Source organism: Callospermophilus lateralis, chromosome 15, assembly GCF_048772815.1.
Source record: "Callospermophilus lateralis isolate mCalLat2 chromosome 15, mCalLat2.hap1, whole genome shotgun sequence".
Taxonomy (NCBI): domain Eukaryota; kingdom Metazoa; phylum Chordata; class Mammalia; order Rodentia; family Sciuridae; genus Callospermophilus; species Callospermophilus lateralis.
The window spans coordinates 51,993,978-52,066,066 of record NC_135319.1 but is presented as its reverse complement, the minus strand read 5'-3'; positions in this window follow the sequence as shown (position 1 = coordinate 52,066,066).

Sequence of the window (72,089 nt, the reverse complement as noted above, 5' to 3'; positions counted from 1 at the left end):
TATATTTATGAATCCCAATACCTTAAATATATAATATATTATAGCCATTTATTTTCTTTGAGGATCTCTAAACTAGCAGATCTCTAATGTGTAAAAGTTGTAAAATTTTGTTTGAGACTGTGAAATTCATTATGGTTTAGAATTTATTGATCATCTACTATATTCTGAAAAGTATGCTAGTTCCTCTGAGAACTACAAACATTAGTAAGTCATTGAAGAAGAAATTCTATGCAATCAGAACATGATTAGTTTATGTGTGACATTTTACTACAAAATAGACTGCAATGGCTAAAAATAGAAAAGATAAGTATTTTGGAAACAAATAATTGGAGCTACTTTCTGATTGGATTATATTAGAATAATATGCGGGTGAAGTGGTATTAGATCTGAGCTTTGGTAATAATTTTTCATGTAATATCAGGATAAAATGCAAATTTAGGAAGATATTCACTTAATAGTATAAAGGAAAATGTACTAAATAAGAGAACAACATTGTAATAGGTTAGTATATATCCCAAAGAGCTTGTATTAAAATTGAAAATATGCACTAAATATTGATAAGGAAAATAAACACAGTACCACTTGATAAGGGAATAGAAATTTTAGTCTAATTCCTGTGAGAAATATATACACCACCAATTTATCTACATAATATTGTTGCCTGAAATCCAAATGAAATAGATTAAAATATTAAGAATAATTGTTCTCTCTGGGTACAAACCAAATATTCTGCTTGTCTACAATAAATATAGTGATTTTGTTATGAATATTTAAAAATAAAAACTCTTGGTATTTCGTTTACTCTCTCCTTTGATTAATGTTTTGCTATTTAAATTTGTGACTTTGCATAAAGTTATAGAAGCCTGCAAAATAGCAAAATAAAACACTATAGTTCCAAATTTCAGTAAGTGAATGACTTCCTAAGAATGGTGTTTCGTTTGTCAGCAAATTGGGTCAAGAGAAACAAAATGCTGACAGATGGCAAAGAGGAATAAAGAAAAGTCTTTTCAAATATTTCAAACACAAAAGTAATTCAGATCATGGAATCTCAAGTTCATCAATAAATAAAGAGGCATATGAAACCTACGGTTACATCAAAATTGCCAGTCTATTGACCCACTTTCATGAGGGGTGCTTAATAAGAGTTGTTTGCTTCTAAAATCATGTGGCCATCAGTGCTGCCCTCTGAATTTATAAGCTACACAGTGATAACAGCAGAAGTGAGAGGAATAAACACTTGAAACAATGAAGTCTAAACAAATCACCATCTAGGTGACACATACTCAACAGTGCTGAAAATCGGATAACAAATGGCACTGACACAAGTCTGCGAAATCACAGAGGAACTTGAATGGTGCTTTACAATGTTGTATGAACATGGTTCTAATGACTGAAATTCTAAAGCACTGAATTTTACGTGTGATTAAAAAATGTAAGTGGAATTTTTTTAAAGGACTGCCACCAGATTTTGGAAGTCATTTATGTTTAAGAAAACCTTAAATGTTTTTGTTAGACTAAAGAGTAAATTAGGCTTTCATTGGTTAAAATAATAATAATAATAATAATAATACATTATAATCATACCTAAGAGCAGGAAAGTTTATCAAATCAAACTTCTCCTTTCTATTCATCATTACATATAGTGATTTCAGCCTCCAAGTTCTGGAAAACATTTACAATGATTATGACTATATTGTCCAGGATTTATTATTACACTATTATAATTTACCTCGCAAATCATATGATCTGTAATCTTTATCAATAACAATAAGTGAAATGCATATGTGTTAAGTATGTATATGTATTTTTGCCTTAGCTAAATCAACTTTGTAAAGGCATAATTTCTTTTATGGATTATTTACCTTAGAAATAAACAGAAATTCTATTTTTTTTTCTGATGTGCATCAAATATTTACCTTTGAAGGGAGTACATTGTTTTAAATCTATGCCTTATTAAGTGATATTATTTTAAAATCTTGGAAGATATATAGGAATAGGAGAAACAATATGTCAAAATTTTTCAGAAATATATGGATTCATATATGCATAGACTTCTTACCAGGCTGGTAAAAGTAACCCTAGCCACAATTACACTAAAATTAATGTTAATAATAGTTTAGTAGAACTTAGAAAATGCTTCCAAATATGGTATTATAATTAATATTCACAATATTTTATAAAGAGATTTATTCACTTTCCTTCAGTGAAAAAATATTTATAGAGCACTTTCTCTATACCTACTCTAGCTTTCTCTTTTGATACCTCGTTCCTCTTTTGTATTTATTTCTATACACTGCTATTGCAATTTATTTGTTTCACTAAGTAAAAAATGCAGACAGAGTTTTGATTGACATTGAATGAATCTTAATAATGTATACTACCATATATTTTTATATAATTTTATATTAAATAATTTGGGAGAAATAATTTTGCAATATTAATTCTTTATATCCAGGAACATGGCAAATATCCCATTTATTCATCTCTAGTTTCATTATATTCAATTTATTTTAAAGTTTTAAGTAAAAGTACTTCCTGGTTATTTTAGACTTTATTTTTAATTTAATTAATTAGTGTATTTTTCTCTTTGCAATGCTGGGTATTGAAATAAGGGCCTTGAGTATGCTCTTGGCAAGTGCTCTACCACTGAGTTACATTCATCCCCAGACTAGATTCATCTTAAGTAATCAGTTATTGCTGGAATATAGGGCAAGTTTAAGCCTCTACAATGCTAGCATCAAAATCCATTACCCAGAGCTAGGGCACAGATCAGTGGTGGAGTACAGGCACAGGTCTCTGGGTTCAATACTCAGCACCACAAAACAAATAAAACCAAACCAAAAAAAAAAAAAGCATTACCCAAGGTGCTGCAATCTAACTGACGTTGGTTTCCATATTTCCTTCAGATCTTGTCAACTTTCTGTAATTCACGTATTGCTTTTTTTGTAGTGGTCTTCAGGTAGAAACTTCTGTGTGAGGGGACGTAGTTCAGAGGTAAAGTACTTGCCCATTTTGCAGGAGACCCTGGGTTCAATGCTCAACACTGGAAAAAAAAAAAAGCATTTAGAGCACTTTTATTTTGTTTTGAATTATTTGTAAAAATGCATTTTTGTCAAATTTGAAACAGCTGGTGAATAACTACTATGTCTTCATCCATCATATGGAGCTGGGATTGATAATTTTATATTCATATTTAATTATTAGTTGTCAAAATTTTTCATGCAAATGTTAAATACAAAACTAAATGTATCACTATTCTAAGTAGTAATTAGTGCCAAACACATACCCATGTTAAATATTTCAGGATGTGCTTATACCCACTGATTATATTACTCAGTTTTCTCAACATATATTAATTTTGGTTTGGACTCTATTAATCCTATAAACAATTACTTATGAAAGAAATCAATGACCACCATCAACAATATTTTAGATTTAAAAAAATTTTTTTAAACTGCAACTTTTTGCAAGCTTTTATTTGCAAGTAATTTTAAACTTTGTCTTAATTTGATTTTATAAAATATTTCTTTTAAAATAATTTAAAATTTTATTTGAAATTTTATTTTGCAAAGAAAACAACTATAAGAAAAATGCATTGTTTTGGTCAGTTTTTTTTCTCTCCTTTTTTTATACTGTGACCAAAAGTCCTGCCAAAAACAATTTTAAGGAAGATATGTTTATTACAGTTTCGGAGGTTCAGTTCATAGATGCCTGACTGCATTTTTTGGAACCTGAGAAGGGGCAGATCATCATGGAAGAAGCATGTGGCAGAGAAAAGCAACTCAGTACTTGGCACCAGGAAGTAGAGCAGGGTGGGAGAGGTGGGGGGAGTGCTCTCCTCATTGTGGACATAGTATAAAATATATTTTATTTAAAGTATAAACCCCAAAGGACATTCTCCACTGACCTACCTTCTTCAGCCACACTATGCCTGCCTACAGTTACCACCCAGTTAATCCCCATCACTGGATTAAGGCACTGATTAGGTTAAGACTCTTATATCCTTATCATTTCACCTCTAAACTTTCTTGCATTGTCTCACACATGAACTTTGGGGGACACTTCATATCTAAACTATAACATGCCTTAATTTGCATTATTTTCAAAAAATGAGAAATTTAACATACTCTTCTTTCTACTCCCAAATAAAAATGAGATTTATAATAACCTAAAAACTTAAATTTGCATGTACATATTTTCACACACACATTCTGTGTATCTATCTTTTACATTTCTGTTAAATTTCACTACCAGAATGTTTCTTTAGACATTATTTTTAATGCATTGTCTCATTTGCTCTCAGACACTTCTTTTAGATCTTGTCTTTTATTAGTGCCATTATTAGTCAAATTTTGTCTATGTGCCAAAATACCTGAGAAAAACAACTAAAAAAAAAGAAAAGATTTATTATGACTCATGGTTTTAGAGGTGTCAGTCCACAGTTGTCCAATTTCATTGTTTCTGGACCTGTGAGGGGACAGAGCATGGGGAAAGTGTGGCAGAGCAAAGTTGCTCACCTCTTGAGTACTGGGAAGAAGGGCGACAGAAAGGGAGAGAAAGGGTGAGGGGAAGGGGCTGTAGATAGATATGCCCTTCAAGAACACATCCACAATGACCCACCTCCTCTAACAGGGCCCTAGCACCTACTAGCTCTTCAGCAATGAACTCATCAATTGATGAGGTTAGCACCCTCATAATCCATCACCCTACCTTCAGCCCTACATGAGAATATTGCCACACTGAGGACCAATCCTTCAACGCATTGGGGGACATTCTAGATTCAAACCATAACAGGGCCTGCTATGAATTGTTTTAAAACAATTACTTTTTTCAATTAGTTTCTTCCAGGATATTGTATGTATGGCAACTTTTAAATTCCTTCACATTTAGTAGTCTTGGGCTGAATAGAAAAATAACTGTATCATAATTTTACTTGAAAATAAAAGTAATGATGTACACACACATCATATTAGAAAATAAAACTTCAATATTATCATTTCTGCCCCAAATTCTGTACTATATTTTACTTCAATTATCTTTTTGTTGTTTAGAATCAGCAAAATTTAAAAAGTATGAAAACATATTATCAACAAAGATCACCAGTACAATTCTTTAATATAGATTCTTTTTTTAAAAACTAACTAAAATGAGGTTGTCCTCTCCTTTTTAAAATTGATCAACAGATGGTGCCCAACTAATGATCATTTGACTTACAATTTCTCAACTTTATGATGTCACAAAAACTGCATGCATTCAACAGAGCTCTAAAATACAATTTTTATTTTTGATCTTTTCTTGAGTTAGTAATATGCAGTATAATACTGTTAAGATGTGGAGCAATAGCAGAGAGCCATAGCTCTCAATCAGCCACATGAGTAAAAGGGAAAACAACAGATATGCTACAATATACTGTGTTCATATGTTATGAGTTAGGATAATTTAATTGTATTAATTTCATTTTCATTAATTAATCTTATTTTAATTGTACATATTTGTGGGGTATAGTGTGTCAATTTTATACATGTGTAAGATGAGCAATGATCAATCAGGGTAGTTAAGATTTCCATTTAAATGCTTCATTCTTTAAAAATTTTAACACATAATAATTATACATATGTATGGGATGAATTGTGAAATTTCAATATATATACACAACATACATTTAATATATGAAAATCAGAATATTTAACACTTTTGTCTCCTAGTCAGTGTATGTTTGGAAATTCAACCATCTTTCTTTTAGTTATTCATAAAATTTCTAATAGGATACTGTGAACTATAGTCACCCTGCTGTGTATCCAAACTAGAATTTATTAGCCGTTATGTTTTAATACTTGATATAAAACCTCCCTTCACTCCCCTCCCCCACATTCCCAGCTTCTAATAATCTCTATTCAGTTTTTTAGCTCCCACATATGAGACAGAACATGAAATATGTCTTTCTCGGTCTAATTTTAGTTAATATCCTCCAATTCCATCTATTTTGCTGAAAATGATAGGATATCATTACTCTTCATGGTGAATAACACTTTTTATGAACATGTAAAACATTTTCTTTATTCATGCATCTGTTGTTGGGCATCTAGTAATAAATTTAACTAAGGAAAGGAAAGACCTTTACAATGAAAATTACAAAACACTGATGAAAGCAGTTGAAGAGGACATAAAAAAATAAAAAAAAGACCTCTTATGTTCACAAATTAGAAGAACTAATATTACTAAAATGTTCACACTGCACAAAGTGATTCACAGATTCAATGCAGTCCCTATCAAAATACCAATGCTATTCTTCACAGAATTAGAAAAAAATCCTAAAATCTATATGGAAGCACAAAGACCCTTAAATAACCAAAGTAATATTGAGTGAAAAGAACAAAGTTGAAGGTATTTCAATTTCTGATCTCAAGACATAATAATACAAGGCCTATTAACACACATAGAAGCTGACTCATAGACCAATGAAACGGAATAGAGTGCCCCAAAATAAATCCACGTATATGTAGCCAACTGATATTCAGCAAAGGCACCAAGAACATACATTGGAGAAAGGAAAACCTCTGTAGTAAATCTGGCTGGGAGAAATGGTATTAACATGCAGAGGATGAAACTTGACCCTGTCTCTCATTCTGTACAAAAATGATCAGCTCAAAGTAGATCAAAGACGTCAAAGTAAGATCTGGAACTATGAAACTCTTAGAAGAAAACATAACAGAAATACTCAAGATATCAGTATGACAAATAATTTCTTTTGTATAAGACCTCAAAGCATGGGCAACAAAAACTATATATATATATAAATTAAGAAACTTCTGCAGCAAAGAAAATAGTTAACAGTGTGAAGAGATAACATAGAATAGGAACACTTTTGCAAACAATTCATCTGACGAAGGGTAATATGTAGAATACAAAGGGACTGAAAAACTTCAAAGATGGCAAAAAGTCTAATTAAAAATGTTCAAATGATATGAATAGACACTTCTGAAGGAAAAACTATAAATGTCCAATAAATATATGGAATGATGTTCAACATCATTAGCCATCAAGGAAATGCAAATTAAAACTACATACTATATTATCTCACTCCAGTTAGAATGACTATTATCAAAAGACAAAAAAAAAATGACAAATTTTGGCAACTATATGGATAAAAGGGAATACTTATACACTGTTGCTGGAAATGTAAATTATTAGAGTAGTCATTATGGAGATCAGTATGGAGGTTCTGCTGTAACATTTATACACCTACCATATTTTCATCTACCTTAGCTTTGGGTAAATATCCAAAGGAAATGAAATCATCATACCAAAGAGATACCTACATGCCTATATTCATTATTGCACTATTCATAACAGTTAAGAGAATTAACCTAGATATATATCCAGCATATGAATTATTAAATGCAGTTTTAATTTAACATATTTTAAATTTATGATAGGTTTATGGAGACAAACTCCAATCCTGGCATTAAAAAAAATTTGTCTCAAAACATTTCCAGTTTTTTTTCTTTGGGGGGGAAGGGGTACTGGGGATTGAACTAGGGGTCCACTGAGCCCTATTCCCAGCCCTATTTTGTATTTTATTTAGAGATAGTGTCTCACTAAGTTGCTTAGTGCCTCTCTTTTGCTGATGCTGTCTTTGAACTCTTCATCATTCTGTCTCCTGAGCCACTGGGATTACAGGCCTGCACCACCACTCCCACCTTCCAGTTTTGTTTTTGTTTTTTAATTCGGAAAAAAAAAATCCTGAATTTTGATAAAACCCTGAAATATATACTCAATTAATAATCTTTCATTTTTTTGGATCTTAAGTTAATATTTTCAGGAAAATATTGGTAATTTTAGAATAAAACACTAAAAAAATGCTTTACCCTCCATGTATATATGCTATTAAAGTAAACTGATTTAAACTTTGCTCAGAGTCAACCTAGTCCATTAGTAGTCAGTTTAACTTTTGTTAATAGAGTTGACCTTTAAACTTCAGGAGATTCTCCAGTCATTCCATCAATCCTCATAGCAACAACCTGGGTAGGGAGAATATTTTTGTCAGAGAATATTATTCTATATGTACAATTTCCTCTGTGAAGGTTAAGAGATGACTCTCCCAAGACAATGTAGCTACTTGTTTCTATATTTTCAGATTAAAGTTAAAGAAGCTTCTGTGAGTAACTGTAATCACCTCACTTGTTTTGCTAATTCACATAATTGCTAAAGATGCAGTTTACATTTTTTTTCTGCACATTGTTGGAAAACATGTGGTAATAAAATCTAAAATAAAATTGGCAAAATAATCTCTAATGTCTACAAGCATATTGTGTGCTTTCAAAATACTTTTATTTTTATTTGTGAAAATTAAATGAAAAGTTCAATCAGAATTACAAAAGCAAATATCCACTTAACTATTTTCTTTTTATTACCTTTAAATTTGTTTTGGTGCTTCTTATCAAGATAATTTTTAATTAAAAAGCATAACATTAAAGAAAAATAATAAAATATCATAAATTGTTGATAATTTAGTGACCCTGACATAATTTGCTTTGGTAATATGTTAGTCTCATTTTCTGTTCCCCTCTTCTTTTACCACCTATATATTCTCTATTATATATATATATAATCATTAGCTTTTTTTGCATGTTAGTCTATACTTATTCATTTGGGGAAACACTCTTGCAGTTGAACATTTAGTGTACATATTATTCCTGATTACATTTTCAATATTAACACAGAAAAATTATCTATGACAAAGTATAATGTTTGCAGTTATCTTGCTGTGCACTGCACTACTCTGAGAGACAAAGTCTCATAATAATTTAATTCTACTACCTTTAGTTGAATATTTATAATGGCTTCTTTTTATTTGGATTGTGATAATATGTGATTGATCAATAATAGATCATATTTATCAAAATATAAATACATTTGATGAGTATAGATTTTGATTATTTTTAATGTTATTAGTATAAGGAGAAGAGTCACAAAATGGACATTAACAATTTCAATCAACAGCTTTGGCCTTAAGTTTGTTTTCATGTTTTAAAATAGTATGTAACAGTTTTAACATACACTGCTTAAAATGGAATTATTATTATTTAATTTTTATTTTTATTTATACTATTTTGCCCTGTTTATTCAACCTGAATTTTTATGTCTCCAAGGGGTATATATTTTTTCATGGCTAGGAACATTTTCTTCTGTGTATTTCCACACTTATGATAGTAATAGAGTGGAACCCAAATTTCTTACTGTAATTTTCAATGAATATTTAATACATTGTAAATAACAATCCATTTCTCTTATGTAGCTTTTTTTAACTATTAGAATCTTTAGAATTTTACTTGCTTAAGCCAAATACAAAAATAAATTTTACAACAGATTATTAACATAAAGTCATAAAAGATCAATATTGATCAATATCTGCAAAATCAAAGGTAAATCTATTTTATTTGAAATAATTTAAATTAACTATTAGTAAAATGTAGGTGCAACATTGATAGCAGCTAAATAATAATGTCATATTTACCTAAACTTATCATGTTCTAATAAAGGAATGTTTGAAACAGTTTTTTAATACTTTGGAATTAAATTAACCTTACTTTTTATTAATTATTGCTAGTACTAAAATTATTTCTCAAATTGAATTTGTCATATTTTGAATGGTGTCCTTTCCTTTCCATAATTTTCAAGATTCCCCCTTCTTCTAAGGCAACAAAACAACCAAACTGATTTAAAACAAACAAACAAAAAACTTGCCATGGCTTTCAGTGCAAGCATACAGTGAAAGGATACATTTAGTTACCTAAGGTACTTTTCAAAAATATTGGTTCAATCTTGACATTATCCCAGCTATTCCACATCTGATCTATCCAGCCACAACAAAAGTTTGTGTGTTTTATGAGTTTGCCTTCCACATTTGCAAAACATACTTTGTCCTCATGGATTGACTTTTTCTTCAAATGACAATATCTTTACATTAAAATAAAGTAAACAAAGTTGATAGGACTTGGAAATCCTCTGAATTGGCACTAACATAGTTTTCCATTTGTGTCATCCTATTTCATAAGACATTACTTCACTCCAGCATCATGGCAGATGGGATGTCAAGCTGCAGTGCTCACAGAGTAAGGAGTAGAGGTCTTTCAAGTTGGATGTAAAGAGAAATGCATATTAGAGCAAAGAATAGATTGAAGTGAAGGAATGCTCTATTTAGGGCCAACATTATAGAGGTATGAGGAATAATAAATGACAAGGACTCCAATTCTTCATCCCACAGTGTGTCCAGGTATATTAAGGGAACAGGGAGTATGCTGGCATTGCTGGAGCAGGGAGGGAGGAGGAGTGGTATAAAATGACATCAAAATAAGTCAGAATGGAGATTCTCTACTGACTGTGATAATAATTTAGAGTTATATAATAAATGTGATGTTACACGTTTAGAGGGCCTTGTGTGGAGTACGGATATGAATCAGGAAAAATGATTTGTGAACAGAGTCAATAACACTTAGGGTTAGAGAAGTATACTGGGGTGAAGTGTGAAGACCCCCGCAGGAAAAAATATAAAGTTTCACAACACTCTTCTAAAAGCAGTGGGTGGATTGCAAGACCTAATCAGATAGAAAGAATAGTAACATTTGTTGTTGTTTTAGAAAGCTTAATAGACACGGAGCAGAAATGGAAAGGAGGGGGTATGCAATGATATACAAGTTAGGTATGACAAAATTTAATGAATGAATAAAGTTAAGTTGCTATGAATAACCATGAATAAAATAGAAATACTTCCAGATTTATGACTTTTGATTACCTCATATTAAAAGGGAGCTCAAGTTTAAAGGTTGGAATGCTAGTATTTGTTCATATGTTTGAAACTGGAAAAACACTTGCTTACTGAATTAATGGCCTATAAAAATACTGTTGAATAGAATAAAGGATCTACAAACTAATTCATGAATAGAATTTTTTGATTTTGGTTTCACCAAACATTTCTTGCCGTTATGTGTATATTTTCTAATCTTAGCAAGAATATGTGAAATTAGCCTGTGTAGAACCAGAAACATGAATTGTGTTTCACAACTTTTTGACTTTCCCTTCTTCCTTATAGCTTAAATAGATCATCAAGTCAGAGTGATTGTCTTCCTAAATATCTGCACATTAATTCAGTGAGTATATACTATGGTGGACTCTGGAATCAGCTTTTATTCACCATTGCTTTATCATTTATCTGTGGGATCCTGGAGAAAGAATCTTTCTGTGCATCAGTGCACCACCTCTTTAAGACTAGTATGGTTCTCTTCTTGGCTATTTGAATATAAAGCAAAGTCACTTGTTCTCAAGTCTCAGTAAGATCTATCTCTTGCCTACACCGCTGACTGCATGATAAACCAGTCTTTAGCAGCAGTAACTACACTTTTCCTTCATATCGGTTCATGCATAGGTTTTATTTCAACCTCTGCAGTATGTGTCTAAATTGACTCTCTGAGAGAGAGGGATAGATTGGTTGAACAAAGAATTGCATCATTCTGACAAGAAGTCCCAAATTAACTTACAGCAGTCCCAACATCACCAAATTAGCTGCTTTGGTTTTGCATTTGGCAGGCATGATCCCAATACCCGTGAGCTTTGAAAAGGATCCTGTTTTGTTTGAAATATTTTATAACAAGCGGAGATGTTAGGTGTACACTGTACATGAAGTGCTGCTTCAGCACATGGGTCCCTGAAGCTTCTGAAACTATCCCTACCATTGGTATTTGACCCCAAAAGGCTGCCCAGTGTCCTTTCCAGTTTCTGATGTGATGCTCAAATCTTAAAGGAGTTTATGTTTGTTTAGAAATTCAAATATCTGTGGGAAGTAAGTGATGGTTCTAAACCAAAATCAATGATGGATTAAAGAGTTTAACTACTTTACTGAGAAGGTTTTTTCCCATGATTCTCATGTCAGTTAGAGGTGAATTGCTTCTCTTTATCTAACTAACACAAAACTTTCTCAACTACTTGCTAATATGACCCCACTTTATGTAGAATGATACAAAGGAAAAATGTAATCCAGAGCTATCTACTTACTAACCAGATTTAAAACTGTTATTACAGCAATATTTCATTCAATTTTTAAGGTATAATTTTAAAATATATTAGAAATATCACTGAAATACTTCAATCTCCATAGTCAGAGGGAACCACCATTCTACTGTATTAAAATTGCTATATATTTTAAAGTGAATTTTTATAAACTTAATTTTGATTCTTTTTTTTTTTGACCTTTACATTTCAGTTTGAGAGCTCAGAGTTTAACACGTAGGTTTGAATTGTCATAGCATGTCCAAACTTTAAGAGAAAAGTAAATTCCAGTTACTAACTTCAATAATTATGTTCGTATTAGCAGTTGAAAGCGAATTTTTTTATACAGAAAGAACTTAGTTATCTTTGCAACACTGGAAGCTATTTTCATTTTGTTTTCCAAAGGGAAAATACACATATAAACAAAGAGTTATGTATAAATGTATGGCACTCTAGTGGCATATTTTTTGCATCTGTTTATATGCATATTTTATATAAAGCACATATATGTTTATGTATGTATATAAAATATTTATCATTTTAGGTATGGATAAGAAATATAAAATCAGGTGTGCAGAGACTAATATTTAAATATTTTATAACTTAGAAGATAGATATTTTCTGCCATTTGCTAAGGCTCAGTCTAGGACAAATGCAAGTTGAGGTCTATTTCTTCATTTCTAACATCTTTTGCTTGAGTGTTTATCAGAAATAGAAGATTAATTATATACAATTTGAATATGACAGTGTTTCAATCTAATCATCTTGTATGCAATTTTGGAGACTTTCTTCAGAGACTTGTGTTCAGTGTGCCTGGAATTAGGCAATCTAAAATCATTACTCCAGGTATTTATGATGCAGGCAATCTGAAAATATGGATTAGCAATGCACCTAGAATATCAGAGATACTAAATAACATTCACTTTACCTTTCCAGAATACTTACACTGTGTCATTCATTCTACGTAATTTTGATAATAACCATATCACAAAGGAATTAAATGTGTTCAGGAATTCAGTTCCAGTCTTACTCTAGAGGAGACAAAGAGTTTAAAGAAACTCCCCACATGCTGCTGATTTGTCAAAACACAAGTGAGGCCATGGCACCTCCACCCAAGACTCATGGTAATATTGTGTGGGGTTAGACATTGAATTTTGTTGCCATGCTGGGGTTTGGTTATTCTGGCAGAGAGAGACATTAAAGTCTCCCCATGGGTGATAAAGGTATTAAATTTGTAGAGAGCTTTGCAGTCTAATGAAAAACATCTGGCTATTTGGAAGCAAGCAGATGCTCAAATAAATTTTTCATTGTTCATAAAAACTGTCTGCCACTTGGCTAGAATCTTAGTATACACTCCCAGAAAATATAAAATAAAATATTTTATTCATTCATATATTTTAATCATGTTGGTAGGTAAAGATGAGCAGAACCACAGGGTCACTTCATTACTATGGTATATTGCAATTGTAATTAACAAATTTTATAATCTGCATGTAAGTATTTCATTAGGGTTCCTACTGCTTTTGATTTCCTATTAGATTTTTATTCTCAAAGAAAAAAACAGAAGACTTCTTTAATATCTCAAGCAAGAACACTCAAAAAAGTTTCTAAAATATATTATTATTTTTCCCTCAAATATTTTTAAACTCACAGATGAAAGGCAGACATAAACTTACATTTTACATAAAATTTCTAGCATATCATAAACTCTACATGGATATTGAGACCACATGGATGTTGATGTAAATAATAAGGGAAAAATAATGATAAATGAAAAAGGTAAAGATAGATGAACCATGAAGTTTCAGGTTCCAAAATCAAGATTCAAGGTGTTTATTGGTTCATTGGAAAAACTTTTGTTTTTAAATGAATTAGTTAAACTATGTCAACTCTTTTTGAATGTTAAAAATAATTCAAGCATTACAAAATTAGAAACCACTAAGGAAATTATATATCTATACAGTCTTGTATACTCTCTGAAAGCACTATTTTGCTTATTTGTGTTAAAGAACTGTTTAATCACAAAAATTCAAAATTTACAGATATTAAAGTTATAATACAACGAAAACACGCGAACGTATCAATATGTCTTATAGGTCATCAATTCATTATAACTTGTGTTTATTTTGTGGTTCTCTAAAATACCCCATCCCACATCATATTTTTGTATTATTAGGACATGATTCACATGTCATAAATTTTTATCTTTTGTTATATACAAAGCAGTGGTTTTGGTTTAAGGGGTGCAACTATCATCCCAAAGAGAAGCCATGTGCCATTAGCAGAAAACCCAATTAATTCCCTGCTTCTAGCCCTTTGGCCACTATCCTATTTCTGTCTCTACAAACTGTCCATTCTGAAGATAATATAAATGAAATCATATGGTATATAGGCTTCTATTTCTAATGCCACCATTTGATATGTTTTCAAAGTTCATTCACATTGAAGCATCAATCAATACTTCATTCCTTTTTGATATTCACAAGGATATTTCACATTTTGTTATCATTCAAAATTTGGAACATTTGGGTTGATGGACATTTGAGTTGTTCACACTTATTGGCCTTCATGAAAAATACCTCCATGAATACTTGTGTGAACATGTGTTTTAATTCTCTTGTATATAATCCTATAAGCAGAATTGTTGTATCATATAATTACTCCATGTTTACATGTTACAGGAACTATTTTCCCCTACTAAATGCTCCTGGCACCCTTGTTGAAAATCAATTGGCCATGAATCTGTGAGTTTATTTATCACGGACTATCAATTGTATTCAAATGACCTGTTTGTGGATGTGATTTTATTATTTATTTTATGAATTGATATTTATATGTAGGAGCAGCCTTGCTTTTTCAGGGATAAGTTTCTTTGGGTCATCATGAATAATCCCTCTTATATGCAGCTGGATTCAGTTCGTTAGCATTTTGTTGAAAACTTTTGTATCTAGGTTCATAAGAAGTATTGGCCTATAGTTGTTTCTTTTTTTTTCTATCATATTGGTTTGCATAATTTTGGAGCAGAGTAACACTGCGACTCATACAATGAGTTGAAAGGTATCCCATACTCTGCTATTTTTAGGAGAATTTGTGGAAGATTGGTGTTATTTTATCTTTAAGTTTATTGAAAATTCCTAATGAAATTGGTCCTGGGCTTGTCTTTCTGGGAATTCTTTGGATTATTATCAGTAGTTTTCCTTATAATTCCACTTAGATGCTTTTGTTTCCTCTACAGTCTGTTTTCATGGCTTGCATCTCTGTAGTAATGTATCTATTTTATTTGCTTATCTAATATATTGGCATAAAATATTTCATTATAATTCCACTTCTGATTTAATACTCTGAATTAATTAATTAATTTCTTCTTCCTCTTCCTCTTCCTTCTCTTCCTCTTCCTCCTCCTCCTCTTCCTCAGCCTCCTCCTCCTCCTCCTCCATCTCTTCCTCTTTTGGAAAGTTATAGCTAAAGGTCTTTGAATTTAGTATATTTTCTGACAGGACAAATTTGGGGGGTTTATTTATTAAATATTTTATATTGTGCTCAAATATGTTTTATTTCCTTTCATCTCCTTGCCTTGGGTGTAGTTTGCTCATTTATTCTTACTTTCTTATGATAGAAGTTTATATTATTGACTTGAAATCCTTTTTCTCTTATTTTTATTATATATATTTAAGATATAAAACATGAAGTTTCAATATATGAAATATATTCAAGTGATGACTAGAGTCATATAAATTTACATTTCATCATCTCACAGTTACTTTACCTTTTTTATGACTCTTTTAGAAAATTTCTAGTACATAGTACAAAATTATGAACTGTTAGTAACAATCAAAACCTGTCATCTGCTTGCTGCTCATTAACTCTCTAGACTTGTTCATCCACCATATTTGCACCTTTGTACCCTTTGATCTGATCTTCAACAAGTCCACTAAGGAATAATGTTGGGGAAAGTAGATGTCCAAAAGCAAAATAATGAATCCAGACCCTTATTTTACACCATGTACAAAATCAACACAAAATGGACTAAAGACATAATTATAAGATCAGAAACTATAAAATTCCTAGAAGATAACATAGAGAGAAAGCCCCATGATATTAGCCTTGGGAATAATTTTTTTAATTGACACCCCAAACACAGGCAAAATACAAGTACAAATAAACAAGTTGGACTATTTCAAATTTAAAAACTAGGGTTTTTTTTTTTCAAAGAAAAAGAAGCAATCAGAAAAATTAAAAGTTAACCAAAAAATAGGAAAAATTATTTACAAAATTATTATATCAAATAATGGGTTATATCCAAAATATATAAGAAACTAATACAGCTCACTGGCAATAAAGCAAACAATGTGATTTTAAAATGGGCAAATAAACCAAACATGTATTTCTCCAAAGAAGTAAGCCAATAGCTATGCGCAAATGTGCTCAATATCACTAATCATAGGGAAATATAAATCAAAGCCACAATGAGATATAAACTCACATCTGTCAGGATGGTTACTATCATGAAAACAAGAAATGACTGGTATTGGTGAGTTTTCAGTTTTTGTGGTTGTTTTTGGCAGAAACATTATTCCTATGAAGTCAAGACCATATTTTGTATAGTTTATTTAAATCAGCCCCCAAAATCTATACAATGCAATTGATTGATTTGTCTTTTAAATCTCTTTTAGTCTACAGGTTCCCATTCCATGTTTCTTCTTCCCTAGCTATTATTTATTAAGTCCAAAAGGTTACTTGTCTTGTAGAGTCTCACAGCCTGCATTTTCTGATTCATTTCCATGATGTCATTCATCATTTTTCCTTTTTCTTCTTACTTGCAATAAATAGATATATCAAGTTTTATATGCTTCTGGCTTGATTTTTTTTTTGCAATAACACTTTATAGGTTGTGTGTTTTTCCAACAGGGTACATATAATCCAGCTATCACTCTTTTTTGTGTGCATTATGTTAGTGCCCAATAATGATCATTGCCTTGATCTTTTCTTTTTTATGTGTTGCAAATGGCCATGTTCTTCTTTACTACCTAGAATGCTTCTTTAAAGAAAAAAAATGTGCTCATCTGATCATTGGTTGTCCTGAAGTACCAGCAGGAAAAACAAAACAAACAAAAATACAAATTAATATTTTCTCTTCATGTACCAATTTCTGGTTTGTCAAGATTGACATGTAGCATAGTCAAAAATGATCAGTGAGTTCATTACTTTCTGATAATCCTATGGATTTTAGTACAGAAGTTTTAATTGATAGCACCACTTTCTTATTTTTATTTTTAACTGATACACAAAAGCATAAAAGTTGTGCATTTTAATGTGGTACATGTGGTACCAAGTAACTATATATATATATATCATAATGTTTACATCAGATTGAAAATATCTTCTCAAACATTTATCATTTCTTTGTGGAAAAAGCTTTCTAAATCCTTTATTCTAGCTTTTTGAAACATCCATTAAATGACTGTTATCAATAGTCACCATACTATGCAATGGCACCTCAGAGCTTCTTACCCCCAGCTAAATGTAACTGGGTATACACTTATCAACATTTCCCCATCCTGCCCCCTGCTGTTTCCAGACTCTGGAAATTAGACTCTAAACTTCTATGAGATAATTTCTTTTAGATTCCACATAAGAGGGGGATCATGAGACACTTGTCTTTGTGCCTGATTTATATCACTTAACATAATGATCTTGAGTCCATTCATGTTGCAAATGGAAGAATTTCATTCCTTTTTATGGCTGACAGGTATTCCATTGTGCATATATACCACATGTTCTTTATCCATTCCTTAGTTGATAGACATTAAGTGCCTTTCTTGGCTATTGTTAATAGTGCAAATAGAAGCATTTCTAACTAAAGCTAAAATGTGTCTCATCTTTTGTTAGAAGTACTCTCCTTACATTGGATGATAAATCCTTTTGGTTGTGGTCTTAAAAGTCTTTAAGAACATCTTGCTCTGTTGTTACACCAAATGTTCCAGGTTCACCTTGTACATTTCTCGCTCAGGGGTAGATAGGCCTTTTGTGAAAAATATCATAATTTGTTCAGTGAAGAATTTTATAATTAAAATTTATACTAAGAGGACTAAGATGTTCTTTGCTATTGAAATAGTCATTGTGCTTAGGTGCATTCAGTGGTTATAGCTACAAAATAGAATATTAATGAATAAATTTAATATGAGCTAATAATGATACTTTTAAATTCAATTCAGAATTGTAAGGTTTTTCACAGCCTCACAAATATTTCTTCTCTTTTTCCAGCACTTAAAATTGTGGTTTTCAATAGCACCAACATAATAAGTCATTTATTTTATGCCATAAAATATTCACAACAATATCAGAATAGTACCACTTATAATAATATTATAAACAATGTATATTCCAACAGTCTAGATTTTTTTCAGGTTTTTGCTTTGGTTATTGAAAAATATACCTCTAGGGCTATATGGCAAATTTCAGAGATATAAAGTCACTTCAAGTGCTCATGCCTTTAATTGGGTCACTGTGGCATCATTTGTTTAAATTTGATTTTGGGTTCTTATGGATGGCTTTATAAAATCAATGGTGTTCCATAATTATTTAAAATATTTATATGGTTCCAAAATGCACTTCCTCTCTTTTACATTCATTATATTTAATTTTTAATTTCTATTTATTATGATTTTCTAATGATGCTCTTAATTATTTTATTAAAAGAAAAATATAATTGCTCAGCCACTTATTATTTAAGCATACATTGAAATTAAAAGTATTAAGTATTAAGATGAATAGTAGAGTATATGAAGAAATGAACTGTTTCACTTATGGCATTTGTAAGGAGAAACATTAGAATGCCTTACTTACTTTCTCTCCTAATTGCCATAGCAACTTTACAATAATTTTATTTAAATATTCCATTACTGATGAATGAATAGAGAATCACATAGGTTAGGCAGCCTTAAAAATTCAAGTAGATATTGAATGTAAGTCTCACATGAAAATCCAGACAACCTCAGCTAGATTCTTTGTAGTGTATTCTAATACTTAAGCAAGCAGATAGATTAATTAATATTTGTCTAATTTCTTATGGGATTACTTTACTCCTTTTGGATCCTCAAACTAATTCTGGGAAGAAAATTTTATCTGTATTTTACAATAAAAATGCTGGCTTGAAAACCTAGGCATTCTGTGGTCCTTATATTATGTGTGGCATATTCTAATCATCCATGGATGCAGGCCTCACCAGTCTTCTCTCTGAGATGCACACAGGCCCTAAGAAATATTCATAACTTTGTAAGTAGAACAGGGCATATTGCTGCTACCATCAAATACTTGAGAAGGGTGAATAAAATTCAAATTGAAATTTGACTGAGGCACATTTGCCGCACCCCGATTTATTAGGGATTCAATGGTGGTTTCCATTACATTCTACTCAACACAGTGATGACCTTCTGAAATTTGTATCTCTAGGCTCTTTTTATAAATGAGTTAAATCACCTCCACGTTTTCGTATGGGTAGTAAGTGGGGGAGACAGGACTTAACAACAAGGTCTCTGTGTTTCTACCCCCAAACTCTTTTCTGGTACTCTGAATTGGTAAACATGAGGAGACAAAAGGCCAGTGACACTGCCACCTTAATACAAGGAAAAACACCAATGAAAAGGGAAAACTACAAAACAAGAGAAGAAAAAGAACCATCTAATAGACTTAAAAATGTGATCAAATCTCAACAAACTTAGTAAACAACTTCTCTAATGTTGTCAATATACTCCTTTTTACACCTAGATCTTGAAAGGAGTGGTGGTCCATTATAGTCATAACACACTGCATAATGCTTTCAACACCCATTATCTCATGTGTACTTTTCAAGACTTTGGTGAAAGAGGCACTGTTGTTGTTATTCATTCTTAGTAAATGAAGACACTGAAGACCAGACAGCTGAGGGCATTTGCCCATGCTTTTATACAACAAGCAAGAATAGTTAATGCTTGCTCTATAATATTACTGCAAGTAGAACCTAGGTCTTATTTTCCTTGTGTCCTTGTTTAACAAAGGAGCTTCCCTAATGAGTGGGGATTAATATTTCCCCAGTCATAGAACTTAGTGTAAGACAGTAGACCAATACTTCCAGCCCATTTTGCAGAAGCAGACTTAATTTCCTGCAATGGAATGTCACTGGATGCTCAAGGCTTGACAACAAGAAAAAATTTAGGATTGAAATCTAATTATTAAATGTGCTGACAAGAAATCACACTTGGAATGTTTAATTTAACTTGAAGTTTTATTAGGAGTAGTTCCCCCCCCCCAATTTTTAATGAAAATTAATGTTAACTTTTTTGAAGTTTTTAGTTTTTACCCTAAACAGTAATTATATAAATAAAAATAATTTCAATACTTCTTGGAAGTGAAAAACACTGACATTCTTTGAAACACATATGGCACTAATAAAATTAATTACTCATTTCTTTATTGTTGATATCTCAATAATTGTTGTACCAATGCTAAGCTGACAAGTACAATAATACAACATGCCACAGAGGTCCACTAACTTCCCTGAGAGATGGAGACTGGGATGGTTTTCTAAGCTTGGCCAAGACACATCTGAATTAAGGCTGTCCATCTCAGATGGAAGTTCCTTTTTTTCCACTAAAGTTTTTCTAATAAAGTATTTTAATGATACATGTAAAGTTGTAAGAAAATGCAATAGCATAAATTAAATAATTCCATTTAGAATGGTAAAAAAATACATGTGAAATGTACTAATTATAAATTTTAGACATGATGTTAAGAGAAATAGAAAGGAAGTTAAGACTTCTCAGATATGATTTTGTGTCTCCCTCCAGAATCCTCCTTCATAAAAAAAAGGATATTAAAATAAATCTAGATGGAAATGTATTGTTTGTTGAAACATTGGCTTGTAATTTGTGGTATTAGCTCTAATTCAGATGACATATGTGGACAGCAGTTTCTGAGAAGAGGAATTTATCTGTTGATGATTAATGTCACTGCTCAGTTGCTTAGAAATGAGACACCTCTGCTGTTCAGAGAGGGACACTCGTCTCAAAGAATTATGTATATTAGAATAATTTTGGTTACACAAGAAATGTAAGCTCTTATTGATATCACAGGCTACAATTTTTATATATGTGTACATATACCTATATTTTTAATAGATTTTCAAATATCATCAGGCACCCTGGCAAAATTGATTTATTGGGGAGGAATGAAACAATCTGTCACTGAAATTTTTATTTCCATTAACATAATGATATCTTGGAAAAAGTTCCAAGAAAATAGTTACCAACAATAACAATGAAAATGGCCCTAGATGAAAATTTACCTGCTTTGCATGTAACTTACCCAATTCTTAAGCATTTCATCTTCTGAGAAACAAAAACTGGCAATTTTTCTGCTACCTGGGAGAAATAGATGCCCTTGGCTAGAGTATACAGTACTAATTTTCAAGCCAGCATTTAATTTAACTTTTTATTGTCAGCATTTCTCAAAATATTTAATTTCAATAAACACCATATAGTAAGCATTTTTCCTTACCAATGTATACTATGGTCCATATAACTCATTAGATAGATTAAAACTAAAATGAAAGATGAATTAACTTTATGTCAAGTCTCTTAAACATTTATTTCCTTAAGTTAAGCTTCAACTACAAATACATATCTAATAAAATAGACATGATGAATATATGTTCAATATTGTCTTATTGCTTTAAGGTCCATATCTGCCCTAAAAAAAAAGTCTATTTATTTGCCTCTCAAAAGAAATAATATCTATTTACATCATCAAAAGTCATGGGAATTAAAAACTCTCATATTTCATCCATACAATAAAATAATGATTAAACTGGCAAAAACTTGCAGAAATATGTTTTTGGAGTTCTAGGATCTAACAAAAAAATATAGCAACCAGAGGAATGCTTAATAAATAAGTTGCCTTTACTATTGGCAGAAGATTAAAGAGCTACTTTAATGAAAGAGAACAGATAATCCAGAAATTGACCCACACAAATCGTGTCAATGGATCTTTAACAAAGGAGTAAAGACATTTCAATAGAGAAAAGACTTCTTGTCAAATGAACAATTGAATATCCACGTGTTAAAAAAAACTCAGCCCAGATGTGGAACTTCCAACTTCCACAAAGATTAATCCAAAATACATTATAGCCCTAAATGTAAAACATAAAACTATAAAACTTCTACAAGGTAACTGGAGAATATCTAGGTGACCATGGGCTTTGTGATATGTTTTAGAAACCATACCAAAATTCTCTGAAAAAAAGTTGATAAGTTAGATTTCATTGATTTAAATATTTTTGCTATGTAAAGGATATTGTTAAAAGAATAAATAGACAAACTACATGTGTGTAAAGATTATTTGTAAGGCGCATATCTGATGAAAGACTTATATCCAAATTTTATAAAGAACTTTTAAAATAATATAGTAAGAAAAATATTCCCATTTGAAAATGGGCAAAATATCTGATCCAACATTTCACCAAAGAAAATAAACTGATGGCAAATAACCATAAAAAGAATGACAGCGAACATCATATGTTGTGAAAAAACTGCAAATTAAAACAACATAATGTTTTATGTGAGATAAAACCATATACCTATTAGAATACTTAAAACTTAAAAATAAATTACAATACCAAATGCTGGTGTGGATGTGGAGAAACAAGAACTCTCATTTATTGCTGTAGGAGTGGAAAATGGTGCAATCAATTTGGAAGACATACTGGCAGATTCTTGGAAAGCTAAACATAGTCTTACCATATGATCCAGCAATAACACTTCTTAGTTTTTATCCAAATAGGTTTAAAATTTATGTATACAAAAATCCTACAGATGGATAGTCATAACTGCTTTATATATAACTACCCCAAACCAATAACATGCAACATGCTTCTCAATAGGTGAATGGATAAACATTGATGCATTATTCAACAGTAAAAAGAAATGAACAATTAAATCATGAAGAGACATGAGGAAGCTCAAATGCATACAGCCAAGTAAAACAAGCCATTCTTTTTATGCTTTTATTAGTGCTTTATGATAATATATAATACTGGAGTTCGTTTTTACATAATCATACACGCATGGAATATCATTTGCTCTACTTCAGTCACCAGTAATTCCTCTTTCACTCCTCTCCTACCCCGCCCCGTTCACCTTCTTCTACTTCACTTGTCTTCCTTCTATTTATTTATAGTTTTTTTTAAAATTCATACTTTATAGATATTCCTACATGTGGAATTCCCTGTAATATTCATGAGTACCTAGTACAATTTGATCAATTTCATTCTACTCTTTGTCCTTTACCCACCCCTCTCCCCTCCTCCTCAATCCTTTTCCTCTACTCAACTCTGTTTCCCTTGAATTTTCATGGGATTCCCTCCCATTTTGTTGTCCTTATTTTGGTTTAGCTTCGGCATAACACAGGAAACATTCAACACTTGACTTTCTGAGTCTGGCTTTCTCACTTAGCATGATATTCTCCACTTCTACCTATTTACCGGTAAATGCTACCATTTCATTACCTTCTGTGGATGAGTAAAACTTCATTGTGATAAATGCCACATTTTTTTTTATCTATTCAGCTGTGAACAGGCACTTTGGCTGGTTCCATAACTTGACTATTGTGAATTGTACTGTTATCAACATTGGTGTGCATGTATCCACTATAGTACATTGAATACAGGTCTTTAGGATAAATGCCAAGGAGTGGGATGGTTGAGTCATATCATGGTTCCATTCCTAGTCTTTTGTGGTATCTCCATACTTATTTCCAGAGTGGTCATATTAATTTATAAATCTAGCAACAATGTATAGGTATACTTTTTTTCCTCACATCCTTACCTGTTATTATTATTTGTATGCTTGATGATTGATATTCTAACTGAAGTGAGATGGAATCTCAATGTACTTTTGAATTCCATTTCCCTGGTTTCTAGGGATGTTGAACTTTTTTTCATGTATTTGTTGGTCATTTGTATTTCTTCTTTTGAGAAGTGTTGAATTAGTTCTTTTGCCCATTTATTGATTGGGTTATTTGGGTTTTTTTGTTGTTGTTGTACAACTTTTTGATTTTCTTATATATTCATTGAAAAGTAATGTTTCAAAATCCATTCATAATAGTATCAGAAGAATAAAACATTTAGAAATAAATTTAACTATGGAGATAAAGAGTATATGCACTGGAAACCACAAAATCATTCTTTAAAATATTATAAATAAGACTTCAATAAATAAAAGGCAATTGGACATTTATGGTTTGTGTTTCAGTCAGATTTTTGTCACTGTGACAAAATACCTGAAAAAAATCAACTTAGAAGAGTGAAGGTTTATTGTGGCTCACAATTTCAGAGTTTCAGGCCATGGTCATTGGGCTCTATTTATTCAAAGTTTGTGCTGAGGCAGATCATCATGATGGGGATTGCATGGTGGAGCAGTGCTGCTTACTAGCTGGTGGCTGAGAAGCAAAGGTAGGGGTGCAGGGGAGAGGACTGAGACAAGATATACCTTCAAGGACATGCTCCGAATGACCTACTTTCCCCTACCAGACTCCCATTTCCCAAAGTTTTCACTTCCTTCTAGTGGCACTTTAGGTTGGCAGTCAAGCCTTTCCACATGGCCTTTGGGGGGCATTTTAAATTTAAATCAAAACAGTTTGGAAAGCTTAATGGCAAAAGTTTGGAAGGATAACAATTTGAAAGTTTTAAAACGGTAATATTCTCCAAAGTGATTTACGAAATTCAACGAAATACCCACCTAAGTTTTATTCATCTTTTTTCTTTGTTTGTAGAAATGGAAAAGCTGATTTTAAGATTCACATTCCAAAAAGCCTCAAATGGACAAAGAAATAAAAATAGAGCCAGAACAGTGAATAATATAGTCAGGATGATTAAAGGTGACCCTGAGAAACCAAAGAGAAAGATGTCTCATATGCTTTTTTTTTTTTTTTTTGAGTAGACAGGCAGAGAAAACCCAGAGGTCCACAACAATATTGCAGAATTTTCCAAGAAGTGCCCTACAGGCGGAAGACAGTGTCTGGGATAAAGAAATTGAAATTTGATGAAAAGAAAAGGGCAGATAAAGTATTCTGTGATTGAGAAATGATGGCTTATGGACTAGCTAAGGGAAACAAGAAGAGAAAGGAGCAGAATGTCCCTAGAAGTCTACCATCTGGATTCTTTCTGCTAGAAATTCCACCCTAAATTTAAATACACAAACCCTGTAATTTCTTTTAAAGGCATTACAGAAAAAGTTGGGTGAAATGTGGAGTAACTTAACTGGGTAAAAATAACTGTACATCACTAAGGTAGAGATGCTGAAGAAAAGGTACTAGAGAGATGTTGCTGACTCTAGTATTTGATGATACCAAGGGTCCTGCTAAAGTTGACTGGAAAGAGATGGAAGAAGAAGAGGAGGAAGAGGATTAATAAAAAGAAATTGAGCTGGTCCCAGTAGCACATGCCTTTAATCCCAGCAGTTATGACGACTGAGGCAGGAGGATCTCAAGTTCAAAGCCAGCCTCAGAAAAAGTGATGCACTAAACAACTCAGTGAGATCCTTTCTCTAAATAAAATACAAAATAGGGCTGAGGATGTGTCTCAGTGGCCGAGTGCCCCTGAGTTCAATCCACAGAACCAAAATTTTAAAAAAAAAATTTTTTTTGATCTTTTTCATTGTGAATATCTTAGGGGAGCACTGTGATTAATACACCTCTTACCTTGTACTTGAGATGTGCCTATTACCCCAGTTGGATTTTTGCAAATTTTGATCATGAATATAGTGCAATCTCTCAAAGTTTTTTTGAAAGTATCAGTTTTACCTGAAGTGGGCATGGGTATTGAAGTTATATTTCCCCACATATTTTAAATGGAAAGCATGCCACTGTTCTCAATGTGCACTTTGCCTTTGGTGAGACAAGACATTTGGAGAAGTTTCTGGAGTTTTTAAATTCTTTAATTTGTAGGGTAATTCTCAATGTAACATTATTAGATAGGAATCCTCAGTTATCAACCATACCTATATACAGTTTATAAAAAGAACACAACTGAGACAAACTCTTGATGCTCCATGCTAGATTTTGAGGCTGTGGGGCATAAGGTATTTTAAAGGGGCAATAGTTTAGGAGGTACACTGTGAGGCTATACCTGTTGACACTTCAGAGGACAACCATTTAGCTTCAGGTTGTCTTCTTTTGTTTAGAAATAAAACAAGTTTAAATCTTAGAGTGGAAAATTGTAGACTTATGTGTATTTTACCGTAATTTTTTTAAAAAGGTAATATTCAGAAGACTCAAACTAAACAGTGAAGAGAAAAACAGTAAAAATTGTACAACCATACCAACAGTTTTTCCTTTATTTCTTCCTTCTTTATTCTGTCACACTCTCGCCATGTGCAGAATGAGATGCTGTCAGTCATGGCATATCTATTTCAGAGTTCCCTGCCCTTGTGTTTTTACTTGCTTTCAAATTCCTGACTTGCATATAGGATGACATAAACATATCATTCTACATTGGACCATGAGATATGACTAACTGAATTTTATCACTGTTCTAAAGAAACAAGAATGTATCTCTGACAACAATATCAGAATTATGTTATGAAAATATTCAATTTTGGGTAAGCAACAACAGCAAAGAAAGTAAATTAGTATAACTAACATTATCACTATAGAAGGAATGCAAAAGTAGATATTACAAAGTTCATTGAATGCCATACCATGACTGTGCTAGTCAGCTTTTTGTCACTTTGATCAAAATAGCTGAGGAGGACTCAGAGGAGGAAAAGTTTATTTTTGCTCATGGTTTCAGAGGTTCAGTGCATGGTCAGCCAACTGCATTGCTTTGGGCTCCAGATGAGGCAGAATACCATGGCAGAAGGGTGTGGCAGAGGAGCATTGCTCTGCTTATGGCAACCTCAGCAATGAGAGGGAGGGGAAGTTGTCACAGGGATAAGGGACCCTTTGAGGGCACACTCCCAGTGACTCATAACAATGCCCCTTATTCCTGCAGTTAGCACCTATTGAGTTCATTCAAACTATGATGGAATGATTAAGTTACAGTTCTCATAATCCAATCATTTCATCTCGGAATATTCCTATGTTAACACAGAAGCTTTGGAGGGGAAACTTATATCCAAACTAAACCAGCGGTATTTGCATTGGGGAAATTTACTGATGGTAATATGAAACAGGAAAGAAAATGTAAAAGACTGTTGCAACTGGTTAAGTGAGAATAAGAATGCAAACAAAGTCTGAGACTACAGGTTTGACTTTGGAATAAGACATGCACTGTATGGGAACTGAATTGGAGGACCTTTAAGTTTCTTTCCAATCCTGTAGCTCAATATTGCTTGGAGAATATTAGAAAATACATTTTAAATAATGTGATATTGGAGAGGAAAAAAGTATATTTGTAGTAAAGGAAAAGAATTAGAAATAATATATTGATGGGATAAATTATGTTAACCAATAATTTTTGAATCATCTTCTGTTATTAAATGGTTTGAAATATTAGGAAAGGATCTAAAGAAACCAGAAAATCAACTGATGATGATGCAGTTGTCAGGAATGTCAGTTAACATTTCTGTGGATAAAGGCAAAGAAAATATTATAGTCACAAATTATGACATAGTGTGTGCATTCTTCAAGAGTATAATTTAGAAAACAAGATAGCATTTTTGGTGTTCCAAAAAATAGTCTCCTGGAAATTTAATGGTAGAAAGGAGGATTACTGTGGTTTATAAAGGAAAACTGAGGAGCAAGGCAATTTTTGAGACATGCAAATAACCTTGAGAAATGTAAAGAATGCAGTTAATGCTATCCAAAGGATTAAAAGAATAGGAAGGCACTATATAAATATCTCAGGAGTAAAACGTAGAAAGCAAGTAGGCATGAAATTAATAATTATTTTTAAATGCCAAGATATTGAATTCATTTTAAAGCCTGGCTTTAATAAGAAAAGTGGGAAAGTGCATTTTTGCACAATTAGGTAGTAATAGAGAATTTGTAAAATACCCATTAATAAAATGTAGTAAATTAATTTTTTTAAATGAGCATTAAAAACCATTAAGTTCAGATAAAGTTATTCTAGTATGATGAGGAAATTATCTCACTAATTTGACAAAAAGAATTTATTTTGAAATAGCAAAGTAAGGTAGAACATGGAATGTAATTAGGAAAAGTGTGGGCAGTTTCAGTTTTGCAACAAATGCACTAGGCTCCTCCTCAAATCATTCCTATTCACATTAGCAGAATAAAAGTTATTAAATTAAAAATTGAAATAACAAAGCATATTGATCACCATATGGTGAGTAGGGTTTATGAGTGAGAGTTGGAAGAGATCAATTGTCCCATCGTAAGAACTGGGTCTTCTTCTTTTTTTTTAAGAGAGAGAGAGAATTTTTTAATATTCATTTTTAGTTTTTGGTGGACACAACATCTTTGTTTGTATGTGGTGCTGAGGATTGAACCCGGGCCGCACGCATGCCAGGCGGGCGCGCTACCGCTTGAGCCACATCCCCAGCCCAAGAACTGGGTCTTCTTGCTTCTTCTTTTTTCTGGGGCACTGAATAGACCCTCCATTTTCTATAGAAATGTCTATAGGATGGTCTTGTTTCATGAGAACAAAATATACTGTACTCCACAGCAGCCAGGAACACTATTTTATTTTTTAAAACATAAAAGTTGTCTGCTCAAAAACCTCTGAAGGTTTCCTGTTATACTGAGGATAAAATCCAAAGTCTCATTTATGATTTATTTCAAGATATTTTCCAGTATCTTTTTCTCATTGGCATTTCCTCTTTCCTCTACACACTCTTTTCCATCCTGAGTTTGTGTTCTTTTTGTTTTTCTTTAGGATTGTTGTGCTTTAGATATGGGTTGTTTCCTGAAATCCCATGTTTAAAATAATGCAAGAGAGTTTAAGAGATGAAATGATTGGGTTATGAGAGCCTTAACTTAATCAGTGCATTAATCCCTTGATATGGATTAGCTGGGTGGCAACTGTAAATAAGCAGGGTGTGGCTGGAGGAGGTGGGTCTATGGATGGAGTTTATGTTTTGTCCTGTTGAGAGAATCTCTCTCCCTCTCCCTCTCCCTCTCCCTGTCCCCCTTCCCCTCCCCTCCTCCCCCACCTCCTCTCTCTTCTCTCTTCTCTCTTCTCTCTCTCTTACTTCCCATGTTCCTAGCTGCTTTCCTTCACCGCATACTTCTGCCTTGATATTCTGCTTTACCTTAGGCCGAGTCCTCCTTCTATGGACTAAGACTTCTGAAACTGGGAGCCCCCAAATAAAATTTTCCTCTTCAAATTTTTCTTGTGAAAAAGCTGACTAAAATGAATATGCTAAGCATGAAGTACTCAAGGTACTTATTCTGCCTTCCTGATGAACCCTTCTCCCAGACAGTCGCAATTCATTAATGTCTCAGATCAAAAATCATTTCTTCAGATAGACTTTACCTGTCCAAGCCCTCTACCATATCACCGTAACTCAGTGTGCTTTAGCAGTGCTTACCATTTATCATAGCACTTACCATTCCCTGCATATATTTGTTCTCTTTAATGTTTCCATTCATTATATCTAACTCCTCTACTAAAGTTTCCATTCATTATATCTAACTCCTCTACTACCATGAAGTTGGTGCATTTGATTGTCATAAAGTTGCATACTTACGTTTGATATGAGGTATGTATTTAACAAATATTTGTTGAGTGAAATGAATGACAAGTGATGGATATTCACAGTGGGAGGACCCTTCTCACATGCTTTAAGAAACTCTAAAAGTATATAAGAAAAAGTTCTCCTTGGGCTGAGGTTGTAGCTCAGTGGTAGAGCACTTGCCTCACACACGGGAGGCCCTGGGTTCAATCCTCAGTGCCACATAAAAATAAACAAATAAAAATAAAGTTATTGTGTCCATCTACAACTAAAAAAACAAAAATTTTAAGTGTCCCTTTCCTGATATTTTTGACCATAGAATTTCACTCTATGTCATCCTTTGACCCAAGACATAAAAATACCACATTTATTCTTTTCTGATGTTTCCTTTTAATATTATGGGAAGTTTTCTTTGGAGATTTTAGGGGAAACAACAAAGTCTATTAGGTTTGAAAAGGAAAGCAAATGGCAGTTGTGAATGGTGGACTGTTTAAAGAAATGTGCATGCCATAATTTACAAAATATGGGATCATTGACAACTCCCAGATTTCCCAGATGTTGAATTTCCTTATGTTAACTCAGACCCACAAATACATTCCCAGAATATCAAACATAATGAATCCCAGCTGCTTGAACACTCTTCATTCACAGCCAAGCTTTGAGCTCAAACCTGTTTTGTTTTTGCTATTGAGTGGAGATGGATCAAGTATACTCATGGGGACCTTCATCTCTTGAGTCTGAAGTCTCAATTCAAGCCACACTCCAGTATTCTTCTATTCCTTTCTTTCCTTAATCAACCTTGTTGGTAAAGAAATAAAGTATTATATGGGCAGTGATGTGTAAAACTTGTATTACATGTTTGTCCATCTGATAATTCTTAGTCCTTCATTATCAGATGTATCTTCAAAACACAAATTCATTTCAATTTGAGACGAAAGTCCTTCTGCAGGTCTGCTGCAAGCACTTATACTATTCTTTCTCTCTGAAAACCATATTCCCAATGACTTCCAGTTATAAATTTATGAAAACCTAAGAGAAAGATTGGAAGATATAAAGATATAAAGAAGGTTGATAAAAATAATCACAAAGAAATAAAATTTATTTTGAATAAGTTATCAGTTAATTTGCCTTTCTTAGTCACCACTAATGTTTAACATGTTCCCTTTGTTTTATTTGTCATTTGAATATCTTCTTGGGTGAAATGTCTATTTGCTTCTTTGCCCAGTGTTTTAAGTGGAATGCTTGTTTTGTTATTAAGTTTTGAGAGTTTTAAAATATATTCTAGATATTAGTACTTTATCAGATATGGGATGTGCTAAAAATTTTGACTGGCTACATAACATTTTTTTGTCTCATCCTCATAACAGAGTCTTTCACAGAAATAAATCTACTCTTGATGACTCCAATTTACTGTTTCTTCTTTTATGGATGATGTTTATGGTGTCATATATGTGAACCTTTCCCCTAGCCCTTGGTTCTATGCTTGTTTCCATGAAATGTACAGTTATATGTTTTATGTTTCTGTTTAGTGTCTGTTATTGTTTGGAAGATTTATGATCATTACTGCTTCAAATATTTCTCCTACTCTCTTATTTGTTCTTCTGAAATCTCAATCAGACATATAGAGCACCGTTTTGCATTATTCTGCATTTCCGGGATGCTTGGGTGTTTTAATCATGCTTTTCTTATCTTTGTGTAATTCAGTTATTGTCAATCTAGCTTAATGATTCTTTCTTCAGCCATGTCAAGTCTACCAATAAACCCACCCGAACATCATCATTTCTGTTATGCAGTTTTTTGATTTCTATCACATTTAGGTTTAAAAATATCTCCAAGTTCCCACATTCTAATCATAAAATCAATCTATTCTCACAAACTATGTTTTTCTATTAGAATCCTTAACATATTATTCATAGTTATTTTAAATTATGTCTGAAAATTCAAATATCCATGTCATATTTGAATCTGGTTTTGAAGATTGCTTTGTGTCTCCAGGCTGTGAATTCTCCTGCCTCTTCACATGTGTTCATTTCTTCTCTTGTTTTTGTTGAGATTCAAACATGATATAGCAGGTATCAGGATCTGAGTTACATGATTGTGTAATATAAGGATTTATTTTAATTTGATTAGACTAGGTTTAATGTTTGTTGTAGCTTTAAGTGTTAGAGATTCAGATTCATCTAGTTCCCTCTCACCTGCCTCTTTCTCTCTCTCCCTCTCTCTTTTCTTCCCTCCCTCTGTGCTTCCTCTTGGCTTTGGACTTCCCCGAGTATGTTTTAAGTCGTTTCTTTCATCTCTTCCTGCTGTGATTCATTGCTATCATACTGAAACCTTGTTGGTATGGAAGAAAAGTGTGGAATATGGGTAACATTATGTAATATGTAATGTCCAGTTTTTCCCCACAAAACTGATTACCCTCCACAGTCTTGAGGTGTGTGTCCCTTACTCCTGGCCTCTGGGCAGGAAATGTCTTTCCTAGTAAACTAACAATTCAGACATTATATTTTGAGCAAAACTTAGAACATTTGAAGATGTCACTTAAGGGGAGGGATGGTAAAAATCCTACAAAGTGAAAACAAGCAGAACTTGAGAGACACTATTTTGGCCTTTGCTAGGATCCTATTTTTAGCCACTAGTTTAATGTTGCCTCAGAAACGTGTATTATAGTAATCACAGTAAACAAATTAGATGTTTATTATGAGTATAGCCAAAAAATTAAAGAATTGCTTCTCAGGTAACAAGAAACTTACCCTCTCTACTAAGGTTCACTCAAAAGATCAGCATCTAATTTCATATTTTTTCTTAATTGCATTGTTTTTCTTATCTCCCATCATCTAAGGATTTTGAATGCAGACAGTAGAGTGTGACTAAAAGCTTTTCTTAGCACATAATATATGAGAGAACACAGAGAAATGCAAAACCACTAGGTTTGCTTTCAAATATTTGCTGCTTTTAATATGATAGAATAAAAGAGGATTTTTGTAGTTTAATTCCTACATGAAACAAAGCCTCAATTGATTAGATTTTCAGATCAAGTTCAACCCTTCACCTATCATTCAGTCAGTCTCTGGTATTAATTACCAATAGATATCTAGTAGTACCCATTAAGAACACAAGTTTCTCTTAGCAGCAGCAATCAACATTCAGAGATTTTAAGGGATTTTAAAAAATCTGTGTAACCAATCCTATTAAAAGGTCAGAATTAATCAGTCTCTCTCATAATTTCTTTATGCAAATCTTAAAGATATACCTTTTTTTTCTTTCCAGCCTAATGGTCACTGACCCTTAGAATTTTAAATATATAATACTTATTTAAATGCAGCTTATTGCTATACAGGACATCTAGCAAACTCCACAGAGGGGAACTGATAGATAAAAAATAAAGTATAGGAAGACAAGAATATCTGGCATCAAGAATGTCTCAGTAGGATACAAATAAGTAAAGCATGGGATGAAATGAATTGGAACTGAATCTATTTGCATTAGGGATTGAACATGATGTGCTCAGTAGGAAAGTTTGAAACACTTCACTGAACAATAGAAAAATAAGTTGAATATTTTAGCAGTGCTTCAGCATTCCCCAAATGAGTTTTTGTTGCATATCCCATTTCAGCCATTTTATTTCCAAAAGTAAGGGTTTCTTAACTTGCTTTAAAAAAAATAAACTATGTTCCTTCCCTTAAATGTAGTTAAAATTCTCAGAATAATTGAAATATTGACCTGGGAAACCACATTTGTTTCATGGTTTCTCAGATGTTTGTTTTGTTTTGTGGTGGTATCAGGGTTTGGCCTGACCCAATTTTAACTTCTCTTGCTCTAATCCATTTCTTCCAAAGTCCTTCAAAAATGGGAATCTATAAATTGAAATAAGTCCAGGGTCTTTGTAGAAAATCTAACTTTGTCCTTTATCAAAGGAATCATAAGAAAGTACTGCTTTGTTCTGTTTGTTTTTGTTTAGCTAAAAATTTTACATACCCCTCTGAGTTAGTTTGGAGCTAACTTGATGAAATACCACAGCTGAGTGGCTTCAACACCAAAAGCTTTTTTTTTCTCAGTCTTGGGGACCTGAAATCCAAGACTGAAGTGTAGGTAGAAGTGGTAATCCTCGGGTCTCTTGTCCTTGTGCATGCATCCCTGAAGTCCCCTCTCAAGTGTCCAAACTTCCTTTTCTTATCAGGATACCAGTTGCACTTCATGGGGGTCAACCCTTAGGACATCACTTAACTCTACTTACATTAAGGACCTTGTCTCCAAATACAGTCATGTTTTGATGTAATAGGGACTAAGCCTTGAAAATACAAATTTTGGTGTGACAATTTAGCTTATGACACCATATAGAATTATCAGGGAGACCATGTACATTTTCAAGAAAATAATAAAATGTAGAAACTATGGCATAAAATAACTGAAAACAACTTTTAACATTCTTTTGTAAAGTTCTGCATGAGACAGGATGGGTGGAATTCAATATCTTGTGGTTATGACTACCCATTCAAAAGTGAACATTAAAATCAGAAATAGATTATTAGCCAATTTTACATTGAAGCAGTTTGTGGAGAGAAATGACAAAGAGGTTATCTCTTGTAAAGCATAATAATACTTTATCAGTAGAGATAAAGGACCCCATGAAATAGAAGGGAAAATAATAGACTCCTATTCATTTAGCAGCCTGCACTGAGTATTTTGTTGAATAAATGAATGAATGAAAAAGGGATTTAAAGATGTATCATGAGGCTTTTTTTATTTTAAAATGCTAATGTTTTCTAATAATCTATAAAAAAGAATTGAAAAACATTTATAAAATATGATTATAATGTGGCAGTAGATGATTTTGTATTTATTTTTCCAAAACAAAGAAATAAAAATAAATATTAAATTGGTTCTGCAAATTTTTTAAAAAAAAAAGCCTCTATTTTTTAGCCTTTAACATAAACCTCAACTCCCGCCATGATTCCCACTTTGCTCTTTTGAAAATCCAATATATTGCTGCAAGTAATTGACTTTCTTCACAGCCTAGGGTTAATCCTATCTGGTTAGATGTTCATAATGCCTTCTTCTCTCTCAACTCCATTGAAGTGACATCACTGATTTGAAATATTCACATTTTTCAAACCAGCATGTAGAACTACTCTTTTGCTTCCACTGTTGTTGGTATTAGCTTGTGTGTGTGTGTGTGTGTGTGTGTGTGTGTGTGTGGTGTCTGTATGTGTCTGTCTGTTGATAGATATTATATATATATACACTCTATAATACACATAGAGAATATGCTTAAGTTTAACATATAGAAACATATACATAATTCTCACCACATATATATAATTCTCACCATCAGACTCACCTAATTCTTTCACTTTTGATAAAGCATGGAATCTAAAATCAAATTAAGAGAATAGCAAGAATTAGCTGAAGTTGGAGGACGTTATTAACAATCAGAAAAAAACACCCTGCTGCCAATGAAGGCAGAATAAGAGCAGAGACCTCCTCAAAGATTGGGGCTTACTCATTCCCTGTGTCTATTTATTAGATTGAGTTTGTAGTGCCTGAAATCTCTACAATGATCTTCGAATGAGTTTAAACCTGTGGCATACTGTAAACAATCATAAGGTTTGCATTTTATCTTTACCCTTATTCTTATATTTTCTTAAAATGTATAACATTTGAACTCATTTATGTAGCACAAAATGAATTTATATAACTATTTACTTTCCAGTTGATGAGTGTTGGGCTGTTTTTTTATGGAATAGACTAATTTATACATATATATTCAAAACTGGTAGTTTTATTAGTGTAGAATAATATTCTTAAGCAAGGTCTCTGAGTCAAATTGAAAGGTTAAAATGTTCACATTGATGGTGAATTTTTTAAAATAGAATTCCAAAGAAATGATGAATAGAACACAGAGGCTTGAAAAAACAATACTCTCAGTAGTTTACTTGTTTAATAACTTTATCTTATGGGGTAGGTGCTAATGCATTCCCCCTTTCATAGAACAAATTAAATATAAATTTGTCCAAGGTCACAGGACTTCTAAGTGGTAGTGCTAGTAATTGGAGGCAGGTAGGAATCTAAACTGATGGATACAAATTTATGGATTCACAGAGTCAGATACACACACACACACACACACACACACACACACACTTTTAGTCAGCTTTATCATCATGTGACCAAAAGACCTAACAGGAACAATTTTAAGGAGGAAAAGTTTATTTTGGGCCTCACAGTTCCAGAGATCCATTCAAGTGACATCACTGATTTGAAATATTCACATGTATCAAATCAGCATGTAGAACTACTCTTTTGCTTCCACTGTTATTAACTTTTGCTTCCACTGGTATTAACTTATATATGTGTGTGTCCAGTGATGGCCAACTCCATTCCTCAGAGCCCCAGGGGAGGCAGCAATTCATGGCAGAAGGGTGGGACAGAAGGAAGAGTCTGAAGACTTCCCACCAGGAAGCAGAGAGAAAAAAAAGAGAAGTGTGCTCAAGAAGGACTAAATATATCCCTCAAAGACATACCGCCAAGCCCCCACCTCCTCCAGCTACACCTGACCTGCCTACAGTTACCATCCAGGTAATCTCTGTTAGAGGATTAACACACTGATTAGAAACATAAATTCTCTCTCTCTCTCTCTCTCTCTCTCTCTCTCTCTCTCCTCTCTCACTCTCTCCTTAAAAAGAAAAAAGAAGAAGCATAACACATACACACACTTTTCTCAAGGTAGAGACTTCTCAAAACTAAAATTAAAAATCTTAATCATAAAATTAAAGCAACCATTTTCCCTTTGAATATACTGTACCCTTTCCTTCCCACCACCACCTTCCCTACCCTCCCCCCAAAATCCCCTTTTCTTTATCCTGACTCACAAAAGGAAACACTTTTCCTGAGGTGTCAATATATGAAAATCTCTCATAATTTACATTACATTAAAGTATACAGAATATTTTAAAATGTATGCTAGATAAACATATATTAATTAGACGGTTCTTGAGAGAGTCCATATCCTGAAAATAATTGTGATTTCCACATCTTGGGGCCTCATTTTCTTTATTGATGTATAATATTAAGTATATCAGTGCCTCACTTCTGTAGTGTTAAATACATCAGTGTTCCCCTTCACTTTAGATAGACTAAAACAAATGAACATTTTCTTATTCTACCTATGTACTTGGCTGAAGCCATGATAGACAATTTCATAAAACTAAAAATTTCTTTGCTTTCTGAATTATTTTATTATAACCTATCATATTTAAAGATTTTACTTTTCATTTTCATGGCCCTACAGCTGTTAACTGAAATTGTTTATTTTCTCTTTAATCTTCAGTGAATTTAAAAGTTAATTGCCTACATGTTGCTGACTGAGTGAGATTGTTTAATTGCATTACCATCATCAAATTTGGCATTTGATATGCAACTCCAATATGCAAAGATATAGGTAAATAAGTTGATAACCAGTTAGCTAAACAAATTGACATTTTTAATTAAATAAAGACACTTATTTGCTTTATAACAAATATATGAACTGTCAATGAAGAGGATATAAAAAAGTGGCTGTAGCAAATCTGTTTAGGCATTCATGAAGGAAGATGAATTGAGAAGGAAGTAGATAGGGACAAATAAAGAGAACTCAGTCACCTGCCCTACTCTTATGTGATGCTTGAGATATTTCCTTATGGTCTTAAAATAGTCACATAAATCAGGTTTGCCAGTTTATTTAAAAATTAAAAGAAAAATTGGGACTATGGTAAATTATTCTATTACAAAAACATCAGAATATAAAGGCAAAAGATTCCTAATCCTAAACTCTTGCTCATTTTATTATCCCAAATGCCACCAGAGGTTGCAGCTTAAAGCAATTGGTAAATGTCAAAAAAGAGAAAAATTTGGAGGGGGATAGATAAAAAGAGAAGAGGTCTGTCTAGTTTTAGTGTCAGTAAAATCTAAAATAAGGTAAAAGTAAGAATAATCTGATACTCTGGTTCACTTATGAAAATAAAAGTAAGAAAATATAATGCTAAAGTTATTCACTGAATCATTTCTTTAGAGGGTAAAAAAGTAAAAGAAAGACTCCCTAAAACCTAGACATTTTCAATGTATACCAGGAAATCAACCTTAGATCATAAGTGTTTGAGGTCAGAAACTGAATTGCTGGATATGCCTTTTGTAAAAGCAGAACATCAGCATCCATAATAATATGCACTTAATGAATGTATTCAAAGGGTTTTATTTCCTACTTTGAATTTTCAATTTTTCCTGTCATTTATTTTTCATACATTTGTAACCATTTTGATGTAAAAGTAAACAAATATAATTGCATCTATAAAACTAGAAGAGATAGCTAGGTAAAAATAAACTATAATAAATTACTAAATAATTGAGAAAACTATCACCTCATCTGAATAAAACTTCTGCACACACACAACACAGATATACATACAAAGGAAGGATGAACACAAAGAATTTATGTCTGAGCTCTCGATAAATAGATTGAAGGCATGTTAAGGAGATTGATAGTTGATTGAACTATGGCTCCATTTACTTAAATAATTTTAGACAAGTGGATGAACACTTAATTAAACAAATTTGGAGAAATTGAATTTGTCATATCTATAGAGGTCTGCTTAAAAACACTATAACACAATTTCTGTAGATCTAGAGAACAATAAAGACAATAAATGAAAAAGTATATAAATTCATTATCTCAGGGAAAGATAAATAAAAAATCACTATATCACCTCACACCTATTAAGTGATCTCTATTTAAAAGACAAAAGATGAGTGTCAACAGGGTTACTGAGAAAGGAATCCCTTGCATGTTATTTTTGGTAATGTAAATTAGTGAAACCATTACAGAATCAGTATGTATTCTACACAGGTTACTTAAAAGCTTAAAAGCAGAACTCTCATATGATGCAGCAATCCCACTTTTGGTTATATATTCAAAGGAAATTAAATCATTGTCTTGAAGATGTATGTGTGATATCATGTTCATTGCAGTGCTATTTACAATAGCCAAGAAACAGAATCAATACAAGTGTCTGTTAGATAAAAAGAGAGAAAAAAATGTATAATGGAATACTACTTAGACTTTACAAAGGAGGAAATTTTGCCATTTGTGACAACATGGATCAACCTGAAGAATATTATGCTAAGTGAGATAAGCTAGACCCAGAAAGACAAATATCACCTGGTCTTACTTATGGACTCTAAAATGGTCAAACCCATAGAAGCAGAGAGCAGAACCGTGGTTTCTGGGGCATAGGATATAGGGAAATGAGGAAACACTGTTCAAGTGTATAAAGTCTTGGTTAGGCTTTAGATGAATGAGATCTGAAGACATAAGTCACATTTTGCAGACTGTGGATAGTGATACAATATTGTACACTTGAATTTTCTAAAAGGTTAGATCTTAAGTGTTTTCATGCACACAAATTTAAATTGACTATATTGTTAGCATCTTAAATGTCTCCCAAAAGTGCACTTATTATAGGCTTGGTCTGCCTTCGGGAGGTGATTGGATCATAAGGACTCTGACCTTGTGAACGAATTAACACATTTAGGAATTCATGACTTAATGGATTGGAGGGGAGAGTTTTTTTGTAAAATTGATCTCTTTCTGTTATGGTTTGGATGTAAGGTGTCCCCCAAATGCTTACGTGTGAGACAATGCAAAAAGATTCAAAGGACAAATAATTGGATGATGAGAGTCTTAATCCAATTGGTAATTAATCCCCTGATAAGGATTAACTGAGTGGTAACTGAAGCGGTAGGGTGTGGCTGGAGGAATTGGGACTTGGGGACATAACTTTGGGGTATATATTTATATCTGGTGAGTGGAGACCTCTGTCTCTGCTTCTGATCATGATGTGACCTGCTTCCCTCTGCCACACTCTTCTACCGTGATGTTCAGCTTCACCTTGAGCCCCAAGGAATGGAGCCTGCTGTCTATGGACTGAGACCTCTTGAAACCATGATCCCTCAAATAAATTTTTCCTTGATTGTTTTGGTCAGGTGCTTTCATCACAGTGGTGAAAAAGCTGACTAAAATGCTTTCTTTGCTCCCTAACTGCCAGGAGTTAGGCAGCTTGCTCTAACACATATTCCCAGGCATGACATTCTTTTTCATCACAGATCAAAAAACAATGTCAAGTGACCATGGACTGAAATCTCTAAATCTATGGGTCAAAATAAATCTTACCTCACTTTAACTTGTTTACTTAGGTATTTTGTCACAGAAATGGATCTGACTAGCACAGTTACTATGGGAGGTGACTGATGTTAATTCCTGATGATCATTCTACATCAAGTTGCACACCTTAAATGTATGACATATGTTCTTTTTTTTTTTTTTAAAGAGAGAGAGAGAGAGAGAGAGAGAGAATTTTCTTTTAATATTTATTTTTTAGTTTTCGGCAGACACAACATCTTTGTTTTGTATGTGGTGCTGAGGATCGAACCCGGGCCGCAGGCATGCCAGGCGAGCGCGGTACCGCTTGAGCCACATCCCCCGCCCAACATGTGTCCTTTTTTAAAAAGGGGAAATTTGGACATAGAGATGCATAAAGTGAATGTAACACGAAGGCAAAAGAAGAGGGTGGCCATTATTAAGCTAAGAAACTTGGAACACATCCTACCCTCATGGCACTCAAAAGGAAATCAGCCTTGCCAACATTTTGATTCCAGACTTCCTGCCTCTGGAACTGTGAGATAACTTCTGTTGTTTAAGTCAGTCAATTTTTGGTGGTATTTTAGTGGCTATCTATTTTAGTCAGTTTTCTATTACTACAATGAAATACCCAGATAATGAACTGATGAAGAAAAAAAAGATTTATTTTGGTTTACAGTTTTGAAAGTTTCAATTCATGATCACTTGGGCCTGTGATGGGGCACCACATCATGGAAGAACAGGACCACTTACACCATGAGCCAGCAAAGAGAAAGACGAGGAGGATGGGTCCTGCAGTTCCCTTCAAGGACATGCCTCAATGACCTGGAAACCTCCCACTAGGCCCTCCCTCCTGAAGGTTCGACTATCTCCCAGTAATAACACCCAAAGGGCCAAGGTTTGAACACATGAAACTTTGAGGAACACTTATCCAAACCATTGTATCACCCCAGCAAACTAAGGCAAGCAAATGTGAAACTGATGATTTTAAAGTATTTTTCCATAAAGTTCGATATCTGCATTATCCTCAGGGATCGTTTCTACAGGTTGCTATTGTTCACTGTGCATGACATCTACTTTCTTATTTCTTTTTAGCTATCATAATTTCTTGTTGAACATTGGACATGGAAAATAATATAATATGACAACTCTGAAAATTAAATCCACGCTCATCAGGGTTTTGCTGTTGTGGAATGCTTGTTTAGTGACTTTCATGATTAGTTCTGAAAGCCTGCATTCTGTTTTGTGGGTGGATTCTGAAATTTCTGCTCAGTTATTTTAGTAGTGACCTCTTGATTGAACTGAGATTTCCTTAAAGTCAGGAAAATAGCAATTCTCTATGCTTTTGTTGAGCCTTTGTGTACATTTTGGTGCAGAACCTCAAAGCTCAGGCAGGCAGTTTGCAACTTTTTACTGACCTTTAATTCCTGCTTTGTGCAGGGCTTCAGCCATCCCACAGTGAGAGCTCAGGTCTTTCCTGGCATCACACATCTCTGAGCAGATGAACACTGGTCCACATGAATGTGGTCCTCCAGATTCCAAAATATATAACAGAGCTTTTCGAAACCCCCATGGCTATCTCATTTCTAGCTTTTCCTTTTTTTAGCTTTTGGTCAACTTGTCCACTCTGTGATTGCTGCCTTAGGAACATACAATGTTGAACAATTTTTGATCCTCTGTGTTTGCTTGCTTGCTTTTTAAAAATATCCTTCAGGAAAAGGACAAAAAAAAAAAAAAAAAAACTATTACGATAGGGCAAGTTCTGAGTTGAATTTTCCAAGGAAATGCTAGACAGGGCAAATAAGTACAATTTTGGTTTTGGGATGGGAATATTTAAGGTGTTTTCACTTCATTCGGCCCTGTCCAGTAGCTAACCAATTTTGCTGATTTTCACCATGGTTATGGGGACATTGGATTTTAACTCTACTGCAGGACCATGGAGAGAAGAATGGGAATACAACAAGCTAACCTGCAGCAAAACTTCTTGCTCTTACTGAAATTCAGCCATTTTTTTTTTTAAATGGACACTTGCCGACTTCCATGGTTATTAACAGATTTGGGTAATTTTGAAAATTGTAAAAAATTTGATCTTGAAAATTATTTTCTAGTGTTCTCATCACTTTATGGAAGAAAGGAATATTAAAATCCTTCACTCTTCCATTCTGAATCATGCCATTTTCATCTCAGTTTGCATCTCACTAACAGTAAGCGATATTAGACACCTTTTCATATATTACTTAAAAATATGCATACATCTTATTTCATAAAGTTTCTGTTTACATATGTAACCCTTTTTATTAGATTTTTTGTTAGCTTACAGGTGATATTCAAATGTTGTTCATATATACTAGATATAAGTCCTTTATCAGACACAGGATTTGCAAATGTAATCAATCAGGGCAAGACTTTATCTTTTCATTCTCTTAACAGTGTCTAACAGGGCAAAAGCCTTAGTAAAGTCCAGTTTGAAAATCATTTTCTTATGTTTTATGCAAAGTATCAAAAAACTCATCACTAATCTGAAAGTTATATAGATTTCCCTTATTATGCATTCTTCTAAAAGTTTGATAAATGTTATACTTTACATCTAAGTTTATATCCATTTTGAACTAATTTTTCATTTAAATGACAACAACATAAAAGAACTACAAGCATTTCTCACGCCATAAAAAAGTGAACCCCAAAGGGTTCATAAACATAAACTAAGTTGTAAAACTTTAACCTTAGAAAAAAAACTTTATAGTTTATGTTCAGCCAAAAGAAAAAATGATAAACTGAATTCATCAAAATTTAAAGTCAATCACTAATATAAATGAATAAGCCACAGACTATGAAAAATGTTTGCAATATATAAAGCTGACAAAAATATATAACCAAGATATAAAGAACTCTTTACAATTCAACAAGAAACCCCACTACGGAATTTTGAAAAATGGATAAAATATTTTACTGCACAGCACAATATCCAAAAGGTAAATAAGCATACAAAGCATCTTAAATTACTAGTAAAATTTAATATTTTGTATATATACAACATTTTCTTTATTATCTGTTAATGGACCCCTAGACTGGTCCCATATTTTGGCTATTTTGAATTGTGCTGCTATAACCATGGACATGCATGTATCACTATAGAATTCTTTAATTCTTTTGGGTAAGGAGAGATATGGCAGTGTCATATGATGGTTCCTTTCCTAGTTTTTTGAGGAATCTCCATATTGATTTCCATAGTGGTTGTACTACTTTACAATCCCACTGTTGATAGATGTCAACAGTGTGCAGTCTTCCTATTCCCCCCATCCTCACCAATATTTATTATTATATGTATTCTTGAAAGCTGCCATTGTAACTGGAGTGAAACAAAATCTCAATGTTTTGATGGGCATTTCTGTGATGGCTAAAGATGTACTTTTTTTTTCCCTCTTTCATATGTTTGTCGGCTGTTTTTAAAAAAGAAAGAAAATGATTAAGAGCACAACGAATGAGAGGGGGCCCACAGAATGAGAGGAAATTTTTGTCAGTTACTCTTCTAACAGAGGATTAATATCCTAAATACATAAAGAACTAAAAAAAAAAAAACTTAAAACACCTAAAACAACCCAATTAATAAATAAGCAAATGAACTAAACTCAATTTCTCAAGGTAAAATATAATTTAAAAAAGCTCCGATACTTTTCCAACATTTAAAAGATTGACACTGTCACCTATGTGAATTTTATTATATGTAAATTTATCTCAATAAAATTGATTAAAATATTTAATATATTCTAAAACAGTATCAAGAGCATAGGTAAGACTATTTAAGTTTAAATTATTATCATTCATATGTAAAAAAAATCCTGCTGGATGGCTTATTATTAGTAGCTACTTGTCAATACAAAACAAAACCAAAAAAATCAGTGATTCTGTAACACTAAGGGACTAACATTTTAAAAACTAACACCTGTTTCAAGAACTTGAAATACAACTAGAGGCACAAAGATTTTCAGTCAATCCCCCCCACCTAATTACAAATTATTATAATAAATAACATTTTATTTTGTAGATTTTGTTCATTGCTTCTCCCATACTTAGCTCAAGCTTATCTATGCATAATTGAGCAAAGAAAGGTTGTTTCCCAAAAGTGTTTCTGGCCAGGAGTGTTGGTGCACACCTGTAATCCCTCCAGCTCAGGAGACTGAGGCAGGAGGTTTGTGAGTTTAAAGCCAGCCTCAGTAACTTCTGGAAGTCCTAAGTAATTCAGTGAGACCCTGTCTCTAAATAAAATTTTAAAAAAGGGCTATGGATGTGCTCAGTGGTGCCCCTGAAGTCACTGCTCAATACAAAAAAAAAAAAAAAAAAAAAAACTGTTTCTGAGGTCTTTTCATTTATTTTCATAAATGTAGCCAAAGAACCAATGGTTGTACTTGTAAATTTTCTGGTTTCTTTAGTGGTTCACAATAATAATTGTTTTATATATCTTTTTTAGAATTATGAAGCAACAATACCAAAACCTAAGACATGCTATAACTGTGTACTTGCATCCAGCTCTGTAGCAAGTGTCTTATACTATTCACATTTTTAAACATTTGTTTTCTAAAAATTTGCTGTTTGTCTCTGCATGTTCCAACAGTATCCACTGAGGTATAAATGCACTTTATTTCCTGACCATCCCTATAAATTTCTTCACATTCATCATTAAATGTAGTGAAATTCTGAATAAGTTATTGAAGGGATTATCGCTTAAAAATACTTTGGAAAATAAACACATGGTTATCCTCATGCATTAGATACTTATAGTTAAAAGTTATACTGATCATAACGCTGTTTGCAATTACTTAATGCAAAATATGCATTTGGTAAACTGAACCTAGAAGTTATAACTGACAACTTTTCAAATCACATTGCCTTACTAAATAAAAGTTGATATCTTCTCTGGGACCTTCCTTTCTCTCTTCCAGACTGGTATGAGCTGAGCAACTTTCCTCTTCCATGCTCTTCTTCCATGACTTTTTATATCACCTCAGCTGAAAATGGACTGAATCCTTCAAAACCGTGAATCAAAATAAATCATTTCTCTTCTTAGTTTTTTTTTTTTTTTTTTTTTTTTGTACCAGGGATTGAACCTAGGGGTCACTTAACCACTGAGCCACAACTCCAGCCCTTTTTTTATATTTTATTTAGAGACAGGGTCTTGTTGAGTTACTTAGGGCCTCCCTAAATTACTAAGGCTGATCTTGAACTCAAGATCCTCCTGCTTCAGTCTCTCAAGTTGCCAGGATTACAGGCATGCACCACTGAGCTCAGCTTCTTAAATTTTTATTGTCAGGTATTTTGGTCACAGACAGAAAAGGCTGAGTAAACATGCAGGGCCCTCAAGATCCAACTCATGGCTTGCAGTCACCCCAAACATTGACATGTGACAGGAAGGTAGAGGGAATGGTTTTCTAGGCCAGGACTGAAAGACTCCTGCATCAGTTCTGTTAAAATTCCATCAGTAAAGGGGGCTGGAAGATGTATTTCTTAGCTTACAATGGATTCATAGCAACAGAAGGAGAATACTATTTTTTGATGCACAACTAATCATCTTTTCCACTAACTCTAGTCAAAATATAAGCTAAGGGAAGGATCATTGACTATGAAAATGGGTGCAATTTTATGGAGTAAAATAATATACCTTGTAATTTAACTTTTGGGTCAGCATACTGGCAGGTGCTAATTGACATTATTTTTGCATCTCAATGCAATCAATAAAAATCTGACACTAGTAACCATAACCTCTTTGCCATTTTTGTGTGTGTTTTACAATTAAAGAATGGGTTCAAATGAATTTTCTGTTTTTATAGGGTCAAAATTGGATAATCTGTTCCATAATTACCTCTAGCCAAGCACAAATACACTGTACTATGTTGTAATTCAGCAAGAGTAAATTAGAGAGTCCTGGTGGTATCATCACCAGCTCTGGATTGTGTAATTCTCATATCTTTGCCAGCAAGCCTCCTGAAACTTAATTCGTTTATTATTTTTAAGTTAAAGTTAAACAAAAATTATGCAAATATTTTTCTCATATCCCATTGCCTTTGCTAAATTTAGCTTCTCTTACAGATAACTAAATTAACACGTTATAAACATGCTAATTAATGATTGTTATTACATCAAAGTAATTTTAAGGTTTACCAAGGAATACTTTACCTAACATTAATTTTTGCACACCATTGAGGCATCTGCAACTATACAATGTGATAAGCCTTATCAGATAGCCAAAATTCAATCTATTTATCACTTCCTAACATTGCCTCTCACCCCCAATACCTAGATTATTCAGTCACAATTATACCTAGGCTTTGAGCCCATAGAAAGTTCCAGGAAGAAAAACTAATCCAGGAATGCTCCTATAGTCTGGGAATCTTTTATCTTGATCACCCAGCATTGCCCAAAGGGCTGAGTGGCTTTTGGCCAACATTTTTCAAACTCTAAAGTTTTCGGGCCCCTCAGGAATTAAACAGATCTATCACAGGACCTGTAAACAATGGGTAGGTTAGTAGACAGATCACTGATTCTTTAAAATCCATTTAATCATGTCTTGAGCTTGCATAAGAGGTTCCAATGGAAAAATGCAATCTACCCACTTGAGGCAAAGGTTGGAAAGGAAGGTGTGAAGAAATCTTGTCCTAGGATACTGGTGAACATAAAACGCCTAATACAGACCAGTCCCTTTTTCCTTCACCATCCCATCATGAATTGACTTTCTAATTTAAGAATCCCTGCACAAAGAAATATAGTCTCTGAATTGTTTATCACGTAAGATAGAAATGGGAAGCATATTATACTTTTTATAAGACCAGAAGAGAACTTCAAAATAGATGTTATCAATTATATTATTCATAATTAATTCTTTATACCTATTACAGGATCCATTCCATGGCAAAACACTAATTTAGTGTTTTATCCATTTAGTACTAAAGGTAGGGATGGATGGGTTCTATTTGTGTTTTATATGAAATAAGAGGTAATTATCTTCTTTGCAGTACTACTTTGAAAGTTATAAGAAGTTAAAAGATACATAATAGCTTTTGATAAATTTATCAATCAATTAGGGTATTAAAAATAGAAAAGTAAAACTAACAAAAAATCAGTCAATTAAATATTAAGAATCATTCAACATATTCTTCAGCTTATTGATATACAAGGGAAATACAATAAACTGAATATATTTAAAGTATATATTTTAATCACTTTTGACTTAGTGCACACAGCGGTGAAATCAGGTATATGTTTTAAAATCAAAAAATAGTTAAAGGGATTGAATCATTTTATATTTCTACTAGCCATGTAGAAGGGTTCTAGGGACTCCACATCTTTTGTAGCACTGAGCATTATTAGAATTATTTTTCCTTATTCAAGTTATCTGTCTAGTGATACAGTATTATGCTTTTTCTGTATATTTCTGTATATTTCTCAAATGACTAACAATTTGAAATGTTTTCACATACTTATTTCTTGTAAATATCTTACCTGCTGAATTTTATTCAAATCTTTTGCCCATATAAAAATATTCTATTTGCCTATCATTAATTTTATGCATTCTTTATGTGTTTTGAATACGAAAATTTTCATCATATAAGTCACTTGCTTATATTTTCTTTCCAGTTTTCTCCTTAGCTTTTTAGTCTTTTAAAAATGCTTCTGAATTTTTAAGTTTGTAAATGGGGCCTGTGTTGCCACCAGGACCCTAAAAAAGACTAAAAGGTTTTGTATTCATATGTCCTTATTGAGTGTGTCAAATGAGTTTCCTCTGTGAGAATATTGTCAGTGTAATATTACACCTATGTTCCTGAGAAAGGTGGATGCCGGTAAAATCTTGTCTGCCAAGATTGAGTGTGATGACAAATCTGCTGAGGTGCCACAGGGATAATATAGAAAAGATGTGTGATGTCCTTCCAGATGGAGGGCCAACTGATTGAGAGTTGTTGAAAATGGCATTGAACAGGATATATTTACTAAAAATACAGCAGCAAAAGTATTCTCTGATTGTTAACGGAAGAGAGTCAGTCATTTTAAGAATATTAGGTATTAGATATGGCTATCGGAATGAATTGAGTCCTCATGGTTAGGGTCGCAGTAATCCAATGTGAGTGACTTTGGTTAAGAACAAGCAAAATTGGTCTGTCCAATGGGGAAGTTGGGATAACTATCCCCTTATTAATTAGTTCTTATGCAAGCAGTTTTAATTCTCAAAAGCCTGGGTTAAACTTACATTAGGGCATCTTATCTATGTGAATTAGAGGGAGATGGGATCCTATTTTATCACATCAATATATAAGCACCCAAAACAATGTATTACACATTGTTTTAATGTATTACTCATTGTGTTGAGATGTTTGTGACCAATGTGGGATATTTTGGGGATTTGACTATGAGAATTACAGAAAGATTATGTAAAATGAGGCATACCTGTTTCCCTTTTATGCTATATTTACTTTTCTAAAACATTAGGTGACATTGTGTTTAAATTTAGAGGGATCCCCATATATAACTATAATTTGAGTCCCAGTATTAAGTCCATGAAGCTTTGTTAATTGGTTCATTTCAGTAAATCTTGGAGTCATTTTAGAACTTATGATGTAGAGGCACAAAATCCAATCAGTACTCCACTCTTTGGTCTTTTCATTATATACATTTTTAGATAAATTTTGAATTTTCCATTTTGTTAAACCATGGACTTTTCTTTCAATTTTATTAAATATACCTATATTATACACACCCCTCTCTCACTTTCACCCCCCGCCCCTTACCCTTCTTTGGCTTTTAGCCACCAAAACCCATGATTGCTAAGCCTATTTTGTAGCCATTATTATTTTATTCTTTTCTTCTTCCTTAGTTTTTTCCTGTATCCTGCATATCTCCTTTGTTTCATTGATATGCATCTTCAATTAACTGTATGAAAACGAAAATCTTCATTCCAAGTGCATCCTTGTTTAAGAGTTTGTCTAGACATAAAATTAGTTTCAAAATAATGTTTTTGTTTTGCATTTAAGATTTCAATTCATCAGATGAAGTTCCCAACATTGTAGACAGTCTAATGCCTGTCTCTTTTAACTGACTGACAGTTTTTGTTATTTGCTGTAGTCTATGAAGTCACTGTAAGCACTGAATTAGCAAATATGAAAAAGTTCCAATTAGAAATGCAAGATTAGATTCTTGGTTACATATTTTTCATTAACTATCAAATGTGTGCTTCTGTTTAAGGACACCTTATTAAATGTATGCTGTTGAGTTGTTAATATTGAACTGACAGTCAACAGCACTAGCATTCCTGAACAAAGCTTACCCAACACATTTACTTTCCTAATGAGGCACATGGGAGATTTCTTGTGCTTAGGAACAAAAGATACTACTCTGGCACTATGCTTGAGGGACCACTTTAAACAGTATGATCACCAACAAGGAGCACACAAATTCAGAAATTGTAGCATTAAATAGACTAAGAAAAGGACACTGATTTGAGTATGACAGTCCAAACAGGAGGCAGAACATCCCATGGTTCCACAGGAGCTGGTAATGTCATTGTGACTCAGTTTCCCCAGTCCTGTGCAGGGCCACAAACCACCATGAAAGAACATGAGTATTCATTTGAGGATTGTAAATTAATTTTAGTGAATAAGCTTTTTTGAAACTATGGAATCCATAATGAGAATGGACTCTATATATTATTCCTGAAAATGTTTTAAATATTATTTTAACCTGTGATTTTTTAAAAATATTTTTTTTTATTTAGAGTCAGAGTCTTGCTAAGATGCTTAGGGCCTTGCTAAATTGCTGAGGCTGGCTTTGAACTTGGAAATCCTCTTGACTTAGCCTCCAGAGCCATTGGGATTATAGGCATGCACCATCACACCTGGCAATGTGTGATGTTTTTAAACTTTTACAAGACTATGCCTATGTCAAAGTTCTTTTAACTTCACCCTTTTCATCATTCATAACATTTTAAGAGTGTTAGAAGTATGTACCTACACTGAAAGGAAATTATCTTCTATTATTTCTTTTTACAGTGTTCTCATTTGCATATTCTGATCATCTCTGGAATATATTAGAGAGATAAAGATATGATTAATTGTCTTCAATCTTATTTTTTTTTCTAACATTGTTCCTATTTGCTTTGAAATATTGTCTGAGCTTTCATTGGCTTTCTATCCCAGGCCTAGTGTTAAATTTTAGATGTTTCAAGCTTATTTTTGTTCTTTCTGTCTGCCTATCTCCACCACTGTGAGATGAGGACCGCTCAGGTGTATTTATTGATATATGTACATCCACACAACTCCTATCTAGCTTGTTCTGGTCTATTTTATGATTTCTTTCCTTCTAAAATCATTTTGAAATCTCATCCGCTGATATGCACATTTTTCTTATTGTTATTATGTGTGCACTTTTGAACCCCTGTGGTTTCATTTCAGTGGGGACTCAGCTGAAGTAACCCTTATTTTTGCAATTTGATATTTGCAACACATTTTACTATTACTGGTCAAGCTAATGTCCCACATAATTCTCAGCATAAAAAGGGGAAATAATAAAAGATTCATGTACAAAGCAAAGTCTTTCCCTTCCCTGAAAAAGAAATTTAAGTCCAGAAAGAAGAAACTACATTGTATGCAGACGCACCACTAAAGCCAAAGTTAGGTTCATGTAGTGAATGTATTTACCTCCTATCCCAGGGTTTCTCTTTGAAAATCTACTACCTACATCTTAGTCAAAGGGTAGCCCAACCCTAAAGAGCAGAGATTAAATATTAGATTAAAAATATATTCTAAACTAGAATTTGTACATTTCCTCTTAAGAGTCACAATGGAAATATTTATTTTTAAGGTTTTAGAAAAACACAAGGCAAGAAGTCAAATTTTGTGCTCGTCATCTTTCTGTTACTCTAGCAAATACCGGAGATACTCAGATTATAAAGAAAAAAAGTTTATTTTGGCTCAGAATTTTAAAGGTTCCTGTTCATGATTGATTGGACTATTGCTTTAGGGTCAGTAGGGCAGCAGCAAATTATGGCAAGGAAAGTATGTGGCCTGATAGTATCATTCACCTCATGGCTTGTAGTTGAAAGAGAAAAAGAATGGAAGAGCAAGATCCTACAACCCATTCATTCGCTTGTTCTCAATGACCTAACAATTCTCACTAGGTTCTACCTCTTAAATTTTCTACCACCTCCCAATAATACACTATGGGTAACTAACCTTTAACACATGAGCCTTGGGGGGACACCCAAGATCCAAATTATTCTCTTTTTTTTTCCATGATTCTTTTATTTTTCCAACATTTTAAATATGATATTCTGAGATTTCTAAGCATTTATAATGGAAGATTTCAGTCATATAGAGAAACCTGAAATGACCTTAACCTCTATGTAGACTCTCCACCTACAATCTATAATTACATTTTCTCTACAAGGTTTAATATCTGCCTATTCATGCTCCCATTCACTATATCAATATATCTTATTTTTCTGATGTGAGTGCAAGGAAGTCATGGAACATTTTCCCCTAAAATCTTCAACATAAATATTAACTTGAGGTCAATATTGATAATTTTTACTACCAATTTTTTGAAGCACACATCATGTACATATACGACAAAGTGCACCATTTGATGAATCTTTACATAAGTATAGCTACAGCAATCTAACATTACTATCAAGATACTAAAAATTCTTTTCAACACAAAAACTTCTTCATGCCACTTTGAAATCAATCTCTCCATTTAGTCCCTAGACAACTATTGGTATGTTTTTTGGTCAGAACTTGTTATTTTGCATTTTCTAGAATTTAATGTAAATGGAATCAGTACATACCATTTTGTCTATCTACTTTTGCTCAGCGCAATCCTTTTGAGATTCCTCCATGTTGTTATTTTAGAATTTTTTCATTTTTATTCGTGAGTAGTACTTCATTGTACAAGTATACTACAGTTTGTTTATCCATGCTCCTCTTGTATGCAATGGAACCATTTCTGGTTTTGAGGCTAAAATTAATAAAGCTACTGTTCTTTTTTGGTATTGGGGATTGAACCCAGAGGGACTTTACCACTGAGCTATATTTCTAGCAGGCCTTGCTGAGGCCTGGTCTCAAACCTGCTATCTTCCTACCTCAGCCTCCCAAGTTGCTTGGATTCCAAGTATATGCACCCAACAAAGCTACAGTTCTTGTATAACCATTCTTGGAATCACTTTTGTAGTCATGTTTTCATTTCCTAGTGGGTCACATGTAAGTGTCCATTTAAATACTTTGTCTACAAGTAACTCTATTACTATAAAACCGAACTTTATAAACATAAAGCAAAATGACATGTATATACATTTAACTTTACAAACACAAAATATAAAGCTTTATTAACATAAAGCATAATGAAACAAAATAATATAAAAAAGTAACAAAAATTCAGAACATAGATCAAAATAGTAATTAATAGTGATAAAAATGCTATTCAAAGTAAATGGACAGGTTCTTATATTTGTCAGATGAGCCAATTAATGAAGAGAAATGAATTATATGAATTATAATTAAGTATAATTTAATTTCTTGCTGATTTGTTTAAAAATACTGACATCAAGAAAAGATCACATAGCCCCAGCAAGGTGCTAAGGAACTCAGCGAGACTCTGTCTCTAATAAAATACAAAATAGGGCTGGGGATGTGGCTCAGTGGTCAAGAGGCCCTGAGTTCAATCCCTGGATCCAAAAAAAAAAAAAAAAAAAAAAGAGAAGAGAGAGATCACAGATCACATAGGACATAGGCCATCAGAGTGAGATAGTGGCAGTAAATTGAGTAATGAGCAACTGTTGTTTGAAAGAGTATTTAAGATCACTTGTGAAACAGGAAAACATAAAATACTTTGAAATTTCATAGTTCACTTGAAAGAGTTTTCCCAAATTTGTCAAAACTCTAGACATATAAATAGTATTTTCAAAATTATTCAAATTAACAAATTTTAATTCCTCCAAATTCAGAGGCATGTCATTATTTTTGACGACATATCTTTTACATTTTCATCTAGTATAACTACGTATATTTTAAAGGTGTCAATTCTTATAATGCATATAATAATTAATGCCTAAATTAAATAAGATCCAAATTCAAAATTATACATTACCCTCTTCCCTCCCTATTCCCTTTCCTCTACTCTATTGTTCTTTCTGCTATTTACTTTATTTTTTTAATAAGTGTTTTGTGGATGTGCATGATGGTGAGATTCACTGCACTACGTGAAATAAGCAAGCTATTTCTTAATGATCTGTTAGATATATCCCAGAATCTCTAATATTTTTCATATGTGGTTCAACTGAGCCTCTGAGATTTGGTGAAACACTCTTCTGAATCAAACAAGTGATTCTAAATTTAATATTATTTTCCATGTCCATGTAGGAGGCATTTATTCCAATCATTATAGCTGATTAAATAAACATCTTCTGAAAGTCTGAGTAAAATAAAAGCAACCTTATTCACTAAGAAAGGACTTCAAGAGAAATGGAATGAGACTCCCTCAAGTCTTGCCTTTCTCAATTTTTGTTCTCAATATCTATCAATATAATACAGAGTAAAATCATATGTAATCTCATTTTGTCTTAATGTAAGACAAATCTAATATTTAAGAAACCCTACTTACTACACTACAGAATGAAGTCTTTACTTTTTAATTTTTTATTATTTTATTTTTCTCTTTAGATACACATGACAGTACAGTATGTTTTGACATATTATACATAACCTGGAGTATATATCAGAGCTTTCTAATTCATGAAAATAGGACTTCAAAATTTTTTTCAACATCTAAACCCCAAAGTTTTTATCCTTCCATTCACTCATTCATCCTTCAAGAAAGTTCTCACAATGCCTAGCTTGAGTAGACTATAATCTGTCTGAGTCAAAAAACAGTAATCTCCTTTCCATTAGTTTTCCATATGGGCATATGAATCAGGCCAGTGGCATGAAACCATGATTTTGCTGAAGAGCATATTGAAAAGGTTTCCTCAATCATAAACACAAATAGAAGAGACCACTTCTGTGATTAGATGTTCTCTCTGCATGTGATATCTGGAACAATGGCAGCCATCCTTCAACAAGAAGTAAACCTTCCGAACACAGCCTAGAAGAGGTGACATACCGAGTATAGTGCACAATAAGAGAATCACAGCCAGTGTTACTGGAGATATAGTTTAGCTAGTACATTAACCAACCCCTAAATGAAAATTCCTGGAGGTTACTTACCATATTAGTAAATATTTATCCCTTATCTCCAATGCCTGTTAAGCAAATTCAAGCCAAATATACTCTAAGCTGATAGCATACTTTTCTAAAAACAGCTTCTCCAATTCTTTCCATAACCCTATGAATTTGGGACCAATATCAAAACTTTACCAATAAAGACATTGAAGCCTAAATTAAATAATTTTTAAATCCCGCAAAAAAAGAAAAAAAAATTTGAAACTGAATCAAACCCAGCTTTTGGTTGGTATCAAAATTTCTACTCTTTCACCTTCACAATAGAAATTTCTGGGTAAAAGCAGCTATCTTCTTTAGATAAATAGAGAAGGGCATTGTTATAACACTAGTTTGGAAACCTGAAAATTAAACTAAGAAGAACACAAATTGCCCAGAGTTGTAGCTGACAATACAGGCATGTCAGGTGTGAAGTGTGTTCTTGGTTATCTTAACACTACCTATAAATAGTTTAACCCTTTTGTTACTGCATTATCTCCAAGAAGTTCTGCAGTAGATATTACAAATACAAAAAATTTTAAAACACACTAAAAATTAAGTCTGCTACACACAATTGCCAGTAAACCAAGTTAATTCAGTAATGCATGTTACTCTCTGTGAAAAGCATTTAAGACAAGATAATCCAGAAAAGAAGAAAATATATACTTGTTTCTGAGAAAACTAAACCAAAAGAAAAGATTCTCACTGTCAATCTCAAATATGTTTCATTATCTTGCTCAATAATTCCCTCCCCTGGAAACTGATTTTTTTAAAGCCATCCATATCTTTTCCTTTACAACATTTTATTATCCTATATACTAGAGGTTTATCTTTATAAAATAAAAGGAAACTTGCATAATATATAGCCTAATATTCATAGATGACTTTATTAATGTTTTAAAGGTATGCCTTTAGACTTTTTATGGAAAGATGCATAGACAGAGATGTATAGAGATGATCCCATATAAACAGTGTCATAAATGTTTTCTGTTTACAGATGCTATGAGAAAGAGAATTCTTATACACTGTTATTAGAAAAGTAAATTAGTCCAGCCATGCTGGAAAATAGTCTGGATTTGCCTCAAATTTTTAAAAACAGATCTATCAGAAGACCCAGTAGTCTTTCCTTTGAACATATACCCAAAGGAAATGGAATTAACACCTTATAGGGATATCTGTGCTTTGTGCTCTTTGATGCGTTCACAGTAGCCAAGATAGGGACATGACCTAAGTGAGCATCAACAGGTGAATGGATAAAGAAATTGTGGTTTAAATACACACAATGAAATATTATCCAGCTTTAAAAAGTAGATACTGCCATTGTAAAAACATGAACAAACCTGGAGGATATTATGCTAAATAAAATAAGCCAGAAACAGAAAAAAAGTACTGGTTACCAGGGACAGGTAGGGGAAATATATGGGGAGATAGGGGTCAAAGTTTGTAAAATTTGCAGTAAAGTAGGATTAATAAACCTAGAAACCTAATGTATAGCATGATAATTGTGCTTAACAATATTGTATATGGAAAATTAGGTAAGAGACAAGCTTTTAGGTGCTCTTACATAATAAAAGGTAGAAATATGGAAGATGATATATCATATCATAAAATTGATCATATTAATTAATTATCTCACACTGCATATGGATATAATACAACACAGAATACACAAATATATGCAACAAAATAATTTTCCCAGTTTTTTATTAATTTTTATGTATATATGACAGTGGATACATTCCAATTCATATTACATATAGAGCACAGTTTGTCATATCTCTGGTTGTATACAAAGTATATTCACATCAATTCGTGTCTTCATACACGTGCTTTGGATAATAATGTCCATCACATTCCACCATCATTTCTAACCCCATGCCCCCTCCCTTCCCCTCCCACCCTTCTGCCCTATCTGGAGTTCATCTATTCCTTCCATGCTCCCCCTCCCTAACCCACTATGAATCAGACTCCTTATATCAGAGAAAACATTCAGCATTTGTTTTTTTGGGATTGACTAACTTCACTTAGAATCATTTTCTCCAACACCATCCATTTACCAGCAAATGTCATGATTATATTCTCTTATATTGCTGAGTAACATTCCATTGTGTATATATGCCAAATTTTTTTCATTCATCTATTGAAGGGCATCGAGTTCGGTTCCACAGTTTAACTATTGTGTATTGTGCTGCTATAAACATTGATGTGTCTGTGTCCCTGTAGTATGCTGTTTTTGAGTCCTTTGGGTATAGACCGAAGAGAGGGATAGCTGGGTCAAATGGTGGTTCCATTCCCAATTTTCTGAGGAATCTCCATACTGCTTTCCATATTGGCTGCACCAATTTGCAGTCCCCCCTGAAGTGTATGAGTATACTTTTTCCCCCATATCCTTGTCAATACTTATTGTTGTACATCTTTTAATAGCTGCCATTCTGACTGGAGTGAAATGAAATCTTAGAGTAGTTTTGATTTGCATTTCTCTAATTGCTAGCGATGATGAACATTTTTTTTTCATATATTTATTGATTGTATATCATCATCTGAGAAGGGTCTCTTTGGGTTTGTGGTCCATTTATTAATTGGGTTATTTTGTTTGTTTGTTTGTTTGTTTTTTGTGTGCTTATCTTTTGAGTTCTTCAAATACCCTAGAGATTAGTGCTCTATCTGATGTTGAGGGGTAAAGATTTGCTCCTAAGATGGAGGCTCTCTATTCACCTCGCAGATTGTTTCTTTTGCTGAGAAGAATCTTTTTAGTTTGAGTTCATCCCATTCATTGATTCTTGATTTTAATTCTTGCTCCAAAGAAGTCCTATTAAGGAAGTTGGGGCATAATCCCACATGATGAAGATTAGGGCCTACTTTTCTTCTATTTGATGCAGAGTCTGTGGTTTAATTCTTAGGTCCTTGATACATTTTGAGTTAATTTTTGTGCATGGTAAGATATAGGGGTTTAAGTTCATTTTGTTGCATATGGATTTCCAGTTTTCCCAGCACCATTTGTTAAAGAGGCTCTCTTTTCTCCAGTGTATGTTTTTGGCAACCTGATCTAATTTTAAGATAACTGTACTTATGTGGGTCAGTCTCTGTGTCCTGTATTCTGTACCATTGGTCTACAAGTCTTTTTGATGCCAATACCATGGTGTTTTTGTTACTATTGCTCTTTAGTATAGTTTAAGGTCTGGTATAGTGATGCTACCTGCTTCACTCTTCCTGCTAAGGATTGCTTTAGCCATTCTGGGTCTCTAATTTTTCCAGATGAATTTCATGACTTCTTTTTTTTATTTCTATGAAGAATGTCATTGAGATTTTGATCAGAATTGCATTAAATCTGTATCGTGCTTTTGGCAGTATGGTCATTTTGATAATATTAATTCTGCCTATTCAAGAGCAAGGCAGATCTTTTCATCTTCTAAGGTCTTCTTTCACTTCTTTCTTTAGAGTTCTATAATTTTCATTATATAGATCTTTTACCTCTTTTGTTAAGTTGATTCCCAAGTATTTTAGGTTTTTTTTTTTTTTTTTTTTTTTTGGTGCAGGCTAGTGTGGGTGGATCTGGGCTGGGCCTGGGCTCCCCAGTAGTCTGCTAGTAGGAAGAGGCAGTCTTGTGTCTAGGCTCTGGCGGGTGTCTGCCCCTCTGGTAAAGGGGTGGACCCGGGCCTATTTTTCCAGTTTTTTTTAAATTATAGCATTATAGTTATATGTAGAAGTTAGATTAATTTTAACAAAATTGCATAAGCAAGGAATTTTATTCATTCGATTTTAGTTCCTCTTTCCTCCTTTCCCTCTTTTCCTCCTTCTCCCTGTTCTCCTTCTTCTACTCTACTGATCCTTTTTTGTGCATTTATTTATTGACTTTTGATTGGTGCTTTCTACATATACATAGAGGTGAAATTTCCTGTGGTATATTTACATATATACATAACATGATATTGTTAAATTGATTCTTCATTTCTTCCCCTTTCCCATCCCTCTTCACTTTTTATATGTATATAATACAAAATGTACAAAAATAAATATAATAAAATAAAATTTAAAAGCACATGAATTAAAATTATAAATTGCCATTAAAATACTGTCTTATCCGCTGGGCACAGTGGTGCATGCCTGTAATTCCAGCAGATGCTGAGGCTGAGGCAGGAGGATCTCAAATTCAAAGCCAGCCTCAACAACAGCAAGGCACTTAGCAACTCTAAATACAAAATAAGACTGGGAATGTGGCTCAGTGGTCAAGTGCCCCTGAGTTGCAACTATGATTTTGTAATTAAGCTGCCTCTTCAATTTTCACTGTGGCATAGATTGTATCATATTCTTGTAATATGTAAAAGTCAGACTAATTCCTATCTTCCACAAGTGAACTTTAGAAGGCCTGACTTAATTGATATGGGGAAAGGGTGGCGTGAGAGTATTCTCTCTCTCATAGCATTCAACACTCAATAAAATTCCATTTGGAACCTGATGTCTGTCAGAGCAATGAATTCTTCTCTGCCGTGTCATTTTATTATGACATCCTATACATATCTTTTCATGTTACCATCTCAACAGAAGATGTTCTGACCATGGGGAATTTGAGTTTTGATTACTGACTATGAAATACATAGGGAAGGTGATAGTGCAATTTGTAGGATATTATCATGTGAACTTTCAAGCAGGCACAGACATCAATTGTCACTCTTGGTGCTATACGTTGCTCTCATTTATTTTTTTAAGGCAAAACATTAATTACTCATATACAGGTTACCTTTATATACAAATTAGCAGGCAGACACAAAAGTTCTCCACAGTATTTGTAAATTTTTTATAATAGAAGGGAAAGATTGGAGTGGTGGCTCATGCCTATGACTAAGGAGGCTGAGGAGGGAGAATCTCAAGTTCAAGGTCAGACCAATTTTTTTTCAAAGAAAACATCATTCCAAATGACTAATGTGGCATTATTTGAATTTGTCACTTTTAGGCTTGGTTTAGATTTAAAAGAAATAATATATGTGAGATATAGAAAAAAAATTTCCCCACAGGCTACTCCCTTAAAATGCTGTTTCTCTTTATTATTTTTTTTTCATCAAAGCTCTCAAATTATTTATGCTATTTAAAGTTCATTTCAAATCCATACCTTCTCCTAAAGGCTTTTTAAAATATGATATGCATGAAGTAGAAAGAGGTACCTTTGCTTCCTAACCATGAAATGTACCTAGAAATAAGAAATGATATATTTCAGATTGTTATGCTAAGATAATAGAAATGAAAAAACATAAGTTGAACAATAACTACCTTTGAATAATTTTGAATCCAGACCTGAAAAATCAGAAGACCCTGCACTTGTGCACTTGGAGGCATTTTGAAAATTCTGCTTGTAACTATCTAACCCTAAAGAATTTCATAAGAGAAAATAAGGACAATAGCATTTTTCATAATAAAAGTATTTAAGGAAAAAAAGGGAAAATGTTTGACACAACGGTCACAGATTTTCCTAGTGATTTTATTTACATATTTGGCTGAATATAAGGAGATGAAACTATTTAAATGAAGACCAGGCACTTGTCCATGCCTTGGCTAGGGGGTTGAGTAACCTTTTGGATATAAAGTGCTTCTGATTTAGAAGAAACAATAGAAAACAGATCACCATTCATATGGTGTAATTTCATACTTTCATTGTTCACACAAAACACTGAAGAATAAACTTATGTTCTATTTAATCTAAATGAATTTCTTAAATGTTGGGCCAAAAGTGGTTCAACCATGATAATGGAGGGCTTTCTTCCATTTCTTCTATCCTGGATTTTATCTATCTCAAGCCTAGAATCATTGACTATGCCTTTGCCTTGGAGCCAAGTACAAAAGACTACAGAAAAGGTAACACATCTTCTTTCTTTGCTCCTGGTATTTAAAATAAATAGGTATTCACATTCAGGGCTTGAGAATTAAGATTGCCTAATTTTATTTTAATATGGTTGAGTAGAAAATAACTGAGATAAATTTTTTCCTCTCTCTTCCTATTTTTAGCTCTATTAAACTTGGGAACCATCCTTGACACAATCAGTGCCTGGTTAATGGTTACTTTTTTCAGGACTAGTAAGAATGTGAGGACTTTATTCCTACGGGTTGAAATGAATGAGAACAATTTAGGAAGTAAGAATGTAGTGAGGAGGAAAAAACACCAAGCATAAAGAAACCTGAAAGATTAAATTGCATAAACTACTCAGAGTCATTAAAACACTGTTCCTGTCTAACCAATCTACTGATGTGGTGTGTTAATACAGGACAGATTTCACTTTTATGCTCAGAGGCTTGATGAGATAATATTTAAAATCCTTCAGCCTTAGCAAGGGAGTGCTTTGTTTGCTAAAAGGATGGGATGGCTCTGAATACCTTTAAAAGGAAGGAGGCCATTCTGCAGTCACAGATGAGTATTTTAACAAAGAATTACGAATGTTATAAAATGAATTAGGCATTGAACCAGGTAAAAGTAATGCACTCAGTTTAAGAAAACTTGCAGCTATTTGTTCAAGGGTCACCGACCTGTCAATGTCCATGACAATGTTCAAGTGCAGGCAGAGAATGCCGTAACTTTGATGTCTGTCCAGTCTTCACCATAGGCTGCATTCTAACTCTCACTATGAGGCAACATGGCATTATTTCATTAGTGAATAACAACTCTTTTTCATGAAAAGGAGGATAGGGACTCTTCCTAAGCTGTGGGAATACTATGAAGTTAATACTTATTAAAATACAGATGCATGATTGATTGTAACTGCAATAACTATTACAGTAATTATATTTTAAGCGTACATTGATAGGGAAATTACAGATTACCTACATGTACTGGGATCTGGGATTATAGGAGAAAAAATAAGAGAAGAATGATAGAATATATATATATATATATATGTGTGTGTGTATATATATATATATATTGTGTATATGTATTGTGTATATATAGTGTATATATATATATTGTGTATATATAGTGTATATATATATATATAAACATATATATGACAAGTTTACTTAAAAGCATTCTCCAAGAGTACTAAGATTTTCCTATCAAAACTCTGGTAGTCATAAAATATCAATTTGTATTACAAAAGTAAATAGATAATTATATACTGGGGTTTTCAGAAAATTTGAGGTACAGCATATCTAGAGAAACGGAACTTGAAAGAAAATGACATATCAATTATATACCATGTGCTGTATACTCTAATAGGTATTTTAATTATATATAGTCTTTGAAGGACAAAAAATGTTCATAGCAGCACAATTCACAATAGCAAGACTGTGGAACCAACCTAGATGCCCTTCAATAGACGAATGGATAAAATAATGTGGCATTTATACACAATGGAGTATTACTCTGCATTAAAAAATGACAAAATCATAGAATTTGCAGGGAAATGGATGGCATTAGAGCAGATTATGCTAAGTGAAGCTAGCCAATCCCTTAAAAACAAATGCCAAATGTCTTCTTTGATATAAGGAGAGTAATTAAGAACAGAGTAGGGATGAAGAGCATGAGAAGAAGATTAACATTAAACAGGGATGAGAGGTGGGAGGGAAAGGAAGAGAGAAGGGAAATTGCATGGAAATGGAAGGAGACCCTCAGGGGTATACAAAATTACATACAAGAGGAAGTGAGGGGAAAGGGAGAAAAATATAAGGGGGAGAAATGAATTACAGTAGAGGGGGTAGAGAGAGAAGAGGGGAGGAGAGGGGGGAGGGGGGATAGTAGAGGATAGGAAAGGCAGCAGAATACAACAGACACTAGTATGGCAATATGTAAATCAATGGAGGTGCAACTGATGTGATTCTACAATCTGTATACGGGGTAAAAATGGGAGTTCATATCCCACTTGAATCAAAGTGTGAAATATGATATATCAAGAACTATGTAATGTTTTGAACAACCAACAATAAAAATTAATTAAAAAGAAATATTATAAGCAGTTATAGGAAGATGGCAGCAAATGGAGGGCATCACCCCCATGTACCGCGTCACTGTGCGGATGAATGACGAGTTAGAATGGCCAAAAGCAATCTTGTTAAGAATTTCCAGCAAAATTGGGGTGCACCGAAACCTAGAGGAAGGATTTCCATTGCCCGAGGATCGGTTACTGGGGCTCAACCGTGAGTGATCTGTCCACCCGAAGATTCAAGCTATTTATTCAGCAACCTGCCCCGCTGCTAGAGACTGCAGCATGCCGGGAAATGGCGTCCCTAGAAACGGTGAGCTAGCAATGCAGAGAAACAGTGCTGCTGATTCTGTGGGCTCCTGCCGCCTGTGCCCTCACTGTGCTCCAGGCTGAGTTCTGGGTTTGAGACAGGGGAAGGAATCGGAACAGTTCTGTCCCCCACACCGGTCAGCCCACCGAGGAAGCCAGCGGCCCCCATCTTGGAGAGCTGACATCACCATCGCCAGTTTCGACAGATCGCAGCTCATTCAGCGATAGAACAGGTCTGTGACATTTAGACCATCTCCCATACAGCGGGGAAATCACATAAAATCTCTCCCCGGCTTTCCGGGGGTGTGATTAACAGAGTGAGAGTGAATAGAGGTGTGGGGGAAAGGTAAAGGCACTTGACCTCCAACTCCCCGCTCCCACCAGCAGCTAAAATGAAACCTGTCTCACCAGCTCACAGAGGAGGGGCTAGCGGAGGGAATCAAAACAATAAGGTGCTGGTTCCCAAAAGCCGTGCTCCACATCCAGGAAACTGCAGGCACAAAGTGTAGCTTGAACTGCCGAGAGGTATCACACTGGGAAAGGCCTGGCTGACAGGAGAAGCCAGGGGACTAGAAACCAGGAATAAACCTAAGCTAACAGGTTTTGAGAGACACGGAAGGGGGGGGGGCGAGGAGGAGGGAGCAGCCTCACACAGATTGTTTCCTACAGCCGGAGGGCAAAATCTTGGCCCGGAAGGCACAGCACCACCTACTGGAATTAAAGGAAATAGAAACCTAACAGTGTCCCTTTTATCTTTTAATTTTTTAAAAATTTTTAAATATTAATTTTTTTCTTTTCTATAATTATACTATTATTTTTTAAATGTAATTTTATTTTACTGCATTTTATTATTATTTTTTATTATCATTTCCTTTTCTTTACTATTCTTTTCTCTTTCTTTCCTCTCTCCCTCTTTCTTGGTTTGCTTCGCTACCTTTTCCCCATCTTTCCTCTTAAGCATGACCACCCAGATTACATACAACTTACTAAATGCAAATAGATGAATACTACGAATCAGTCCATAGTCCGCATAAGCCCTTAACTACCCCCAAGTACTCCTGTCTATCTCTTGTTAATATCCGCCTGCATTTGAGCAACCCCCCCAAAGAAGCTAACATATACTAACCTCAATACCATCAAAGCGCCCGACCTCAACATAAAATCCTAAGTTCAATCCTCAATTCTATACATGCCATCAAATTCTGTAGGCCTCTAATGAAATTAATGAATTTACCTTAAATCATAATTAAATTCAACATCTCTAAACATTGTCTCCCAACACAAAGGAGAGATATTGGAACTATAAAAATCAAAACAAATTTAAAGAAGAAAACAGAAACACAGCAGTCAAACAGAGTTGAAAAGTAACGTGAGCACCATGAAAAAACAAGGGAAAAAAGGATTACAAACAATGCAGGACAACTTAAATTCACAAGAGAACCTAGAGGCATCAGAAAAATGGACAGAGAAAGAACTCAAGGCATACCAAACTCAGATGGAACAGAATCTTAGAGAAGATATTAGACAGCAAGTCCAAACAATGAAAGTATACTTTGAAAATGAATTACATAGGCAAATTCAAATGGCAAAGAATGAGCTCTACCAGGAGATAGAGATTTAAAAAAAAAATCAAAGAGTAATCCTAGAAATGCAGGAAACCATAAACCAAATTAAAAACTCAAATGAGAATATTACAAATAGACTAGATCAAATAGAAGTCAGAACATCAGATAATGAAGACAAAATGTATCAACTTGAAAAGAATATAGTCAATACAGAAAGGATGCTAAGAAATCACCAGCAATTTTTCCAAGAGATATGGGATGTCATAAAAAAACCAAACTTGAGAGTCATCGGGATAGAAGAAGTATAGAGGTGCAAACCAAAGGAATGAACAATCTATTGAGTAAATAATCCTAGAAAACTTGTCAGATATGAAAGATGGAATGGATTGCCAAATCCTGGAAGCCTACAGGACCCCAAACATACAAAACCGTAATAGACCAACTCCAAGACACAAAATTATGAAGATATCCAACATACAGAACAAGGAGAGAATATTAAAAGCTACGAGAGGAAGAAGGCAGATTACATTCAGGGGTAAACCAATTAGGTTAACAGCTGATTTTTCATCACAGACGTTGAAAGCAAGAAGATCCTGGAACAACGTATTTCAAATGCTGAAAAATAATGGATTCCAACCAAGAATAGTGTATCCAGCAAAATTAAGTTTCAGATTTGACAATGAAATTAAAATATTTCATGATAAACAAAAGTTAAAAGAAATCGCAGCCAGAAAACCAGCACTGCAAGGCATTTTGAGCAAAACACTACAAGAAGAAGAATTGAAAAACAGCAACCAAAACTAACATTGGGAGGTAACTCAGTAAAGGGAAGAAAAAAAATAACCAAAAAGGAAAAAACGAGCCATATTAAAATAAATAAATAAATAAGCATGACTGGAAGTACAAACAATATATCAATAGTAACCTTAAACGTTAATGGCATAAATTCACCAATCAAGGGACAAAGGCTAGTAACCTGGATTAAAAAAACAAATCCAACAATATGCTGCCTTCAGGAGACTCATATGATAGGAAAAGACATACACAGGTTGAAAGTGAAAGGTTGGGAAAAATCATACCACTCACATGGTCCTCGGAAGCAAGCAGGAGTGGCCATACTCAGATCCAATAAAATCAACTTCAAACCTAAGTTAATCAACAGGGATAAAGAAGAACACTATATACTGCCGCAGTCTGGCTGGGCACAAATCACGAGCCACTGAAGCAGGAACAAACTTTATTAGGAGAATAAGATAAATGTATTCACAATAATGGACCTTCTTGCCAAAATACTCCTGTAGGAATATTTTTTGTTGGTATTACAATAAATAATAAAGGCAAACTTATATCAATTCTATCCAAATGCATATTTTCCATATATGTTTCAATAATTTTTAATGCCTTTCTTGCTTCAGGCATTAACATGTGGGGTGAATTTGGATCTGATGGAACTTTTAGGATATCAAATAAAGGTCCCAAATCTCCTGTTGGTATTCCTAGATAAGGCCTTATCCAATTTATGTCTCCTAATGACTTTTGAAAGTCGTTAAGTGATTTGAGCTGATCTACTCGTATTTGAATTTTTGGTGGACGGACCATGGTTGAGGATAATAGAACTCCTAAATAATTAATTGGAAAATTTAATTGTTCTTTATCTATTGCTCTCTCTAGATTATAATTTTTTAATAAATTTGTAAGTGTGGTATAACATTCTAGCAATATGTTTTTATCCTTGTGTGCTAACAATACATCATCCATATAGTGAAATATTTGTAGTTCACCATTTTGAACTACAAAATGGCTGGATTCTAAGTGGCTGGATTGCTTTGTTAACATAAATTTGACACATAGTTGGGCTGTTAGCCATCCCTTGAGGGAGTACTTTCCATTCATATCTCTGATCAGGACCTTCATGATTCAGTGCAGGGATAGTAAATGCAAAACGTGGATTATCCTCAGGATGAATTGGAATTGAAAAAAAAATCTTTAATATCTATAGCTAAAACGTACCAGGTTTTTGGCAAAGCAGACAATTGAGGAATCCCCGATTGAGCAGGTCCCATAATAACCATCTCATTATGAATGGCTCTTAAATCTTGCAATAATCTCCATTTACCAGATTTCTTTTTGATGACAAAAATGGGAGTATTATAGGGAGATATGGAAAGTTGTGTATGTCCCTCTGCTAATTGTTGTTTGACCAGGTCATGGGCTGCTTGTATCTTTTCTTTAGTCAGGGGCCACTGAGGAACCCATACTGGTCTATCTGATTTCCAAGTAATTTTTATTGCCTCAGTGACCCCTTCTGAAAACCCAGTCCATGTCTATTTATTCCTTGATCTATTTGAATTGGTGCTGCTATACCTTGTTCTCCTAATCTATTTTCTTTCCTGAAACCTTGTCTAGCCCTAACAGTGGGCGCATTTGGATTGATGTTATTTGTTAATGTCAAACCTAATTGATCTAGGACATCTTGTCCCCATAAATTTATAGAAAGATGATCCAATACATATGGCTGTATAGTTCCTTCACATCCTTCAGGATCCTTCCAGTCTAATACCATTGCACTTCTATGGGGATTAGTTGCGACTCCTAGGCCTCGAACCGTTTGAGTGGCTTGTTGTAATGGCCAATGTTTTAGCCATTCTTGACGAGATATGATGCTAAGGTCTGCACCTGTATCCAGTAGCCCATTAAATTCATATCCTTGAATATTTAGTTTTAGCATTGGGCAAGAATCTAAATTTAAAGACAGCATAGCCCAATCTACACCTGTGGAGCCTAATCCCCTGCAACCTCTTTCTATACTACTACTGGAAAATTTATCATGTAGGCTGGGTGTTATTAATAACTGTGCTATTCTATCTCCTGGTGAAATTACTGATATACCCTTTTGGAGAACTGGCTATAATTTTTATTTCACCTTCATAATTGGGATCAATTACCCCGGGACTTATCATAAGTCCTTTTAGAGTAGAAGAAATGTGTCCTAACAATAAGCCTACTGTTCCTTGGGGAAGACGTCCTTTTACTCCTGTGGGAATGATTTGAACTCCCATCTCTGGAGTTAGTACTGCTCTGGCAGAGGCACAGATGTCCAACCCTGCGCTCCCTCTGGTTCCTCTGATGAGAGATATGATGGATAATGTGTCCTGGGCACTTCTCTGATAGTGTTGCTGGGTTCCTCCATGGTGTTTCTGGGTTCCTCCAGTGCCCCATATATTTGTGGTCATGGGCCCCGGAGCATTGGGCCCCCCTGTCCGTTTTTTGGCAATGGAGCCCAATGCCTTTCTCCATGATATCATGGGTAAACACCTGGTCCTTGTCTATTTTTTGATAACGGAGTACCCTCTATAGTGGTTTGAGAATGGCATTCATTAGCCCAATGTCTCCCTCTACAGCATCGTGGGCAAATACTCGGTATTATACTCCTTTGATACCTAGTTTTGTTAAACCCTCCTCCTATGGGGCAATTCCTTTTAAAATGTCCTGTTTGTTCACAATTGTAGTATGTTTTTGACCTGGCATCTAAAGCCTGTTGTACTGCACCTGCCAAGACTTGCCCTTGTTCATTAACGTCTCTACATAATTTAATATATGTGTTTAAATCTCCATGTTTCCATGGTCTAATGACCTCTCTGCACCAACGATTTGCTTGCTCATAAGCCAATTATTTTATTAATGACACTGCTTGTTCTGTATCCCCCAAAACTCTGGTAACTGTTTGAATAAGCCTATCTACAAATTCAGTGTAAGGTTCATTAGCTCCCTGTATTACCTTAGATAACTGACCTTGCAAATCTCCATGTCCTTGTAAAGTCTTCCATGCCCTAACTGCATCTGCAGCAATTTGTGCATATATAGCAGGATCATATTTAATTTGTTGCCATTGACCCTCATTAGGTTCTTTTCCTAACAACATATCTAGATTTCTTTGAGGGTAACCGGCTGCTGCATTTCGCCTAGCCGTCTCCATGCAAAATTCCTCATTGGCAACCTTCCATAACAAATATTGTCCTCCACTTAGCACAGATTTACACATAGTAGCCCAATCTGCTGGCGTCATGTCCAAGTTGGTAATGGATTCTACCATGCTTACAGTGAAGGGTGCTTGGGGACCATAGGTTGTTACAGCCTCCTTTAACTGCTTCACTGTTTTGAAATCTAAAGCATGGTGAATTCGTTGCCCTCCTGCCTGCTCAAGTACAGGGCATGCTAATCTTTGAGGTCCTGTCTCAGGATCCCATCTAACAACTACGGGGGTTGAGGGCCACTCAGCTATCTCCATAGGTGGAGCTGTTGGTTGAATTACGCCCTCTGGTGATAGAACGATGTTAGTAGCAGCCTCCTGTTGTAGCTTTTTCCCTAAGAGCTGTTTCTCCTCTAAGCTTTCTTCCTTTAAATTTTCTTCCTCTGTCTGACTAGCTCGAGAGACCTTCTCTTTTGCTTGATTTAAAATGTCTTTCTCCATGTTCTGAACCTCTAACAATTTACTTAACACTCTTTCAGTTTGTTTTTTACTAATTTCTAATCTGTTATAAAGATAACTCAACCCAATAAGATAACACAAAACAAACGAAACAGAATGAAACAAAAACGGAACAAAAAATTGTTGTATCAATTTTCCTATTTTCTTGACATGTGCATTTGTGGTCAATTTCTATCTCTTCCTCAGGGGCGAACAACTTCAAACCTTGAGCCAACCATTTTTCCCAGTCTGCCTGAGAAAATTCTAGGGATAGGCAGCTTGAAACAAAAACAAAACAAATCAAAACAAGAACACATTGTTTTTTAAAAATGGTCACCCATTCTCTTGCCTTCCCTTAGGGGCGAGCAATTTCACTTACCCCCAAGCTTCAGACATTCCCCGCATGGGCCGCCAATTGCCGCAGTCTGGCTGGGCACAAATCACGAACCACTGAAGCAGGAACAAACTTTATTTTTGAACTGCAAGAAAACACTTCACACACGCTCCCGGGGAATTTTCCTGAATGCCACACGGCTCGTCCAGGAACCTGCAGCCAGAAATATCTCTCCCAGAAATCCCTCCTCCTGCACTTCCCCAACCAATGGGAACTCTCAGGTGCATCAATATGTAAACACCAAACAATGGTGCTGCAAAGTTCATAAAACAAACTCTCCTCAAGTTCAAGAGTCAAACAGACCACAACACAATAATTATGGGGGACTTCAACACACCGCTCTCTCCATTGGACAGATCTTCCAGACAAAAGCTGAATAACAAAACTATAGAACTCAATAACACAATCAATAACCTAGACTTAACCAACATATATAGAATATATCAATCATCATCAAGTGGATACACGTTCTTCTCAACAGCACATGGATCCTTCTCAAAGATAGACCATATATTATGTCATAGGGCAACTCTTAGTAAATATAAAGGTGTGGAGATAATACCATGCATTTTATCTGAACATAATGGAATGAAACTGGAAATCAATGATAAAAGAAGGAAGGAAAAATCATGCATCACCTGGAAAATGAACAATATGTTACTGAATGATCAATGGGTTACAGAAGACATAAAGGAGAAAATAAAAAAATTTTTAGAGATAAACGACAATACAGACACAACATACTGGAATCTATGAGACACAATGAAAGCAGTTTAAAGAGGGAAATTCATTGCCTGGAGTTCATTCCTCAATAAAAGAAAAAAAAAACTACAAATAAATGAACTCACACTTTGTCTCAAAACCCTAGAAAAGGAAGAGCAAAACAACAGCAAATGTAGTAGAAGGCAAGAAATAATTAAAATCAGAGCAGAAATCAATGAAATTGAAACAAAAAATCATTGAAAAAATTGATAAAACTAAAAGTTGGTTCTCCGAAAAAATAAGATCAACAGACCCTTAGCCATGCTAATGAAGAGAAGAAGAGAGAGAACTCAAATTACCAACATACGGGATGAAAAAGGCAATATCACAACGGACACTACAGAAATACAGAAGAAAATTAGAAACTATTTTAAAACCCTATATTCCAATAAAATAGAAGAAAGTGAAGATATCGATAAATTTCTTAAGTCATATGATTTGCCCAGATTGAGTCAGGAAGATACACACAATTTAAACAGACCAATAACAAAGGAGGTAATAGAAGAAGCCACAAAAGACTACCAACCAAGAAAAACCCTGGACCGGATGGTTATACAGCGGAGTTTTACAAAACCTTCAAAGAAGAATTAATACCAATACTTTTCAAGTTATTTCAAGAAATAGAAAAAGAAGGAGATCTTCCAAATTCATTCTATGAGGACAACATCACCCTGATCCCAAAACCAAACAAAAGACACTTCAAAGAAAGAAAACTACACACCAATATCTCTAATGAACATAGATGCAAAAATCCTCAATAAAATCCTGGCGAATCAAATTCAAAAGCATATCAAAAAAATTGTGCACCATGATCAAGTAGGATTCATCCCTGGGATGCAAGGCTGGTTCAATATTCGGAAATCAATAAATGTTATTTACCACATCAATAGACTTAACGATAAGAACACATGATCATCTCGATAGATGCAGAAAAAGAATTCGACAAAGTACAACATCCCTTTATATTCAAAACACTAGAAAAACTAGGGATAACAGGAACTTACCTCAACATTGTAAAAGCTATATATGCTAAACCTCAGGCTAGGATTATTCTGAATGGAGAAAAACTGAAGGCATTCACTCTAAAATCTGTAACAAGACAGGGATGCCCTCTCTCACCACTTCTATTCAATTTAGTTCTTGAAATACTAGCCAGGGCAATTAGACAGACAAAAGAAATTAAAGGCATAAAAATTGGAAAAGAAGAACTTAAATTATCACTATTTGCGGATGTTATGATACTATATCTAATAGACCAAAAAGGGTCTGCAAAGAAACTACTAGAGTTAATAAATGAATTCAGCAAATTTGCAGGATATAAAATCAACACACATAAATCAAAGGCATTCCTGTATATCAGCGACAAATCTTCTGAAATGGAAATGAGGACAACCACCCCATTCACAATATCCTCAAAAAAAAAAATAAAATACTCGAGAATCAACCTAACAAAAGAGGTGAAAGATTTATACAATGAAAACTACAGAACCCTAAAGAGAGAAATAGAAGAAGACCTTAGAAGATGGAAAAATATACCCTGTTAACGGATAGGAAGAACTAACATCATCAAAATGGCAATATTACCCAAAGTTCTCTATAGGTTTAATGCAATGCCAATCAAAACCCCAAGGGCATTTCTTGTAGAAATAGAGAAAGCAATTATGACATTCATATGGAAAAAGAAAAGACCTAGAATAGCAAAAGCAATTCTAAGCAAGAAGTGTGAGTCAGGCGGTATAGCGATACCAGATTTCGAACTATACTACAGAGCAATAGTAACAAAAACAGCATGGTACTGGTACCAAAACAGGCAGGTGGACCAATGGTACTGAATAGAGGACACAGAGACTAATCCACAAAGTTACAACTATCTTATATTTGATAAAGGGGCTAAAAACATGCAATGGAGGAAGGATAGTATCTTCAACAAATGGTGCTGGGAAAACTGGAAATCCATATGCAACAAAATGAAACTGAATCCCTTTGTCTCACCATGCACAAAAGTTAACTCAAAATGGATCAAGGAGCTTGATATCAAATCAGAGACTCTGCACCTGATAGAAGAAACAGTTGGCTTCGATCTACATATTGTTGGGTCGGGCTCCAAATTCCTTAATAGGACGCCCATAGCACAAGAGTTAATAACTAGAATCAACAAATGGGACTTACTCAAACTAAAAAGTTTTTTCTCAGCAAGAGAAACAATAAGAGAGTTAAATAGGGAGCCTACATTCTGGGAACAAATTTTTACTCCTCACACTTCAGATAGAGCCCTAATATCCAGAGTATACAAAGAACTCAAAAAAATAAACAATAAGAAAACAAATAACCCAATCAACAAATGGGCCAAAGACCTGAACAGACACTTCTCAGAGGAGGACATACAATCAATCAACAAGTACATGAAAAAATGCTCACCATCTCTAGCAGTCAGAAAAATGCAAATCAAAACCACCCTAAGATACCATCTCACTCCAGTAAGATTGGCAGCCATTCTGAAGTCAAACAACAACAAGTGCTGGCAAGGATGTGGGGAAAAGGGTTTACTTTTACATTGCTGGTGGGACTGCAAATTGG